We start from the raw sequence: 72,089 nt of genomic DNA, 5'->3' as shown, positions 1-72,089 counted from the left end.
TAGCATCACATATAGCCTCTATACTTTGCCTTCCACTGTCTACATAGTCTCCGAGAAACAAGTAGTTGGCCTTTGGTGGAAATCCACTGTACTCAAATAACCGAAGAAGGTCTGAATATTGGCCATGTACATCACCTGTGAACAAAAATGTTATGTAATTCACAATTGAATTTTGTATGACAAAGAGGAAAAAGGCTGTGATTTCTAGCAATGTTTAATTTAGCATTCTTTTTGAAATGTGTCTTTCAAAATTTATTTTTGAGAAATTTAGTTTAACATGGGATAAAGTTTATTTTAGATAACCTTTTAAATATTTTTCATATAAATTATAGGGATCTTTGTCTATTTTATTATTTGAGTATAATTTTGCTGACTTCAAAATGTGGACTTGATTCAAAATGTTTGGAGAAAAGTTCACTACCACTTCTTCCAACTACTTGTTTGTCATTTTTAAATATTTTAAGTAGTTCATATAAATTACTTATAAAATCCAATTTAAATATATAAATTATATTTTAAATATTAAAATTACGTATAAACTTAACCCTTTTATTTAATGAAAAATTTATAACTGATGGATTAATTTAGTCAAATGCAAAATATTCTTATTTTGTCATTTATTTATTGTTGTTATTTTTCCAATAATTTCATATTATTATTTTGGTATCAATAAATATTCATCTTAAATTATAATAGAAATATGATAAAGTAATTTATGACAATCCACTACCAATTTTTCAATATATGAAATATAAATTGTTTGTAAAACTTAATTTTAAATATATAAATCATATTTATCATTTATAATTAATATAAACGAGAAATAAATTTAAAATTTCACACCTAAGCTTCTTTTCAAAAATCAAAAGCTAAAGTTTTAATTTTTGTAGTTTAAATTAAAACCGAGCCTAAAAAGTGATTTAACTTAGAAATCATATATGTTTAACATTACTTTCAACTTGAAAAGTTGATTTGATAATTACTTTTAGACCTTAAGCTAAATACACTTAATTACTTGACACATAATCTCAACAGAATGCTTTGCAATATTTTGAGCCTTTTAAGTTATATGGTTATTAAACTAGAATCATAATCATCGTGTTTGCACCGATTAGGGGTATAACAATATCTATGCATTAATAACAAGAATTGAAATTTTACCATACAAGCCAAATTTTTCTTGGAACATATTAGAGATCTTGTGCAATATTTAAATGATATGGATTCAAATGTTATTATACCTATTCCTTCCCCTTACATTCTCTTCCCTCAATATTTTCATGATAAAAAAATCTACATAAATGTAAATAATAATAATGATAATAAAATGATTAAACAATCATGTGAATAGAGAATTAGTGTATGAAAACCCAAGATTTGTGGAAGGAAAAGACATAGACTAGTGTGTGAAGGAAGAATTTAGGCATCTAATCAAATATTTACAAGTATAAGTATCAAATGACATTGAAGATGTGATATATAATTGTGAATAAATAATGGTGAATAATTAATAAATTTTAGAGAAAATGAAAAGATGAAATGAAGAGGAGTATCACAGATGTTAATGGGAGCTTCTAACTGAAGGAGATTAGGTTGGGAGAGAAAGAGCTTTTTGGCAGTGAGGCAAAGTTGTCTGATTTCAGAGTCGTTGAGGTAGATTCTTTTCCCTATATTAATCTTTGCTTCCAATAATCTCTTTATGATGCCCTCCAAACCTTCCATTAGCAATGATATTACTCTCTCTCCAACTACCTTTTTTGCTACTTTATGATTTATTTTCCAGAAAACATTGAGCATTGATGAACACAAACAATCAAATTGATTTTGATTCCAAACATTGTTAGACGGTTTCATGCTTTGACTTTGTTATCATCATCATCATCATCATCATCATCATCATCATCATCATCATCATCATCATCATCATCATCATCATTATTATTATTATTATTATTATTATTATTCAATTTAACCTTTAAATTATACTGACTTTCTTCACTTTGATACTTTTTAAACTTTTATACTTTAAGCTTGAAAATAAATCTTTGTTGCATCTCCAACAAATAAACACGAGACTTTTCATTTAGTTTTCTACATCGACCACCCATATAATGTTTATGTGTATTATTAGAAAAAGAATAAGTTAAAATTTAAAAATAAAGCAGACTTTAATTAAAATTTCTTTTTCACTTTACTCTCCTAAAAGGAATAAAGATAACAATCCATTCGCATTCTCTTAGAACTTCACTTATACTCTCTTTGAAACAAACATTCAACATTGTCAAATTTAATCATTCAATGGTTTCCTTCTTCACTGTTTTGCCTTAGTTTTGGATAAATATTATTAAGAGAAAAGAAAGGAAGGAAAGGTTAGAAGAAATTAAATTATATATTTACATTTTGTTTGGATGATTAAAAGTAATAAAGGAAACAAAAGAAAGGAATTCTAATATTTTCTTTGAACCTGTGGAAAGGAAAGGAAAGGATTTATTTTAAATAAAATTTTCAATTATATCCTATTCATTAATAATATACAATAGTAAAATTAAATTAATTAAATTGGAATTTGTAAAAGCATTAATCTTCTTTATAGAGTCATGATTAAAGTGTTTAAAACTATTGGGATCTAGTGTCCTTACTATAAAGTTCTTTTGATAAATCGACTTTGGTTAAGTATTCAAATGTAAAATTTTTAAAACTATCGAATTTGTAACACCCATATCAGATCTGATCGTTGGATCTGAGCTATGAGATGTCACATCCGTTGGTGGAGCAATTATGTTTCAATTTACCCTTTTATGAATACTATTAACAATATTAAAAAATATCAATATGGTTTTTCATCATTTTCGAGTCTTATACGAGCTTAAGAAAGCTCTTTTGCTAACTCGAGGTCGAATTAGGAAAAAATCGTAAAGTTTAAAAAATATCGAGTTGATGTCGCGACTTCGGGGGTTCCTCGTCGCGACGTAACTCACTGACTTGATCTCATCGCAGTAATGACGATAAGTGTTGTAGCTTCCTATCTAGCTCGAATTGCGTAAGCTCTAGCTAGTGCACAACCTCCAAATCTAGTTGTTACATCACGTGCCCCACTGTGGCTAGCTCTAGAAATATTTCTGGGTCTCGATTTTTTACCTTTCTATGAAATTGTCACTGATTCAGTAATATGCTCTGAACCTATCTCGGCTCTATTCTAAAAATCCCTCAAATAATGCTTAAACGAATCACATCGAAGCAAGATTCCTTTTTCAATCTACATTCTCCGAAGTGATTCTTGCCACAATGCTTGTACATGGGTTTGTCTACATTTTGAACACTATCGGTACTCGTTACTGACATAGCCTGAGCCTTCAGGTAATTTTGTTTGGATACATTTTTTCGGATTTCTTGTAGTATTAACAAACTGTCTTTTGAAATCCCTCGTTCTTTTATACGGAGGAGTCGAAAAGGTTCTAGACATGCTACGTTTTACGGTGTCCTCACTTTTAGCCTTAGCATGTTTCTTGTCATTCCAAATTTCTTCTATTATCTAGACACTTTCAGATAATACCACAAACTTTTTAATTTCTAGTGCACCCCCATCATTCGTATGCCTTCATTTAAGCCACACTCGAATCAAGTACACATTTCAGCCTCTAAAGGTATGAATTCTCGAGCATATTTACTCAGGCAGATGAATTTAAGCTCATACTCAACAATTGACATTTTTCCCTATTTCAAATCCATATATTCTCATTTCTTCATCTTTAGATACATTTTACTGATATATTTATTCTTAAATTCATTCTAGAAGAAATCCCATGTCCCCCTGTCTCTTGGGACCATAGATGCCAAAGTAATCTACCACTGGTATGCTTATTCTTTCAACAGATATGTAACACATTTTAAACTATCTTTGGGAGAACAAGCTAATTCATCAAGAGTTCATTGTGTCTTTTCTAGCCAATATTTAGCTTTTGTTGGATCATCATTATATAAACCTCGAAAATTTTCTATCCCACACTTGAGAATCTTATATGTTAGGGTCGATTAATAATTATTGGACTTGAACTTTGGGGACGACAAGGTGCTGAGGGAGGCATAAGAGGGGGCGGAGGTTGCAGAGTCATAGGGTTAGCTCGCATAAACTGTGCGAACCATTCATTCATCATTTGGAAGAAAACACCACAATCCTCACTTTTAGGTATTTTGGACATGGGTATGCTATGACTTGATCTCTGTTAGGAAACCAGAACATTACTATCTACCTCATTAGTTACGGCACGATTAGACTCAGTCGACATTGTATATCTATAAGAAAAATAAAGTTAGTTTGGATAAAAAAGAATCACATGTCACAAGTTATAGTGGCATGAACTTTCTATACTCGACACGCGTTATGTTCAATCCTAGAATCAACTAAATTGTAGTTTTGATAACACTAAATGTAACACTCATTATTGGGTCCAATTGCCGGACCTGAGTTATAGGGTGCTACAACAATTAATAGAGTAACTCACATACAATTTGTAATATCTCGTTTTTTAGTGGTAATAGAACAACGATTTTGGGACCACAAATTTCTATAAGTGAAGTTGTGTTTAATGGTTTAGTCAATAATTATGGAGTTACATTAGGGTAGTATTAAATTTTAGTGAAGAAATTTTAATGTTTACTTAGTTAATTTGAGAAAAAGGACTAAATCGCAAAAGATGAGAAATCTAGTTATAATTGAATTATAGGAAATAGGTTGTTTAATTAATAAAGGAGGGAGGACTTATGTCATAATTAGACCTTAGTAAGGTCAAATGGACAGTTTTGCATGTTGAACTAATTACTTGTATGTTAAATAAAAAGGGTATACTTGTAAATTAATAATAAAATTAAAGTAACATAATAACAAAATAACATTGTCATCTTCTACAAGTGAACAACCAAAAATTTGGGTGAAAAAACACCATTTTTATCAAGCTAGGTTCGACCATTTCCATTGCTTGCATGTAAGCTCATTCTAGTTTCGTTTCTTGTAATTTTTATGTTTTTGAGATTGTTACAACTAAGTCCAGTTAACCCGAGCCTTCATTTTTGAAAATGTTAAAGATTTTAGATATTTCCATTGATGAACCCTTGTTATTTTGGATGTTAATTGATGGAGTTGAAGTGTTAGTTGTTTATTTTGATTAGTTTACTAATTGATTTGTTTGATAGTTTTAGTAAATGGAATAAATTGATTAAATATTTAAATTTTTACGAAAATTAGTAATTAATGATTCATGGTGGACTCCCTAGCTTAGAATGATATTCAGTTTGCTTTGGAAAGTTGTAAAAAATTGTTAATTTGGAAATTTTGGGTATAGGGACTAAATTGTGAAAAATATAAAAGTTTAGGTAAAATGTGTCATTAATGAAAATTTAAGGGTCATATGCATTGAATAGAATGTGTAATGTGTATGAGATTAATATATTGTATTTAATTATTATATAGATCAAGACTTGAATAAAAAAGACAATAACCGAGGAAAGGGAAATATTGTGGAATAGTCCCTGCGTGTTAACCAGAACTGAATCGTAGGTAAGTTCATAGTATTTCAATATGAAAATGAAGTTTACTTGTGATTTATATTGTTGTTTTCTAGTTAATTCATTTATATATAAATTTTACTTCGATATCTTAAATTGCATATTAGTGCATGTGTTTTCACTTCGGCACCCCTGAATGCACATACATGCCCCTGTTTTCACTTTAGTAGCCCTGAATGCACATACATGCCCCTATTTGTACTTTAAAACCCCTGAATGCATGTATTTGCCCCTGTTTGTACTTTATTACCTCTGAATGAACATACGTGCCCCTGTTTGTACTTCGGTACCTCTAAATGCATATACTGCCCCTATTTGTACTTTAATACCCCTGAATACACATACGTGCCCCTATTTGTACTTCGATATCCCTGAATGCACATACGTGCCCTTGTTTGTACTTCGCTATCCCTAAAAGCATTATAATGTCTCAGCATTTCACCATTTATGTTCTTGAAACTTTGAGTAATCACTTAATATGTAAATCGAGTTTAATTATATTTAGAGTAAATGTTATGCTATGTAATTGCTAAGCTAAGTAAGCTTACGGTTTTTCGTGGGTTGTTTTGCAGATAATCGTTGTTGACTTTTTGGAAGGATCAACCAACCAACTCACACTATCCATCTAATTTGATAGTTCTTGTATCTATTTTGGGTAGTGGCATGTATATATAGATGAATATATGTGTTTTATGAATGTTTTTAGATGTAGTTAATGAGTAAGATTTGTGATTTTTCTTAGAGTATATTTTGTAATGATGGAACAAGTATACATATATAATGCATAGATGGACACCTTGATGTGTAGTTGTTGAATGATGTGCTTTATAGTCATAGTGTGATGCTTTATTTTGTAATGACATATATAGGAGGTCTTTTGATTGATTTTGAGACTAAATGTTTTGGTATATGTTTAGCTTAAAGCTTGTAGTTTAAATATAGTGAAGTCTGGTATGAATGTGAGTCATGGGTGATTGATGCTTTGTAATTTATTAGATAATATAAAATGTGGTACCAATGATGGTGCATTGGTTAGGCACATAAGATGCTTGTTATGGCATGTTTTGAGCATGTTAAATTGTGTTTTGAATAGGTTAAATGACTAGTAATTAAGTTGCTTAATGTCCATGCAAGTATGATTTGGTAAACTTGATGTTTAAGGTTCATTTTAGTGGACACTGCTTGGGACATGGGCTACCACATGGCCATGTACCGTACAGGGTCTAAGACACGGCTCGTGACACGTCTGTGTGTATCAAGTCAGTGAGTCACATAGTCTAGCACATGGTTTGTGATACGGTTGTGTGTTTTTAGCCAGTGAATTACATAGCCTGACACACGACCTACGACACGGCCGTGTGACCTAAGCCAGTGAGTTACACGGGTAGAGACACGGGCTGGGACACGACCGTGTGTCCCAACTTTAAATGCCCACATGGTCTGGGCTATGTTACACAGCCTGGATACACGACCATGTGACCCCTACATCTCAAATTTTCATGTTTTTCTCAAAATTTCTGATTTGTCTCATTTTGGTCCCTGAATGTTTCTAAGGAAATTTTTGGGCCTTGTAAACCCGAATAAAGACCCACGTGTATATTTATTGTATGATATGTTATATGTTTATAAATGATTTGAATACTTGTTAAAGGAATGAGATAAATTGTGTGTTTGGTTCTGTAACACTCAGATTGATAGAGGGTTGCGCGTGGACTAAGATCGAGTTGTCAAGTCACGGGAAACTTCTACGAAAACTCTAAACATTTGGATCTGAAACAAAACAACAAAACTTAATTAGAATCAATTAGATCTGGAAACTAAAAATCCCCAAATCAATAAAGAACAACCAAGAATCAAAACACTTATGAATAGATGTTCTTGGAAGCCAAGAACACAAAATTAATCCCCAAGATTAACTTTCAATCAGCCGAAACTATCAAACAACACAGAACAACAACTAAATTAAAAACAGATTGCGAAATCAATGGACACTAGTTCTAGGGATTGGACGGCAAGAAAATGGGGATTTTTGTGAATCAAAAATGTTTCTTTATGTCCAAGGAAGTGCCGAATCAGATCTTGAAGTTTGGAATGGCTGAAACAAAACAAGAACAAGTAATCCCAAATTATTCAACAAAGCGGCACAAGCAGAATTTAATAAAGAAGAATGAATAGCAAAAGAATAAAGAAAAGTCCTAAGAAGCCTTGAAATTGATAAAGATTTCACAACTCCCTTCAAACGGCTCTAATCTCCCCTCCAATGAAGATCAATGGCAAGAAGAAGGCTGAGGATGGCTCTCACAATCAAAAAGATTGTTAAAACAACTTCTAAAGAAAACTCAAGAGAAAATTCTTGGAGAACTCAAAGAGAATTTTCACTCAAAGAAAAATTGAAATTTTCAAGGTGTTTCTAATGTGTGTAACAAGGGTGGCCGGCCATGCCTATAAATAGGCCTTATAACTATTTCCTAATCTCATTAGGAAAACTTAAAACAAACCTAATTAACAAATTTAAGAGGGAAATTCGGCCAAGGCGTTTTAATGGGCTGCTTGGGCCGAATTTTTACATATAATACTCTTAAAGTCTAAAAATTAAATTAAAAAATTAAAATTTTTACAAATTGGACCACTTTAACAATTTGGCCTGATTTTCAACTAAGTATGGTTTGACTGCTTGGTTGGGCTTGGAATCCTCTTATTGGGCCTTGCCTTCAAGAACTTGGGCTTGTAGTCCATCTCCTACCAAAATTGGTTCATGGATGCTCGTAACGGAGATCCAATGCGCTTTGGCTGCCAGATTCGGTTTCTTGGATCAAGATTTCCAAGATTTGAAATCTTGATTTTCTTGATTCTTGAAATCGCTCCAAACAGCAAGATTGGGCCAAGATTCTGTTTCTTGATTTTCTTGAAAACAAGAAAGTGAATATTGATTTTCTCTTTCTTTCGTGTACGCATCTAAGGCCTTGCTAACAAATTCCTGAATGGTTCCATTTAGTTTGGAACGCATTTGTCGAGCCTTTGACATCGTTATTGGGCCTCGTGGTAATTTGAGCCCATCATGTTCTTGACCTTGGGTTGGGCCTTTGTGACTCGAATCATTCCCCCTTCCTCAAAAAGATTCGACCTCGAATCTGAAAATTCAAATTGGGACAAGTCAGCCACAATAAAAGTAGAACTTACATTGTACTCACCAGGTAGATCAATTTTATAGGCATTGTCGTTGATCCGCTCGAGTACTTGGAAAGACCCATCGCCCCTTGGGTCCAACTTGGACTTTCTTTTTGTAGGAAATCGTTCTTTCCTCATATGGACCCAAACCCAATCTCTGGGTTCAAAGACAACCCGTTTGCGCCTCCTTTTTGCTTTGTTGGTGTTGATGTAATTTGTTTTGGCTATTCGCTGCCTAGCCTTCTCGTGTAAGGATTTCACCAACTCAGCAATAGTGGAGAAATCTTTCACAAATCATCTATAAAAACTAGCTAAACCATGGAAAGATCTCACCTCAGTTATCGATTTAGGAGTTGGCCACTCCTTGATTGCCTTAACTTTGTCCTCATCGACATGAATACCTTGAGAACTAATTATGAAACCTAAAAATATTAACTTACCACAAAAAAATGTGCATTTATCAAGGTTGGCAAATAATTTTTCAGCTCTTAGAATGTCTAAAATCGTTCTAACATGGAAAACATGATCATTTAATGTTGTTGAGTAAATTAAAATGTCATCAATCCAAGAATGGCAATTATCGACAATAACATACAGTACCTTTTCAAAATTCAAGTCATGAGCAAAGTCATCAATACGAGTTGAATGAAGTTGTTTAGAGAATAGAGAAACTTCACCTTGCTTACCATTAGAGGTGGGAAAACGAGGATCAATTTTACCTTGTTCAATCAATTGAACATGTCTCTCGGTAGAAGGGTAATGAAGCTGGAACCTGTCCATGGGTGGAATCTTGCAAACCTGAAACAAAGAGAAATTACAAGGCAATTTTGAATGGGGATTAGCAAAAATATTCCTCCCTTGTGTTTGAGCACTCTCTTCTTCTTCACTCAGTCCTTGTTTAAGTTCTCTCCCTTTTTCACTCACTTTATTCACATTTTCTTTTGTTTCTCTCTCGCTTTCCTTTTCGCCTTTTTCATTTTCATTTTCTTCTTTTTCACTTTTATTTTTCTCTTCTCATTTTTCTTTTTCCTCACTTGTTTTAACAATAGAATTTTTCAGTTTGATTTTGTCCTCATGGACTTGTTCTGGAGTGAGCGGCACTAAGGTGACTTTCCTTCCTTGATGCTTGAAAGAATACTTATTGGTACGACCATCGTGGGTGACCTTTCGATCCCTTTGCCATGGTTCTCCTAGCAACAAATGGTAGGCTTGAATAGGCACTACGTCGCACACAACTTCGTCTTGATACTTGTCGATATAAAAGGCGATGCGCACTTGTTGAGTGACCTTAAATTGGCCTTCGTTGCTAAGCCCTTGTAGTTGATAAGGTCGTGGATGCTTTGTAGTGGTTAAGCAAAGGTTTTCCACCATCGTCGTGCTGGCTACGTTCGAGTAACTTTCACCATCAATAATAACTCTACAAAGCTTACCTTGTACATGGCAGCGAGTATGAAAGAGATGTTCTCATTGCTGCTCCCTATTTGGTTTTGCCAAAGAGGGTTGTCTACGATCATGAACGTCATAGTCAGTTCTAGGGACACGTCTAGGAGCGTGCCTATGAGCATGAGGCTGGTTATGCACATCATCTTTAATTGGATCTCGATACTAAGGTTCTTGATTCAATCACACCTCATTCATAGTAGCACTCAATGTTCAAAGTAAGGCAGCTTGTTCGTCTAACTGTTGTTGGAATTTCGTAAATGAGTCATAGACATCATTATGGTCATTATGACCTTGACCCATCCTAGACATTTTGTTAGACCAAACCTGCAAAACAAACACTCAACACTCAAAAAGAAAAAAATAGCAAACCTCACCGTTAATCACTCAAAAAGAAAAATCAAATTCTCAATGAGGTAGAATTTAGTCTTGTGAGTTCTTTAGTAGAGTCTATATCAATCAATTAGAAAGTGTATGAACCGAAACTACCAAAGAATCCTAATTGCCCTAGAATGCCAAAAACTGACGAGACACCAATTGATTTGTGTTGCACTGAGGAAGAATTGTGCACACCTTAAAATCCTACTAACACATGAAACAAGAAGGTGTTAGATAGTGTAAAGGAAGAATAAAGGCAAAACAAATGAAAACCTACAGCTAAGAATCAATAAAAATTGCTGAAATCCAAAAACCTGAATAACTGCGGAGTAATTTGACAACTTCTTTCGAGGTGTTCCTGATCTCCAAAAATCACGAAATTAAATCTGGAATGTCCTTAAATATTTAATTTTTGATCTGGAAAGTTTGGGCACCAAACTCAACCCGCTGAATATTTTTTTAATTTTTATTAGATTTCGTATTTTTCAATGTTTTTGACATTTCGACTGATTTTTTTTGCGGGAAATATTTTTTTATATTAAATATTAGTTCCACAAATATGCATGTAAAATTTCAGATCAATCGGAAAACGTTTACCCCCTCGAATGAATTTTTTTCCAAAAAATTTTCTGGGTAAAACTGCTGTTTGTAGTTTAAAAAATAGAGATCAGTTTAGAAATCAATCAAGAACACCCAAAACACCCAAAATCTAATACCAAATGATAGAGGGTTGCGCACGGACCAAGATCGAGTTGTCAAGTCACGGGAAACTTCTACGAAAACTCTAAACGTTTGGATTTGAAACGAAACAACAAAACTTAATTAGAATCAATTAGATCTGGAAACTAAAAATCCCCAAATCAATAAAGAACAACCAAGAATCAAAAAACTTATGAATAGATGTTCTTGGAAGCCAAGAACACGAAATTAAGCCCCAAGATTAACTTCCAATCAGTCGAAACTATCAAAGAACACAAAACAACAACTAAATTAAAAACAAATTCCGAAATCAATGGACACTAGTTCTAGGGATTGGACGGCAAGAAAAGGGGGATTTTTGTGAATAAAAAATGTTTCTTTATGTCCAAGGAAGTGCCGAATCAGATCTTGAAGTTTGGAATGGCTGAAACGAAACAAGAACAAGTAATCCCAAATTATTCAACAAAGCGGCACAAGCAGAATTTAATAAAGAAGAATGAACAACAAAAGAATAAAGAAAAGTCCTAAGAAGCCTTGAAATCGAGAAAGATTTCACAACTCCCTTCAAATGGCTCTAATCTCCCCTCCAATGAAGATCAATGGCAAGAAGAAGGCTGAAGATGGCTCCTACAATCAAAAAGATTGTTAAAACAACTTCTAAAGAAAACTCAAGAGAAAATTCTTGGAGAACTCAAAGAGAATTTTCACTCAAAGCAAATCTGAAATTTTCAAGGTGTTTCTAATGTGTGTAACAAGGGTGGCCGGCCATGCCTATAAATAGGCCTTATAACTATTTCCTAATCTCATTAGGAAACTTAAAAAAAACCTAATTAACAAATTTAAGAGGGAAATTCGGCCAAGGCATTTTAATGGGCTGCTTGGGCCGAATTTTTACATATAATACTCCTAAAGTCTAAAAATTAAATTAAACAATTAAAATTTTTACAAATTGGGCCACTTTAACAATTTGACCTGATTTTCAACTAAGTATTGTTTGACTTCTTGGTTGGGCTTGGAATCCTCTTATTGGGCCTTGCTTTCAAGAACTTGGGCTTGTAGTCCATCTCCTACCGAAATTGGTTCGTTGATGCTCGTAACGGAGATCCAATGCACTTTGGCTGCAAGATTCGGTTTCCTGGACCAAGATTTCCAAGATTTGAAATCTTGATTTTCTTGATTCTTGAAATCGCTCCAAATAGCAAGATCGGGCCAAGATTCGGTTTCTTGATTTTCTTGAAAAGAAGAAAGTGAATCTTGATTTTCTCTTTCTTTCGTGTACGCATCTAAGGCCTTGCTAACAAATTCCTGAATGGTCCCATTTAGTTTGGAACGTATTTGTCGGGCCTTTGAATTCGTTATTGGGCCTTGTGGTAATTTGAATCCATCACATTCTTGAGCTTGGGTTGGGCCTTTATGACTCGTATCACAGATCCTTAATTCGGCAACGGAGACAAGATACGAGTGTTACACAATTTTGGCTTTAGAATTTATTTAAATAATAAACACATTTCAGGATCCATACATAATACGATTTACAAACTAATCTGAGTCTCAATCGAGCTAACGAAAGCTCTTAAGTGGACCCGAGCACAAACAAGGATCAAATTGAAAACTTTTTAAAAGTAGGGAAACTTTTCAAAAAATGGGTCACAGGCCGTGTGCCCAGCCTGTCTAACAAGCTGTGATCATGTAGAACTGGAGTCACATGACTGTGTAACTCATTGTGGCCTTTTGGTCAAATTGCAAAATTTCATCAAAAGTCACATGATCGTGTACCAACTTGAGGTCGCCTTAAAACTAAATGACCAAATCAACAGTACTCATAGGGGTGTGTGGATAGCCCGTGTGACAATAGGGACCGTGTTGTCACACCCAAATTTTTGATCCTTTAATAAATGGAAGTTAGACAAATTTACTAAACTAAGTTATTGTAGGTCGGTTTTAAAATTTGGAAACAACATGGGTGATAATTTTATTATTATATCGGCTTTAAAGATGTGAATTATTTTTTTAATGGCATGGTTACATTATTTTTAAATTAGTACACATGTATGAACTAGTTACATGTTAATTGTGTTGGAATGATATGAAAATAATAATAATAGAAGTAATGATGATTGTGATCGGGTTTAGGAAATTGCATGTTGTGGGATTTGGGGAGCCGTCCATGTGAGATGAGTGGGTTGAGTTTGGGTGTTGGTAGTGCACAATCGGCCTAGGGAAGGGTTTTGGGGGCAGAAAGAAATTAAGGAAAGAAAATGAAAAAGGGGGAGGGAGCTGCATCTTTCTCCTCTCTCACTGGTGGTTAAGAAGAAAAAGAAAGGAACTTCACACTTTCTTCCCTTCCTTTTTCCTCCATTACCCTGACATGCTAACAAAGAAAAAAAAATGGATGTATATTCTGCTGCATGTAATTGTTAACCTTAGGAGAGTGTAAAGTGGAACCATTTCTTCCATCTTGCTACTATAACCTCTTTAAAATCTTCCCTTAAATGAAAGTTTTATAGGAAGGAGTTTCGTTTAAATGGATTCTTCTCTTACATGCATGTTTGGTTTTGGTATGAAAAATAAATAAATTAATAGTGTTTTACCTTGTAAAAATGATGTTATAATAGCTAAAGGAGAGGGTGAAGCATTAGGTGATAAGGGAAACATCAAGCTTGAAGAGGTAGTGAACCGGCTTTGGACGTTTTTGTAAGTTCTCTTAAATTCTTTTAAGTTTACTAAATGTTTAATTTTGATCATGCATGGTTCGGCAACCTTGGTATGATAAAGACTATGTTTATTAACATTATTGTTACATGTTGTTAAGTGAAGTAATGTTTTCTTTATTTTATTTGCAATGACTGATGGTTCAAGGACAAATTGAATGGAGGCAAGTCACTTGAAATAAATTACTTGAGTTGTGTCATTTGGAATGCTGTTTGTATGCTGTCCATATACAAATTTTATGTTACTGCCTTAATGTCCATAATCATGTGTTTTTATGCTGACCAAATATGAATTTTTGTTGATGTTTTAATGCCTAGAATTTTGTGTTTTTATTTTGTTGAAAGAAGAGTTATGGCGGCTGAATTATTGTTACAATTTGGAACATATTTATGCTGTCAGAATAAATGTTTTAGTGAGCAATTAAACTGCCCTGTTTTGTAATTAATTGCTGCTCATCTTTGACCACAATGACGCTGTTTCAATTAGTGTCTTAATGATCAATTAAGTTGTCTTATGTTTGCAGCAACAACAAAAAAAAAACTGAATATATGAACAGATAATATCGAAGAAAGGCAATTTTGGTGTAGCTGAACTATGTTCTTAATTTTAATGTTTACATGTTTTAAGTTTATGTAAGGTGCGAATTTAGCATGTTAAATGCTGTCCAAAATTGGCAAATTGGATATGAAATTTCTTGTGAACATCAATATATATATATTATCTTATTTTGCTGACCGAAACAACCCTTATAGTTGAAAATTCGTAGCACAAATGCTAAGTGATATCGAGTCTCGTAAGTGGTCCAAAGTATGACTTTTGATTGTTAATAATAGCTTGTAATAGACTTGACTGATTGTAGTTCTTAATAATCTACGCTGAGCCAACCGTTTGATTTTATCTTGCAATTTGAGTGTATATATATATGTCAAGTTGGTGTAGGCAGATGCGACTTTGGGATTCTGGCAAGTCTTAAACTGCGACTTTATGAATTCATATAAAATTCTGCTGCAATTATGTTGTTCAAATTTGAATGTATTGAATGTGATTCGGTTTGAATAATGGCTATATTATGCTGTCCCATTTTTGGACTGATTAGATATGTTTTTGCATGGATGATCTCTTTGTTCAATGCTGTCCAAATGTAGATATATTGATTGTGTAATCCCCTAAACCAGGCCTAGACGTTTTGGTCGAATATTAAAGATTACATTGATCATGGAAATGGTATGAAAAAGGTTCCACTACATTCTTTAAAATCGTTACCCTTTTTTATTTAAGAACAATATACTGATTTGCTTGAGAAAATTTATAATAATCTCCTTAAACTTCTTTGTGATTTTAATATAAAAAATTGAATATTTTTACAGAGACTGGGTTGGGTTATTTTGAAGAAAATGTCTTGATTTAAAACTTTCGCAACAAAATTTGACAAAAAATCATATTTTGTTAAAAATCATTATTCATGAATTCTATTAAAATATCACTTAATTAAGTAAAATAGATTTAAGTATCATAAAATCATACTCTTAAAAGTTATTTTGTTGAAATCAATTTGTGTTGAAAATCAATTTTAATACTAATTCGATAAATCATTTTAATGATTGTTTTAAAACTAAATTTAACAAAAATAACCAAAAATTCCAAAACAATGTCCCATGCCACAGTCCGAAAATAATAATTAAACGATTCAAATATCATGATAATAAAGTATAAATAATTTATTCGAAAATCATTTGAGTACTCCTCCATCAGCCGTGTCTATGTCCTAACCTCAGGGGGTTATCTGATATGTAAGAAAAATAAAGGGTGAGCTATTTAAGCTTAGTGTGAGTTCTAACTTAAATAGTAGTAGGATTTAAGACTTACATTTCATAAACATTACAGAATTTATAGATCATCACAATTTCACAAACAATTTTATGCATGAGGAGGTCAATGCAAAACTTTTCAGAAATTAGTGAAAGGTTTTTCAGATAACGTTCCTACCCAACTTCGCTACACACAACAAGAGAGTTCCCTAGAACTTGTCTATCCAATAACACACCACAATGTGGACAAGCCACCAGATATTGCAAACAGGCTGCCAGATACAGATATATGTGGACAAGCCACCAGAAATTGCAAATAAAATGCCAGATAAATGTGGTTAAACCACCAAAATGTGCAGATCATTAAATTGTTAGAATTTTGCTCCTTTCAATGCTGCCCCAACTCCATGAATGTGATATGACAAACAAATACATAAATTTTAGTGGACATGCTTAACATGCGAATCGAATTTTTATTATCAAAAGCGATATAGTGGGCATGTTTAACATGCGAATCATAATCTCATTAACATAAACAGTAGCATGATATATTTTTCATGCTTATCAAATAATGGCATTAAATCACATATCATGAGTGTTTAAATATAAACATAATATCACATTTATTAGTAAGTCTCACTAACACATTTACATCATCATAAATTAATTAGTTCAGAGCCACTTACTTGGGTATCATCCTTCCAAAGGATCTATCATCCACTTTGAATACTTAATGTATTCTCATACAACAGTATTTTAGGAGTGTTAATAATATAAATCAATATTAACTATTGTTTATCAATTAATCATACAATATTGTATTAGGTTAGACTCACACCTTCATTTGTAAATCCAACGCAACACTAGATTCCTTCAAACACCCACAATTGGATCTAACTAGTTTAATTGCAGATCTGAGTATAAAACTGGTCCGATATTTGATTATTATCTTAATTAGTCCTTGATCAGAAAGATTTATTCAAGGTTTCCAAACCAACACTTACGGTATTATAGTTAGAATAGAGTCGCGATCCCCTTCCAAAGTTAGGGGAGATCCACATTGATAGCAAATGGTCCTTCAACATACGATAATATGAGTTATTAATATCAAAATAAAAATAAGATCTATAATCATTACTATAACTGGCCCTTCATAGAAAGAATAAGAAAGAAGTGTTGAGTATCCCAAATCATCATATACTTACGTTATTATGATTGAATTAAAAGGATTAACAGTTCACCCGGGTATGGATTCGAAAAGGGAAAAAACTCTATTGAAAAATCATCATCAAAATAAAAGAATGAGAATAGGATTAGAAATTTTTTATGAAAATAGGAGAGGGGGAATAGAAGTTCTATTATGACTAAATAATTGAAGAAGAAATGAAAAATGGAAAAGAACAGTGGCTAACATCGGTGGCAACGGTAGAGGTCTACCGGTGGTGCGGTGGTGCAGTAGTGGTGAGGTCAAGTATGGGTGGTGAAAAGTGGGAGAATAGTGGAGACAAAGGGTGGTTTAAAGCTAAAAAGGAAAGAAAAGGGAAGAGAAAGGGAGGAGCAAGGGGAGGAACGACCAAAAGGAGAGGAGGAGAAAATAAAAATGAAAAAAAAGGTGAATAGTGGCTACCTTAGATGGGATGGACAGCTCAAGGCAGGAAATTGAGAAGAAAAATAAGATTTGGGGGACAAAGGCTTGAAAAGTGGATCATAGGGAACATGTAGAGTGAAAAGGGGGCTGAAGATGGTAGGCTGACTAGTTAAAGGAGGAAAGAAATCATTGTATATAAGGCAATTGTTATGGACAACAATGGGGGTGTTTACCATGGTTTTATGAGCAAAAAATAAAATAAAAAATAAGGATTTAGGGAATTGAACCTAGGTCCATAAAGAATTTCCTTAAGCTCTTAACCACTAAGATACCTTACTTGCCTATGCATGAACTTTAGGAAATTAAAATAAATTATTGGGCATGACAAATCTACTCTTTTTAAAATAGATTATGGGGCGTGACAGAATGTGAAATCAACTTAATAAATTTAGGGTTACCATGTTTAATGTTGTGCAGTTCCAGATGAATTAATGGCAAAGTCAGCATATTGAATGTCACAAATTGTCCCATTTATGTTGTTTGAAACAACTTGCACATGAGGAGTTGTTGTCACAATGTTAGGCATTTAATGTGTCTTATTCATCGCTTTCCAAAATAGCCTAAATGTGTTAAAATTTCAACACTTACATGAGCGCTTAATCAACCTTAATTATACTGTCTGCGCAGCCCAATATGTTAGATTTCCAATATTTATTTCAGCGATTCCTATTTCATATTTATATATAATAAATTATTAACATTTCTACAAATGATATCAATGATTGAATTAAGTTGGTTGAAATATTTCGACACATTTAAATTAACAATATCTATGTTAAGCATTTATATATTTTATTTAATGCTAAGAATTTATATTTTGATTTGGAGGGTGATATGTTGTAAATCGATGTAGCAGATTAAACTAGTTTTCGTACTTGAGCAGCTTGAATACGAGCAATTTTAGTATGTTTTAGTTATGTTTTCTTTATGTAGTTAAATTTAATACAAACTGCATTTTGAGTCTTTTATTGACCTTAGGGGTCGAATGAGGCCTAAAAGTGAGTTAACTTACTTAGTAATGTGCAGGAGAACATTCAAAGGCACAGGAACTCAAATTTTGTTCTTGTGTTGTAACACGAGGAGTTTGATGTTGAACATAGTGAACAGAATGCCAAATTTCTATACTGCCTTGGGTGTTGCGACATAACCAAGGGATGTTGCGACACACCCTGAAGCTACCCCTGAACCATGCATAATGCTTTCGATGTCGCGACACATGGACTAGGGTGTCACGACATCGGTCTTGTACGAGAAGCACTTATGAGACAAGGGTGTTTTTTTCCGTATAATGGAAATTAAACATGAGAATGTCAGCTGACCTAGAGTTGAGGATGACTACAGCCCTTACTCTATAAATAGGCTCTTAAATCACTTGTTTAGGGACGACTTTCAGTATTTTAAGTTTTCTTTGTAATTTTAGTTTTTATTTTTTCTTTCCCTTATGCCTTAGGTTTATTTTCAGTTCTTTTCTCTTTTGTGTTCTTCAGAGAACATGATTTGTACACGTGATCACACTATTGTGAATTGTAACAGCCCATTTTCAGCAAAATCAGAACAGTAGTTTTGGAACCACAAATTTGAGGTCAAAAAATTTATTTTATTATTATTTTATGATCTATAGCATGATAGTATTACCATATAAAAATTTTGTTAAGAAATTTTACCGTTTACATGTTCAATTTGATAAAAACGACTAAATTGTGTAAAGTACAAAAGTTGTGTTCTAATAGCTAAAGGTGTCTAATAGCTATGGGATTTAAATGTGGAGGTCCTTATATGGTAATTGACCCAATAATAGTGATAGTTGATGTGCATGCCTTGGTATAAATGTGATTATTAATGTTTTAAAAGGTTAAATAGGCAATTAAGTAAATAAAGACAAAATTTAGTAAAATAAAAGCAAGTATTATCTTTTCTTCCTCCTTCAACCGATTTTGAAGAGGAAACAAAGCCATTTTTGTTGAGCAACATTCAGCCAAGCTTCCATTGTCCAATGAGGTACGATTTTCATCCCGTTTTTAATGATTTCTATGCTTCTGGGATCATTGTAGCTTAATCCAGCTAGCTCGAGGACTAATTTGTGAAATTGTTAAAGTATTTGAGTTTTTCCATTGATGAACATGTTAGGATTTTGAAGTTTAATGGTGGAAAATGAATGGTTGTTGTTAGATAAATAACTTTTGTAAAGGAATTCTTGATGAAATTATCAATTAGGGATTAAATTGAAAATGAGATAAATTGTGTGGTAAAATTGTGAATTTGTGAAAAATGTGGGTTGTTATAAGCATGTATATAATTAAGCTATGATGGATTGTAATGAAATTGTACAAATTTCCATTTTTATGAGATAATGACAAAATTGCAAAGAATTAAAAGTATAGGGGTAAAATGGTAATTTTGCAAAAATATGTGTTGGACTAAATTGAATTATATTGAATTGAGTTAAATTCATTCGTATAGACCCGGTTAGACCTCGTACGGAGTTGGATCAAGGCAACGAAAAATATCAGATTAGTCGCCTTTGTATCTATGTAAACTCATCGAGGTAAGTTCGTGTAATTAAATTGTGTAATTATATGCTTTGATTGAATTAGATGTATATTATTTGCATTATCATCATATTTGAGTACCGATCGCATATCCGAACACGTACAACGATTACCGAGCCCCATTTGACATGTCATTAGAGTTACTATTATTCAGCTCTTCTGAGCTTACCGTTACACAGCTCGTACGAGCTTCCCGTTTACAACTTGTATGAGCCTACATGTACTGGAATTTGACAGATTAGAGTTCAGTACCAACTTTGTATTACCTGCATATCAAACGATATTCTAAATGGTTCAAAGAGCGTAGTTCTGTTACGAGTTACCCCCAGAGGGTAGAATGACCGAAATACCCCCATAGGGTAAAATGAGTGTTATACCCCTAGGAGATGAAATAACTGTTATGGCTTTATGTTATGCATGACTGATTTTCTCTATGATATGTATGACTACGATTGAGCATGACATTTTGCGTACACGTATGATATTATGTCACGATATATTGCATGGGGATGGGTTGTTATATTTGGAGGAAGTGTACCATACTGATAAGGTTGCACGGGTCACCCAAGACGACTGGGGACCTACTGATGGCTATATACTGTTTATTTTACTGGCAGCTTTGCTGTAATACTGTTTAGTGCCGCAATCGGTGCTAATCTTGGTGTGTCTGGCTGGGTGGATCGATTTTATCCCTACATGGTGTGTTTGGCGGGAGGGAGTGGTGTGTAGAGGCTGGATTGGGTAGGATTTCTAACTGCATATCTGCACTGATTAATGATTTTGTACTGTTACTGCATCGATTAATGATATTACATACTATTCACTGCATGACTGATATCTGTTACAGTTATGGGCCAAGGCCCCACTAATACTATTATTGAAATTGGGCAAAGGCCCTACTGATTATTGGCATTGTGATGGGCTCAAGCCCAATTGTTTACTGTTTCAGGAAAAGGCTTTGGCCCACACTGAATTGGACTGTTACTGTAACGGGCTCAGGCCCAAACTGCATTTATCTACTATTTAATTGACTATTTTCTTGTTAGGGGATTACAGACTGAGTATTTGTAAACTCACCCTTTCCTTTTAACTGTACAAGTAATCCTTAGCCATAGGTGATTTGGTGCTGCAAGGGACTCGGGGGTGGCCACACAACTGCAGTTGTTCTACACTTGCTTTTATTTAAATTTAAAGTTTGTGTTGGGTTTTGTTTATGTAGTAAGGTTATTTATGTTTGTATAAATTTTTAATTGGGCTTTTTCTTACTTGTTTTAAACTATTAGTTTAGGAGAAGACAAATTTTCAAAATAATTACTGTTTTCAAAAACACGAAATTCAAACTTTAGAGTTTTCAAAAGCTTCCGCGATTTAGAATAACCTATTAAGACAATATCAAATAACAAGACAAACGTTTTGACTAGTTGATTTGTTAATTAACAATAACGGGGTTTATTTTAAACTTAGAAACAAATTTTTACCAACGAGTCCAATTTTCGAAAGACACTTCAATGTGACACGCCAGATTCGGCCATAACTCTTAGGCCGGGTTTAGGGTGTTACATTATGTCTGATCTGTAAGTTCGGTAATACTCTGTAACCCTTTTTTGGTGATGGATACAAGTTAGGGGTGTTACATTTGTTGGTATCAAAGCTATGGTTTAGTCAATTCTCGAACTATTGTAGCGTATACGAGTCTAGCTATACTTGCCATTATATAACTTGTGATAGTGTGATATCTCCTAACCATTTTAAAACTTTTTTTTATATAGCAAGGACATCCAACCGAGCTGATTCTGATGAAGTAGAGAGTAACGCTCAAGCCTCCATTTATGGAGTAGCTTTGAGTGGTACGAGGCCCATATCTGAGGGCCGAGGAGGAGAGGCTAAGGAAGCCTTCTACCAAAGGATGAATGAATGGTTCACCGAGTTTGTACAGACAAACCCAGCTGCTCAACAACCTCCACCCCCTCCTGTTCCCCAATCGGTTCCCGTTATTCCTCAAGGTATGAAACCTATTCTAGTTAGTAAGCCTCCTATTGGTAAGATCCGTAAGTATGGGACTGAAGAATTTTGATCTATAGTTAAGGATGATCCCGAGAGAGTTGAGTTTTGGCTAGAGAATACTATCAGAGTTCTTGATGAATTGTCTTGTTCACAGGCTGAATGTCTTAAGTGTACGGTATCTCTATTAAAAGATTCGGCTTATCAGTGGTGGAATATGTTGATTTCTGTGGTGCCGAGAGATCAAGTCACTTGGGATTGCTTTCAAGTTGAATTTCGAAAGAAATACATCAATTAGAGGTTTCTCGATCAGAAACGTAAAGAATTTCTAGAGCTCAATCAGAGCCATATGACAGTGTCTGAATATGAATGAGAATTTGTTCAATTGAGCAAATATGCTTGAGAGTGTATTCCGACTGAGACTACAATGTGTAAGCAGTTTGAAGATGGATTAAACAAGGATATAAAACTTTTATTCGGGATCCTTGAGTTGAAAGAGTTTGTTGTACTAATTGATCGGGCACATAAAGCTGAAGAGCTGAGCAAAGAGAAAAGACACGCTGAATTTGAAGCTAGAGATTTGAAAAAGAGATTAACAAGAAAGTCGCATCAGCCAGCATTAAAGAAACCTAAAGAACATCACTATCATTCTACAACTTCTGTCGGGCATTCTAGTAGAAATAGGGATACGAGACGCTCCAGTCCTAAACTCTAGGCTACATTTGTAGCGAGTGTAGGTAGTATTAGAAACACCAGACCCGAGTGCAAGCACTGCAACCGGCCACATTATGGTGAGTGTCGAATGAAGAGCGGAGCATGTTTCAGATGTGGTTCCTTTGACCACTATCTTAGAGATTGCACTGAGAAATTTGAGAAAGATAATATTTAAACTTCGAGGCCGAGCAATACTGCTGCGAGAGGTAGACCACCTCGTAATCCCAAAAATGTGAATGGCAGCCATGGAATGACAAAAGACTCTACTGTGAGATTCGAGGCACGAGCACAAGCTAAGGCTTATACTATTCGCCCACGCGAAGATGTTTCTACACTAGATGTTGTTACTGGTACTTTCTCTCTTTATGATACTGATGTAACTGGTTTGATTGATCCTGGATCGACCCATTCATATGTTTGTACGAGTTTAGTGTCTGGTAAGAGTTTATCTGTTGAGTTCACTGAATTTGTGGTTATAGTATCGAACCCCCTAGGTCAGTATGTGCTAGTTGATAAAGTTTGCAAGTACTATTCATTAGTGACTTGGGTTACAGTTTTTCTGCTAATTTAATGTTATTATTGTTTGATGAATTTGATGTGATTCTAGGTATGGATTGGCTAACTCTACATGATGTTTTTGTAAACTGTAGACGAAAGCTTATCGTATTAAAATGTCAAATTGGTGAGACGCTTCGTATTGAATCATATAATCTGAGTGGGTTGCCTATTGTGATATCAACTATGTTAGCGCAGAAATATGTAAGAAAAGGTTGCAATGCTTACCTTGCATATGTATTGGATACTAAAGTGTCTGAGTCGAAGCTTGAATCAGTGCTAGTGGTCTGCGAGTATTCTTATGCGTTTCCAGAGGGGTTACCTGGATTAGTACCGGTCAGAACGGTTGAATTTGCTATAGAACTTGTACCAAGAATATCACCGATATCGATAGCACCATACAGAATGGCTCCTACAGAGTTAAAAGAGTTGAAAGCACAGTTGCAAGAGTTGATTGATAGGGGTTTTGCTCGACCTAGTTTTTCACCTTGGGGTGCACCGGTTCTGTTTGTTAAGAAAAAGGACGGATCAATGAGATTATGCATTGACTACCATCAGCTCAACAAAGTTACAATCAAGAACAAATATCCACTACCACGCACTGATGATTTATTTGATCAGTTGAAAGGTGCCACAGTGTTCTCGAAGATTGATCTTCATTCTAGCTATTATCAACTACGAGTGAAAGATTTGGATGTGCCGAAAGCTGCATTTAGAACCAGGTATGGACATTATGAATTTCTTGTGATGCCGTTTGGTTTAACTAATGCACCTGCATTATTTATGAATTTGATGAACAGAATCTTCAGACAGTATTTAGACAGATTTGTTGTGGTATTTATTGATGATATTCTAATATCTTCCTGAGAAGAGATTGAACATGCCGAGCATTTGAGAATTGTTCTGTAAACTCTGTGAGATAGACAACTGTTTATTAAATTTAGCAAATGAGAGTCCTGGCTTCGAGGAGTCAGTTTTCTGGGACATATAGTATCAGTTGAAGGCATTAGAGTTGATCTGAGTAAGATTTCTACAGTTGTTGACTAGAAACCACCGAGAAACGTATTTGAAGTCAGAAGTTTTCTGAGATTAACTGGTTATTACCAGAGATTTGTAAAAGGGTTTACGATGATAACTACATCGACGACGCGAATATTACAGAAAGATGTGAAGTTTGAATGGAATGATAAATGTCAGCAAAGTTTTAACCAGTTGAAAATACTGTTGACCAAAGCACCAGTTCTAGTTCAGGCTGAATCAGGTAAAGAATTTGTGATTTTCAGTGATAAGTCATTGAACATTTTATGCTGTGTTTTGATGCAGGAAGGCAAAGTAATAGCTTATGCCTCTAGACAGTTAAAGCCACACGAGAAAAATTATCCGACACATGATTTAGAGTTGGCAGCTATTGTGTTTGCATTGAAAATTTGGGGACATCATTTGTTCGGTGAAAAATGTCATATATTTACCGATCACAAGAGTTTACAGTATTTGATGTCACAGAAAGATCTGAATTTGAGACACCGTAGATGGCATGAACTATTAAAAGATTATGAGTTAGTTATTTATTATCATCCGGGAAAAGCAAATGTAGTTGCGAATACTCTGAGTAGAAAGTCTTTGTTTGCTTTGCGAGCAATGAATACATGATTTACATTGTCTAATGATGGTGCGATCTTAGTTGAGTTAAAAGGTAAACCGATGTTTCTACATCAGATTTGCGAAGCTAAGAAATGTGATAATGTGTTGTGAGCTAAACAAGTACAGTGTGAGTGGACATCTGACTCAAATTTTTTGATAGGGCCTTATGATTTTTTGTTATTCAGAGATAGAGTTTGTGTACCGAAGAATCCAAAACTTATACAAAAAATCTTATATGAAACTCATGGTGGCCGAGAATAAAATGTACATTGATTTAAGACAGATGTACTGGTGGCCAGGAATGAAACGTGAGATTTTGACTTTGTATCCAAATGTTTGATATGTTAGCAAGTTAAAGCTGAACATCTGGTACCTTCAGGACTGTTACAGCCAGTGATGATACTATGGATTTCGTATCAGGGTTACCCTTATCTCTGAAAAAAAGGATGCTATCTGGGTTATTGTTGATTGTCTGACGAAGTCTGGACATTTTATTTTGCTACGTACAGATTTCTCACTTGATAGATTAGCTAAGTTATATGTTTCTGAAATTGTTAGATTACATGGGGTGTAAGTATCTATTATTTTAGATAGAGATCCGAGGTTAACATCACGATTCTAGAGAAAGTAACAGGAAGCTCTGGGTATGCGCTTGAATTTTAGCACTGCATTTCACCCTTAGATCGATGGCTAGTCCGAGCGAGTGATTCAAATTCTTGAAGATATGCTTTGTTGCTGTGTTTTAGAGTTCGAAGGCAGCTGAGAGAAATATTTACTGTTGGTCAAATTCGTGTATAATAATAATATTTAGACGAGCATAAAGATGGCACTGTATGAGGCTCTATATGGTCGTAAATGCAGAACTCTATTATACTGGACTGAGCTCAATGAGAAAAAGATACACGGGGTTGATTTGATTCGCGAGGCTAAGGAAAAAGTTAAAGTGATCCGAGATAGTTTGAAAGCAGCTTCAGATCGTCAGAAATTGAATACAGATCTTAAACACAAAGATATAGAGTTCCAAGTCGGCGACAAAGTTTTTTTGAAAGTTTCACTTTGCAAGAAAATTCTTTAGTTTTGTCGCAAAGGAAAGTTGACTCTGCTATTTATCAGAACGTATGAGATTACTGAAAGAATCAGACCAGTTGCGTATCGATTAAACTTACCATCAGAACTTGAGAGAATTCATAATGTCTTTCACATGTCTATGTTACACCGATATCGATCTGATCCTTCACATGTTATCTCCCTGACAGATGTTGAGATTCAGTCTGATATGACATACAATGAAGAACCGATATAAATTCTAGCACGAGAGGTGAAAGATTTGAGAAATAAAAACATAGCTTTAGTAAAAGTTCTTTGGTTATGACACGGAATAGAGGAAGCCACCTAGGAACCCGAGGAAGCTATGAGAAAGCAATATCCGAACCTCTTTTTTGGTAAGATTTTCGGGGACGAAAATCCCTTTTTGGGGGGAGAGTTGTAATAACCCGTTTTTAGTGAAATTAGAACAGTGGTTTCGAGACCAAAAATCTGAGATTGAAAATTTTATTTTATTATTATCTTATGATGTATAGCATGATAGTATTATTGTATAAAAATTTCGTTAAGAAAATTTACCGTTTACATGTTCAATTTGATAGAAAGAACTAAATCGCGTAAAGTGCTAAAGTTGTGTTCTAATAGCTAAAGGTGTCTAATAGCTATGGAATGTGGAGGTCCTTGTATGGCAATTGACACAATAATAGTGATAGTGGATGTACATGGCTTGGTATAAGTGTGATTTTTAATGTTTTAAAAGGTTAAATAGGTAATTAAGTAAATAAAGACAAAATTAAGTAAAATAAAAGCCAAGTATCATTTTTTCTTCCTTCTTCAACTAATTTTGAAGAGGAAACAAAGCCATTTTTGTTGAGCAACATTAAGCCAAGCTTCCATTGTCCAATTAGGTACGATTTTCATCTCGTTTTTAATGATTTCTATGTTTCCGGGATCATTATAGCTTAATCTAGCTAGCACGGGGACTAATTTGTGAAATTGTTAAAGTATTTAAGTTTTGCCATTGATGAACATGTTAGGGTTTTAAAGTTTAATGGTGGAAAATGAATGGTTGTTGTTAGATAAACAACTTTTGTAAAGGAATTCTTGATGAAGTTATCAATTAAAGATTAAATTGAAAAATGTGATAAATTATGTGGTAAAATTGTGAATTTGTGAATTTGTGAAAATGTGGGTGTTATAAGCATGTATATAATTTGGCTATGATGGGTTGTAATGAAATTGTACAAATTTCCATTTTATGAGATAAGGACTAAATTGCAAATAATTAAAATTATAGGGGTAAAATGGTAATTTTGCCAATATGTGTATTGGACTAAATTAAATTATATTGAATTGAGTTAAATTCATTAGTCGCCTTTGTATCTACATAAAACCGTTGAGGAAAGCTGATGTAATTAAATTGTGTAATTATATGCTTTGATTGAATTAAATGTATGTTATTTGCATTGTCATCATATTTGAGTATCGATCTCATATCCGAAGTTGTACGACGATTACCGAGCTCCGTTTGAACCTTAGGAATTTGTAGGATACAAATGAGATGTCATTAGTGTTACCATTTATTCAGCTCTTATGAGCTTACCATTTATAGCTCGTATGAGTATACATGTACAGGAATTTGACAAATTACAGTTCAGTACACCTCGTGTGTACTACCTGCATATCCAATGATATTCTAAATGGTTCAACGGGCACACTTTTGTTACGAGTTTATATGAGTTCGATACAAATTAGTATAGATATTTACATGAATTATATGGAAATTGTTTATATATGATATATGGATACATAGGATAGATGTTACATGTATATGGAATTTGAATAGTTGTTGAACTCGTACATGATTCTCGGTTTTTATATGAATTACATGGCTAGCTTGGTTGATGAATATGTGTTAGGATTTTGGACAAATTGAGTTGAGATATGCTTTGGCTTATTTACCTAAATTGTGGTTAAATGGTAAGTTAAATTCTATGTTATACTAACTTACTAAGCTTAAATGCTTACTCTGTGTTATTTTCCGTGTTTTATAGTGGTCTAAAAGCTCGTTCGGGTTGGAAGCTTGTTAAAGTTATATCACACTATCCATCACCTCTTTTGGTGTATTTGGTTATCTAATTTTGGTTATAATGGCATGTATAGGTTATTTTGGCTAACGATAGCCTACATGTTTTGTTAAGTTTTTAGCCATTTGAATTGGCTTGTATTTTGTTATATTTTGCTATGTATATATAAATGGCCTTATCATGTTTGATGTGTGGTTTGGTATGTGTAACATGTGAATTGATTTATGTTTGATGGATGAAAATTAAATGGTAGTTGAATATGCATATGAATATGTATTATAATTTGGAGTGATTTAGTGCTTGTTGTGGAAAGCACATATGTATAATGATGCTAGTTTTTGAATGGTTTGTATTGGTGTTTTAATGCACAAGTTACAAGTGACTTATATGACCAATTGATGCTAGAGATTAAGTACATAAATGGTATGTTTTGATTAATGATCTACATGATAGGTTTTGATACAATTATGCATATATGTATTTGGTCAGTTAGGTAAGTTTGGATACATGGTTGACATGTTTTTAAATTGTCATTTGAGGTGCCTAAAGGCATATTGGTTGTATGTGATTATAGTACATGTTTAAAACTTGCTTATGTTTTTTTTGGGATGATTGATTATATCTAGCATATATGCGAATTTATGGGAGTAGATTGATGCCATTTTTGGGTAAGAAATGTGGCTTGGAAAATGGTCTATTTTTGTCCACACGTGCAGAGACATGGGCATGTGTCTCAACCATGTGTCCCCTGTATCTTTTAAAAGCACTAGTCAGTATGCTTACACAGCTTAGCACATAGGTGTGTGGCTTGACCGTGTGGTGCAAGTCAGTGAGTTACATGGGCATGGACATAGGTTGGGACACGACCGTATGTCCCTATTTCGAATGCCCACACGGCCTAAGACACGGGAGTGTCTCTTGGCCGTGTGACTCACACGGCCTGACCACATGGCCGTGTGACCCCTGCAGTTTTGAAAATTCTATAAGTTTCTGAAAAATTCTCTTAATTTCCAATTTAGTCCTGAGTTGTTTCTAAGGTGTATTTAGGCCTCGAGGGCTCGTATTTGGGACAATATACATGATTATGATTGGCTATATGTTATGAAAATTTTTAAAATTTTTGTCTGTCTAATCTATAAGTTTGGTAATACTCTGTAACCCTGTTTCGGTGATGGATACGGGTTAGGGGTGTTACATGGATTCCGTGCTTCACTGAAATACATCTCAGGATTTTTCTTAAACTCTTTACTTGAATTGTTTTTAATGTTCATTTTATTTATCAAGTTCCTTTTGTTTATGAGATTCATGAGGAACAAATCCTCATATGGGGGACTAACAAGTGGAGGTGTAATTAATTAATTGTTATGTAGGGTTTTCTTAGCAGATCAGTTGCTTGGGAGAGGAAGAGATTAAACCCTATGCTTGATGACCATAGGAAGTCATTTAGGTGGGAATTAAATGAAAATTGGTATGACCTACCCGTGAACAACTTAAGCCCCAACCGGTCTAGACTTTGAGGTCAAAAGATAAATAGTTCTTTTCGAATCATTAGTTTAGTTGGAAGATTGAGAGATCCTTCTAAGGTAACGACTAGTTGATTGAATAGAAACCCAAAATAGGAATTAGTTATGTTTACCGAAAGAAGCTAATCACCCATGTCTAGATCTGATTAAGTTTATAAATTAGCTTTTCCAAGTCTCTTTTATTTATGTTTTTTTTATTTTCTTCCTTATTAAAGACCAAAATATTTCCTTTTATGTTTTGTTATACTATAATTTATTTAAAATACTAATTACTTCTATTTGTGTTTAGGTTGACATTAAAATGGTTCCTTCAACTTCGTGATACATTTAAATACAACGGGGTCACCGATTATGCTATTTGTCCTCGACTATTCCCCTTCGCTTTAATTGATAATGCCTTTTCTTGGTTAGATTTGTAGGCACCAGGATCCATCATGACATGGGATGAAATTGTAGGAAAATTTGTACAAAAGTTTTTCCCTATTAGCAAGACAGTCTAACTAAGGAGAGAGATCTCAACGTTCAAACAATTAGCAGGAAAGTGCTTTCACAAAGCTTGGGAGCATTTTAAAATGCAAATACAAAGATGCCCATATCATGGATTACCCGAATGGTTGAGGCTACAAATGTTGTACAATGGGTTGGATATGCATGCACGTCCAGGAGCAAATGAAGTCGCAAGAGGAGCCTTAATAAACAAAACATACGAAGATGTGTATGAGCTGATAGAAAACATGGCGATGAATTCCTTCTAGTGGCCAACCAAATGATATACATATGGCTAGAAACCATCTACGATAAAAGCTGTCCAAGAGGATGATAGATACCGACAATTTAAGGATAGACTCAATCGCATAGAGTTCTCATCTAGTGCATCATCTATATATGGAGGAGACAAACCTCTCTTCCTTTACATTAATAACCTAACTGAGGATGTCAACTACATCGGGAATAAGGGTGGAAACCCTTATTCAAACACTTATAATCCCTATTGGAAAGATCACCCAAACCTGAGATAGGACAGAAATCAAGGAGGTAACAATGCACAACCAATTAAAAAATATTAATTATCAACCTCCTTATTTGCAGAAGCTTCAGGAAAGGGCCAACCCAAATAACCATACTGTATGTGGTCAACGCTTGGATCAGATCAAGGTGGAGAGGCAGTTAATGAGAATTGAAGTAAAACAGGTGTAGTCTGAGTGCACTAGCACTACGAAAACATTGACTAAGCTGGAAGATCAAATGAGTCAACTGATAAGCATGATAGGAGATATCAAAAGAAAAATTGGCACCGGAATACCAAGCAACAAAGAACATAATCCTCGAAGAGAAGGATGGAGCATGTGAAACTAATCGCACTCCATTCGGGCAAAGTACTGATTAAGTACTGTGTCCATTAATTACAATTTCAATGCATTTAAATAATTAATTCTTTAGTTATCTGACAATTGTAATGCAAGAATAACTGAATCATGGTTTTACTTAATCAAACATTTTACTGAGCCCTATAACAGCATAAACATAAATTTAAGAAATCAAGAGGACGGAATGCAATCAACCTAACACGAATTAAATTCAAACTAAGCTGATTAAATTAACCATTCCAATAGCATAAATATTCATAGATATGTTCATCATAAAAACAACAAAAATAAAAGAGATAAGGGACAAGAATCAAATCTGGTGGTTTTCTGTGGCTTGACTAGGTTGCTCTATTCTTCCTTCTTTGTTATCCTCGCCGGTCAAGGCTTCTATGAACACTCAATTGCTGCTCCAAAATGGCTGAAGAAGACCCCTTTCCCAAGAGGAGAAATTGGCACAAGAGCAAGGAAATTTGAATGGGAAAATGAGAGAAAAAAGTGAGAGAGGAGAGAAGAGTTGTGAGAGAAGTGATGTGAATGAGGGATGATTTGAATGGGTAGAAAAGGGGGTTTATATAGCTGAGGATGGTTGCTAAAAATATCAAATTTCAGCAGCCAAAGAGCCACCTCATGGCTGGCCATCCAACATGGCAAAGTTGAGACTTTCAACTTTGCTAAAATTAGCCCGGGGCAAATCCGTAAAGCCTTAATTTAAGGTGAGGTTTGAATGCAATTTGGAAGTCTTCCAAGGGCCTTTCTGTAGCTCATTTAATCAGCTAAAATTCTGATTTGGGTCAGCATTTGAACGGTTCTAGGCTACCCAATTGGTGGCTGGTTCGGTTCGCTCAATTTGGTTCAACTGGTGCGGTTCAACTGGACCATTTTTCCATAATTAATTAAAATTAATTTATTTAGCCAAAATTAAATTGAGAATAAATTAAAATAAATTATATTATGAACTAATACATATATTTAGATCGTCTTAGGCTGGAAATTATGTTTCCTTGTTACTTTGAATTGCTTCTCAGTTTTGTTCTTCTAACGGTGTGTGTCGGGTCAATTTTCACTCTTTGTACAAATTTGTCAAAAATAATCAAAATTCACTAAAAATAATTGTAAAATTGACTAAAAATGAACATGTTCAAATTTTTAATAGAATTTAATTATTTTATAAAAATTAATTATTTTATGACAAAAATTCTATCTAAAATGCATGATTTTAAGTAAAATTAGGTATGAAAAAATATATAAAGCTTTGTGTTTCCACACCCCCAAACTTAAATCATTGCTCGTCCCGAGTAATGCACAAATTTTGGAAGGAATTTCTTAGAAACACTTTTGAAGAATTCCTTCAAAACAACTTTGTTCTCAAATTTATGAATTTAATATACTTAGGCTCAAAAATAAGAAATTTGATACTTATGCTACTTAAGTATGCATATAGTTCAAATTACATCTAGCAACTATTATAACAACAAAATTAGACTAAATGCCTCTTTAACAAAGACATGTTAACCCTTACCAATTTGATTTTTTATTCCCTTATTCAAGACTAAGCTGCAATCATTAAGTTTAACTTATGTCTTCATATGTTGATATTAACAATTTCTCTCCACTAATGTAGGTAGCATAGAAACTTGAATCAATAGGTCTTTATTAAAGTTGTAATGTGGCTAGGCTATGGGTAGGTAAAAGATAAATAAATTTTGGCTTAAAAACTTTAGACTCAGCGTAAAATCGAACCTTTATAATTTTTACCTTCGATACACCAACTTATTTTACTTTCACATGCTCTTTTGTACATCTATTTTCTTTTGAGTACATGTTTTTCTTTTAAATTCAAATTCGAGCACTTGCTTCATGTACTACAATTTTCGAGCAATTGATACTTCTTTTCAATTTCCCCAAACTTATTTTCAAACGATATTCTGAATAGTACTGAGTCTAGTGTTTGGGACAATTTTAAAGAAAATGAAGAGAAAAGTGATGGCTAAATATTGCAAAGGTCCAAATAAAACTAGGCCATATAGTCTCAAAGTTGGGTTTCAAAGGGTAATTTTATCATGGTCAGCTTGAAATGCTCAAACGGTCCAAACAATAATTGCCTAAGTCATTTTCAATATTCCATGCTTCCTAGGATTTTGCCTCAAGAAATTACTTAGTCAATTCTAAAGACTTAAACTTTCATGCATGCCTAATTTTTTCGTAGGGAAAAGAATTTTATGGTACGAATTTGCATGCTTTATTAAAAATACATTCATATCATTATTAAGCTAACATAATAACTTATTGAAATAATAAAACTTTATTAATACTGAAGTTTAGCATACTTAACAAAATTTCAAATTATTGAACAAAATATATCCTAATCATAATTAAAAGAAAATTTTATTCTGAGTGGAATTAATTCAAATTTTCGGTCCCCCAACTTAAAATGAATAGTGTTCTCATTGTGAATAGATACTATACACCAGGTAGGATTTTAGAAAAGAGGAGGTGAGTCAAATTGACTGCTTAAGTACCAAGCTCTCTCAAAATCCAATCCTAGACATGTATATACTTATTGCCACACTTTAGCCTTTGTGACTTGTTCAGATTTTATTCATGATTCCTATCTTTTGTTTTATTGTGCAAAAATAAAAATTCCTACTTAACCTAATCCTAAAATAACTTAAGAATAAAAATAAAATAGAGTTGAGGTCCTCCCTTTTTTATTTGTTTGTCGATCCTTCCGTATTCGACTCATCTTTTGCTTCATCATTATTGCCTTTGCATGAATCACTTTGCTCCCTCTTCGACAATGAACTCCATGGTTCAAATATGAAATCTGAAAACTCAGGCACAAAAATAAATGGGTCACTATAAATTTTCCTAAGGGCACTCCTCATCTAGTCATCCCTTATTTTTGAGTATCTCCAGTAGGCTTGTTATTTCCATTGCATGTGTTGAATTAAGTCCATCAGCTTTGACAGCTCATCATGAAAATCTGAGCTAGGCGGTGGAGCTCTAAACATTGAGGTTTCGATATCAGGTTTAGCTTCTAGTTCTATTGGTTTTGCCTCATTAGGAACTTCAGTTGATTGCTCTGGCGGGATCTCTATGGGGTCATCTTTTACTTCTTCGGGATCCTCACTTTCTTCAACTCGTTGCTGTAGAACAGAATCTCTAGCTACTCGGTAAAGGTGCCAATCGATGATTGTGCCCTGACTATACCCTGCCTTCTTTATGTTCGTAAGAATTTTTGCTTTTAAGTACAGAATTGTTATCGTAAAGGGGAAATAGGCTGGGCTAGAACGTCTAACAGCATAATTTTGCATTTCTCTTAGGATGATTTTGCCCACATCAATGGTCTTTCCAGTTAGAACTAAGTATAATAGGACCATTCGCTCTAATGAGATTGTAGTCCCATGCGAAATAGGCATAACGCTGAAACGGATGAAATAGAACCATACATTTGCAAGTGGTGTCAAATATTCTTTTCGACATATGTGGATTCCTTACTTTGACACAGTCCACTTAGAACCTGGAACTGTGAGTTCCTCGAGAATTTCTTGCAAATGTTCAGGCTTAATGTTGCTCAAAAAAGAAGAATATCCATTGTTTTCGAAATCAGGTAATTCAAAGAACTCATTAATAGCGTTTGAACTTATTGGTACCTTGATTCCATGAACTGGTACTTCGATCAATTCGCTTGAGGTTAAATTCACATAGAATTCATGAACTAGTTCCTAATCCACACTTCCTTAGGCAAACAGTTCGATGAATGGGGGACGTGCGCAGTGTGGCGCGGGAGAGCGTGACACGGCACCGGGCGATCTTCACTGGGGTGTGTGGTGTGCTGAGGTTGCTAGCCAAGCAATGTGTGATTGAGGCTTGCGGTACTTAAGGGATTTGGTGCTTTGGGGTTTTCAGTAATGAATGAATGGGGGGAAGTAAAGGTGGATTTTATAGTGGGAAAAGTAGGAATTAGAGTAGAATTCTTAGTGAAATTTAATAATTTAAATATTCTAATTCTAGTCCTACTCAAAGTTAAAACAATTAATAATGAAATTATCAATTTCTATTAAATTATTAAAACAAGAATAAAATATGATTAAAATTAAACTAATCCTAATTCTATGCTAAGTTGGTAAAATTAATATATAAATTATAATAGATATAATTATATATTAAAGTTTATCATATTTATATAAATTTATATTAAAAATAAAAATATTTATTTTAGATGCCTTTTGGAAATATTTAAAAAGAGGCACCTAATTTATATTATTTACTGAAATTAGCAACCAAATTTTAAAATAATTCAATTAAGTCCCTAGACTTAATGATAATTTGAAATTGAGTTGTAATTAAAAACTTGGATCACAATTTGACCCTTTTATTTGAAATATTAAAAATTTATTTTGTAATTCAAGGAATAATTTTCGAAAAATTATGTAAAAATTAATTCCTGGGAAGATTGGAGGGGTCACAAGTGGTCTCGCTTAAGTTCCAATCTCCTAGACAGAATTTATTTAAACATAATAAACCCGAAAATATACCTTAAATAATTTATTAAAAACAAAAAAAAAATTAAATATCTGATAAACTGAACAAGATTTGATCCCGTTCAGGTTTTTCTCTGTAGTAATGTTTCAAACGCTGAGCATTGACTTGGAAATTACCTCCTTTACCATGGAGCTCAACAACTCCATATGGATAGACGTGATGAATCATAAATGGACCGGACCAACGTGATTTTAACTTACCTGGGAAGAACTTCAATCTGGAATTAAATAACAAGACTTGCTGACTTGCTTCAAATTCTCTAACTCGATTGTGCTTTTCATGCCTTTTCTTAAGTCTTTCTTTGAGTAATTTGGTATTTCGTATGAGAACATTCGGAATTCCTCTAGCTCGTTGAGTTGGAGCATCTGTTTCTCTGTAGCAAGCTTAAGATCTAGGCTGAGTCATCGAAGAGCCCAGTAAGCTTTGTGCTCTTACTCTAGAGGTAGATGGTAGGCTTTCCCAAAGACCAACCTATAGGGTGACATCCCTAACGGTGTCTTGTATGCTGTTCTGTAAGCCCATAAAGCATCATCTAATCTTGTGGACCAATCTCGTCGGTTCGGGTGGACTACCTTCTCAAGTATGCCTTTGATCACCTTATTTGCCAGTTCAACTTGCCCATTTTTCTGCGGATGGTAAGCTGTTGCAACCTTGTGTTTCACTCCGTGCTTGTCTAATAACCATTTTAACCACTTGTACACAAAGTGGGATCCTTCATCACTGATGATAGCTCTTGGGGTTCCAAACCTTGTGAACACATGCTTCTGCACAAACTTCATCACAATCTTAGCATCGTTTGTCGGATATGCCTTAGCCTCAACCCACTTAGACACATAGTCTACCGCTACTAGTATGTACTTGTGACCACAAGACGGAGGAAAAGGACCAAGAAAGTCAATACCCCATACATCGAACAACTCTACTTCAATGATTTTTGTTTGAGGCATCTCATTTCTGTTGGTGACATATCCAACCTTTTGACATCGATCACAGCTCTTCACGTAAGCATATGCATCATTGAATAGTGTTGGCCAAAAGAATCTGGCTTGCAATACTTTGGCTGTTTTACGTGTACCTCCGAAGTGTCCCCCACTTGGAGTTGAGTGACAGTGGTATAAAATTTTTGGTATTTCATCGTCTGCCACGCATCTCCTGATCATCTGATCTGCACACTTTTTAAACACATATGGCTTTTCCCAAAAATAGTACTTCACATCGTGAAAAACTTTTTCCTTTGTTGACGTGTCTTATCAGTTGGCATCAAACCACAAGCTAAATAGTTAGCAATATCAACAAACCAAGGGGTATTATGGACATGATTTACCTTCAGGATTTGTTTGCCTGGAAACGTCTCCTGAATTGGTATAAGAGGAGAATTCCCTTCTTGTCTCTCCAATCTGGACAAGTGATCTGCTACTTGATTTTTAACTCCCTTTCGATCTTGAATTTTTAGATCGAACTCTTAAAGTAGAAGTACCCATCGGATCAGCCTCTGCTTAGTGTCTTTCTTCGCAAGTAAATACTTAATTGTCGAGTGGTCTGTATAGACAGTCACTTTGGTACCTACCAAATAAGATCGAAACTTGTCGAAAGCAAACACAATAGCAAGTAACTCTTTTTCTGTTACCGTATAATTTAGTTGAGCTCCTGTTAGGGTTCAACTTGCATAGTAGATGGGATGAAAAAATTTGTTCCTTTGTTGGCCCAAGACAACTCCAATTACAAGTCACTTTCGTCACACATCAATTTGAATGGCAAATCCCAGTCTGGTGTGACGATTATGGGTGCCGTGACTAATCGACTCTTCAAATCGTTGAAGGCTTTTAAGCATTCCTCATCAAACTTGAATATAGAGTCCTTCTCCAATAATTTGCATAAGGGTTTAGCCACTTTGGAGAAGTCCTTGATAAATCTTCGATAAAAACTGGCGTGACCCAAAAAGCTCCTAACACCCTTTATAGATGTTGGAGGTGGGAGTCTCTCAATAACCTCTACCTTTGCTTTGTCTACCTTGATCCCATGTCTCCTTATCCAATGCCCTAAAACAACTCCTTCTCTTACAATAAAATGACACTTTTCGCAATTGAGTACGAGATTCGTTTCTTCGCATTGCCTTAGTACCTTAGTTAGATTGGCTAAGCAATCATCGTAAGTATCTCCAAATACTGAAAAATCGTCCATAAAAACTTCCAAATATTTCTCAACCATGTCAGTAAAAATAGACATCATACATATTTGAAATGTAGCAGGTGCATTACATAAACCAAATGGCGTGTGTCTAAATGCAAAAGTACGTACGGGTAGGTGAATATCGATTTGTGTTGATCTTTCGGTGCTACTGTAATCTAATTATACCCTTAGTATCCATCAAGAAAATAGTAGTAATCTCGTCCTCCAAGTCTATCCGACATCTGGTCCAAGAACGACAAAGGAAAGTGATATTTCATAGTCACCTTGTTTAGCTTCCGGTAATCGATATAGATTCTCCATCCTGTAACCGTTCTAGTCGATATCAACTCGTTGTTCTTATTCTCTACGATTGTGATACCTCTTTTTTTTGGCACGCAGTAGACCGGGCTTACCCATGAACTATCTGAGATGGGATAGATGATACCCGCATCTAACCTATTGATGATCTCTTTTTTTACTATGTCCTTCATGATGGGCATGCATGCAGATGGGCTAATACCGCGAATATCGGCTATGGTCCATCCGATGGCCTTCTTGAATTGTTTCAGAATTAAGATAAGTTTCTCTTCTTGCTTAGTGGTCAATTCTGTTGAAACGTAACTGTAGTTGGTCTAACTTCTCCTATCCCCAACTTCCTAAATATTGACATAAGGATCAAGTTGATACTTTCACCTAAGTCACATAATGCCTTACGACAATATGTTGCTCCAATGTTGCACGGTATGGTAAAACATCTAGGATCCTTTAATTTTAGGGGTAGTTTATCTTGAAGATATGCACTGCATTCCTTCGTTAGAGCTACCGTCTCAAATTCTCCAAGTCTTTGTTTCTTAGACAAGATGACGTAGTTCAGCATTTTCTCAAGTGCTTCAACCAACGGGATATTGATGTGAAGTTTCTTGAGTACGTCAGGGAACTTCTTGAATTGAGTCTCTTACTTCTGTTTCTGAAGTCTTTGAGGGTAGGGTGGTGGTGGTTTCATTACTGGGACTGATTCTGGTTGATTCATCTTTGGCGGTTATTCTACATCTAACGACATTGTTAGTTGATAAGAATTAGCTGGTCCTGAGGTTACTTTGTCGGGTTTTCCCGATTCTAGTTCTGGTGAAACTAGAATTTCAACACTTGGTTGAACTTCTTCTGAATCTTGAGCGTTAGCTGGCTCCTTTTCAAATTCGACAGTACTGGGCTATACTGTCTTTCCGCTCTTTAATGTCAACGCTTTACAATGTTCCTTCCCCAGATTTCTCAGATTCTCCGTGTCACTAGGTAGAGCACTTGTAGACGGTTCCTGAGTTCAGTAACAAGCTGGCCCACTTGATTCTCCAAATTCCTTAGAGTGGAGTCGTTTTTTGCCATGTACGCCTTCAATAGATTCTCTAAGCTATTGGATGGTTCCACTTGGGTTGGTTTCTAAACTTGTTGGGGGAAACTAGACAGCTGAGTTGGTTTAGGTTGGGCGTAAATGTTACTGGTTCCAGCCTGTTGGGTACTCCAAGAAAAATTCAGGTGATTATGCCACGATGAGTTATAAAAGTTGGATTGTAGTTCTTGCCTCCCTCGGTTTTGATTTTGGTTGCCCATGTAATATACGAATTTGGGGTTCGATGGACATTCTTCTAACAAATGTCCTTGCCCACAATACACACAAGCTATATTCTCAAATTGATTAGGTGGTTGGGCTGCAAAACTGTTAGACCCATTAGTGGTAAGATTCTTAAGCATTGAGGATATTGAAGATACCTGAGATGTGAGTGAAGTAAGAGCGTCCACTTCATGTATTTTAGCGACTCGTCTTCTTGACGTTGCTCGATTGGTTGGCCATTGATAATTATTGTTGGCAATTCTCTCAATAATTTCGTAAGCCTCATTATAAGACTTAGAAAGGAGAGCATCATTAGCAGAGGCATCCATTACCATCCTCGTGTGAGCGTTGAGACCATTATAGAATGTCTCAAGTTGAATGCAATGTGGGATTCCATGATGAGGGTACTTTCGTAATAACTCTTTGTACATTTACCATGCTTCATGCAGGGACTCATCATCCATTTGTTGGAAGGCAGTGATCTCATTCCTCAACTTGGCATTCTTGCTCGACGAGAAATACTTCATGAGGAATCTCTCAGCTAACTCTTGCCATGTAGAAATGGAGTTTGGTGGCAATGAGTTCAACCAGGCACGAGCCCTGTCCCTTAGCGAATATAGGAATAGCTTCAGTCGTAATGCATCTTCGGGTACTTCGGCTAACTTGAAAGAATCGCTCACTTCCATAAATAGTCTTAAGTGAAGATGAAGATCTTCAATAGGCATTCCACTGAATTGGCCCACAGTCTGAAGCATTTGGAACATGACTGGCTTCAGCTCGAATTATTGTGCCTCGATTTCGGGTCTCCAAATACCCAGATTAAGATCGTTAAATACTGGCACGACATATTGTCGTAAAGCTTTATCCCTATCATCAGCAATAAGGATAGGATCCTAAACAAGGTTTGATCTGTTTCCTTGATTCATATTCTCAAAGTTTATCTCTTCGGTCCTTCTCTGGTTCGCTTGTCTTCTTCACTGTCGAAAGTTTTGTTCTATTTTAGGGTCCACAAGGAATAAGTCGATAATCTGGTCAATACTCATAAACACCTAAAATAATCACAGAAATATTAAGTAAGTAAAGATTTAAACAAGAAAATAAATAAACCAAAATGTAAAAACGATTAACAAATAATGGCTTTTTTTTAAAACAGTCCCTGGCAACGGCGCCAGAAACTTGGAACGACGAAAATGTGCAAGTGTACACAATCGCAACAAGTAATAAAGTGACAAGTAAATGTCGAGTTATCGTACCCACAGGGACTGTAAAATAATTATTTATGAAATTAAGTTTAAAGACTTTGGTGAAAGAAAAATATTTGGATTTGGGAAATGATTAAAAACTAGAAAACAAAGTAAAATAAAATAAAATAAAGTTCTAATGCACGATTTTAAAAGCTGATTTTAATCAAGATGATATAATTGTGTTGGATTAGTTACATTTCCTTACCTTAGAATCATTAACCTTATGCTTATACTTATTACTAATAAATCATGGCAACTCAGTAATTTGCTAACTTATGAACATATTTACAAATCAAAAATCCATTCATCTCTTGTACATATTCCTATGTCAATTCGACCGGTAAAACAGATTTATAAAGATAAACATGGTATTGCACATACATACTTATTAGATTAAACAATCTCTCGCATATTCCTATGTCGATTCAAACGATTAATTCAACCTAATAAGCATATAAAAGACTATGTGAGGTAACAAAGTATCCTTACCTTGAAACAGTTTAATCACAATAATCTTGCAAGTTATGCAAGGCATATGTATCGCCAAATACAATGCTAATCTTATCTTTAGCTACCTTAGAAGAATTAAACATGCACTGATTAAGTACTGTATCCATTAATTACAATTTCAATCCATTTAAATAATTAATTCTTTAGTTATGTTACAATTGTAATGCAAGAATAACTTAACCATGGTTTTACTTAATCAAACATTTTACTGAGGCCTATAACAGCATAAACATAAATTTAAGAAATCAAGAGGACGAAATGCAATCAACCTAACACGAATTAAATTCAAGCTAAGCTGATTAAATTAACCATTCCAATAGCATAAATATTCATAGATATGTTCATCATAAAAACAACAAAAATTAAAGAGATAAGGAACAAGAATCAAATCTGGTGGTTTTTCGTGGCTTGACTAGGTTGCTCTGTTCTTCCTTCTTTGTTGTCCTCACCGGTCAAGGCTGCTATGAACACTCAATTGCTGCTCCAAAATGGCTGAAGAAGACCCATTTCCCAAGAGGAGAAATCAGCAGAAGAGAAAGGAGCTTTGAATGGGAAAATAAGAGAAAAAAGTGAGAGAGGAGAGAAGAGTTGTGAGAGAAAAGATGTGAAGAGGGATGGTTTTTTTTTTTTGAAACAAGAATGAGGGATGATTTGAATGGGCAGAAAAGGGGGGTTTATATAGCTGATGATGGCTACTAAAAATATCAAATTTCAACAGCCAAAGAGCCCCCTCATGACTGGCCATCCTACATGGCAAAGTTGAGACTTTTAACTTTGCTAAAATTAGCCCGGGGCAAATCCATAAAGCCTTAATTTAAGGTAAGGTTTGAATGTAATTTAAAAGTCTTCCAAGGGCCTTTTTGTAGCTCATTTAATCAGCTAAAATGCTGGTTTGGGTCAGCATTTGAACGGTTTTGGGCTGCCCAATTGGTAGCTGGTTTGGTTCGCTCAATTTGGTTCAACTAGTGCAGTTCAACTGGGCCCTTTTTCCATAATTAATTAAAACTAATTTATTTAGCCCAAATTAAATTGGGAATAAATTAAAATTAATTATATTATGAATTAATACACATATTTGGACCGTATTAGGCAGGAAATTATTTTGGCTTGTTTTGTCGAATTGCTTCTTGGTTTTGTTCTTCTAGAGGTGTCTACCGTGTCAATTTTCGCCCTTTGTACGAATCTGTCGAAAATAATCAAAATTCACTAAAAATAATTGTAAAATTGACAAAAAATTAACATGTTCAAATTTTTAATACAATTTAATTATTGTATAAAAATGAATTATTTTATGACAAAAATTCTATCAAAAATGCATGATTTTAAGTAAAATTAGGTATGAAAAAGTATATAAATCTTTGTGTTTCCAATGAGGCACAATTTTTAGGTTTTATAAACTTATTTAAAGCTTTGAATGTTAACTTTCCTTTAATTGATTTAATTGAACAAGTTCCTAAATACACTAAGTATTTAAAAGAAATTATGTCTAGGCATAGGAAAATGGAAATGGGAGAGCAAATTAGCACAAGTGCCTCATGTAGTGCGATTATATCCAAATAGATGCCCTTAAACCTAAAAGACCCGAAAAGTTTTACAATACCTATAGAAATAGGGGATATATATTTTAGCAAGGCTCTATGCAATTTAGGAGTTAGTATTAAATTAATGCCCTTATCTATTTATGAAAAACTCGCGTTAAGGGAGCTTAAAAACACCCAGATCGTACTACAGTTAGTTGACAGGTCTTCACTACAACCGAAAGGTGTACTTGAAGATGTGATTGTTAAAGTGAGGAGCTTTATCATCCCAACTAATTTTATAATTCTAGATTTCGAGCAAGACCATGAAATAACTATTCTGTTAGGTAGGCCATTTTTAGCAACATCAAGGCTACCATTGACTTAGAAAATAATGAGTTAAATATGAGGATCAATGGTGAGGGAAAAATATTTAAATGTGGCCACCAACAAGATGAGAAACATGGGGAAGAATTAGGGAGACAATATTTTGGAATATTTGTAAAAGTCTCTAATTACCCTAAGCCAGGGGAAGTGTTTTTTTGTAATCAGTGCAGGTAGAAAAAGCAAGTTCAAAGAATGGGACAAGTGAAGGAAAGTAGAGTGGCACAATAGATGTTGGATGAACAGTGATAGAAACGAAACAAGGAAGAGTATCCATGGGCACGTTGATTTGAGGTGACGGATGAATCCAACAGTAAGACTTGACATTCCTAATTGAATTTTAACGTTATTTATATTATTATATTTTTAACTAATAGATAGTTTAGATTTTAATTCTTATTAAATTTTTTTAAAATTAAAACTAAGACACTCTGAAAATGGGAAGTTTGGGTGAAAACAAAGTCAAGGTCGCAGCACAACACTCATGTGTCGCGAAATCGCATTCAGAATCAAAGGAATTGAGAAAATCATTTTGATGTCGCGAGATATCACCTATGTGTCACGACACAAAAGATAGTTTACCCAAGTTTCAAAAATTTTAGGGTGTCTTGAGACATCAAACCCCGATGTCGCGACATTGACAACTTACTAAGGGTGTCACGACACCGCTATAATTTCTTGTAAGGTTGACCTGACCAGATTACGCAACCTATCGATTTTAACTTAATTTTACCTGATTTTTAACCAAAAAATCTCCACTTGATAACCTAAAAACACCTTAAACCAACATCTAAACTAAGTCAAACCTATTAGTCCTCTAAAATATTCTCAACTTTTTTAAACCCAAAAGACCCTCTTTTTACCTAAAATCATTTTCTCCTATTTTGTTACCATATTTGCTTCTCTTGGTTATCTGATTGGTGTAGAACAACATTATACGGCAAAAGGATTAGAATTATCGCTTAAAGAAATTTGCTCATTTCTATGAAATTTTATGATGCTCATTTCTATGAAACTAATTTTTTAGAGAATGCGAATTTAACATCATTTGAAGGTATAGATATGGAAAGCAAAATAAAATATTTAACTGAAAACCAAGGTGAATGGAACCTTCGGCCGGATACTGGACTATGGACCAATTTTAATTAAGTTATAATGTTTCCTATAGCTAAACATGGATGCAGTTTATTTGCACTAGAATCACTCCTGCTCTTAATGTTTCTAATGTCAATACATTTTGAACTATTTTGTTATATGGAATTTTATAGAAAAAAATATGCATCAGGGAATGGATCCATTAAAATATGAAACATTGTTTTAGTGGCTAGAAAGCCAGGATTTTCTGTCCCATCTTGTGATGGCACTTCTATGTGACCAACAAAAAGCATAATAGACAATTCTATGTACATAGAGTATGTAGAGCTTAATTGGAAGCAGATCACAAAATGGAACAATAGGAGAGAAGAAAAGACGTACGTCCCCATATCTCTGAAAAAGAAACAACAAACACAAGCTTGGAACGAACGAAAGAGCAAAACCTCAAAACTAGTTAAATGATAAAGTGGATGCAAGAATCAAGACCAGCTATCCAGGAGTTTGCACGACAAAACAATATCAAAGAACGAAACTACCTACCAAACTTAGATACACTTAGAACATTCGAGGAAGAAGAAAGCAAAAATGATGAAGAAGAGGAAAAAAAGGCTATCGAGCAAAGATATCAAAAGGATGATGATGACTATTAGGCTGCCTTTCAACCACAATATTCTACAAAGAAATGGCCCATAATCCGAAGCTTAGGTCAGCAAGCACATTTTTCAAGCGGAGGCTTGTCTCGAGGTTAAGTCTCGAGAAAGGGGAAGGCACCGATAGAGAGGGGCAAACACCCTATTTTGATTATCTAGATGACGGTTGAACTATTAATTTGTATTTTTGGGATTGTAATTAATTTTGGATAATTGTTATTGTTTTATACTACGACTAATAGTAGATTTTATATATTTGTTTCTATTTCAAGTTTTTTTGTGTAGGAACTCCACATGAAAGAAGCACAACATATTTGAACTCACAAGGAACAAGGAAGGAAGCACCCACCATTAGACTATTGCAATGTCACGATCAATTGGGTAACTTCTTTCCTCATCTTATTAAGGCTTCACATTACTAACATTATGCTCTCTAAAGTGTGAAGGGTAACATAGGAAATTTGTTGTTAAATTTTATAGTTTTCTTTTAATTTTTATTGTCAAATGTGTACTTAAGCTTGTAAAAATACAAGTTATTGGTTACGAGCATGTACATAGGTTAATTGTGTTTTCTATAAATTTGGCATGATAAAATGACTTTAAATTTGTTATTACTAGACTACTAAGTTCTATATATTACAACGTAAATAGGCATTGAGTAATTGAATATACTGAAATGATATAGTGAATCTGAGGAAATGAGCATGCTAGTATGTATGATAAATCATTGAATTTGTGATTATTTGATTGATTAAATTTGTGAATATTGAGATACTTAGGGGTGACCTAAGGCATTATTTGGTATACACCTAGAGATAAAAAGCTAACCCTATTTATTCATCCTTAGTACTTATTTTGAGCCAGAAAATACTTCTTGATTAACCTTCATACAAAACCCAAGCTAAAAACGTTAATTTATATTTACCAACTTTCCTTGGTCTTGAAGTGCATGACTATAGATGTATGGCCATTTATATTGAGGGTTAAGTAGATACACCACAGTGAATTTTGTAAAAACAAAGTGAAATAGGAAGGAAAAGTGTGATGTAGTGATTATAGGTTAGCCAATACGTGCAACAAAATAAAAAAATAAAAAAATAAAATCAAAACGAGTAGAAAAAAGCATTACGAGTAAGATGTAGTAAAAATCTCAAAAAGTGAGAAGTTACAAAAGTAGAAATACTCAACCATTTATGCAAAAAACTAGTGATCTGTCTACAATTTCTATATTATGTTGTGACTTCCTATGTGGAGAAATAGGGAAGGTGAGAAAAGGAGACATAAGGCGGTGACTGAGCAATGGTTATTTATTTTTTAGCAAAAAAAAGACCATAAAGGCCTAAATTTCATTAATAGCATACTGAATTACAATTTCATGAATTTCTCTAGGATAATTCATGTTAAAATCCCAAGAGCAGTTATTATTTAAAATGAATTTACACATAAAATCAACTAACCTATTATTGTTTCTGGGGTTCCACATCACGTCAGCCGAAACTAACATCTCCAATTTCCTACATGTTTCATGCACGTACTAGCCCATGATGGTAATACCCCAACCAGCAAAGGTTATTAAGGGGGAAGAATAGGGAACAATAAGATAAGCCAAACTATTTTTGTGCCTGAAACTATTTTGATGCTTCTTGTTCTTGAATTTCATACTTGTCCTAGCTTAAGAATGTTACAAACTAAAAAGCCCTATGTGACTTAGGTAGACTTATTCAGGAATTGACATCAAATTAAGTAATTCCATTTACGATTGTTTGTATTTTGCTAGAAGAATCAAATTACCTATATGATTTATTGATGGATGCATATATTTGAAAACCTTAATGCTTGTGTACTTTGTAATATATTGAACTTAGGTGTTTGACATTGAAACTAATAAGTTGTGTATATATCATGCCGTAATTATGTGTAAACATGAAAATACCTAGTTATGTACTCCAAAACCAATCTTTGTACTATACTTGTTCATGGATCATCCTTTATGTTTCTATTTTTATATTGTTTTTCTTGAGCACTATTATAGTATGCCCAAAGACCAATCATGATATGATTGTAATTAAATACTTGTTTTAACTTGTTTATTAATATAAGGCATTTCTATTATTATTTCAGGTTTCATTTTTCGTGTATATAAATAAACTAAACTTAATAAAGTCCTAAGAAAATATGATTATTCTTAACAGGTCCTTAGTCAAGTATTGTTGTGGGATTGGACAACAATAATGCATTGAGACTAATGTGTAGTTGATTGATGACAAAGTGTTGTCATTGACTTATGGATACCAAAATAAATACATGAGTATGTGTTAGAGAACAACATATTGGACTAAACCACTCTGAGTATGTTTCTTGGATTATTTATGTAATAGTCGCAACATTACTCATAGTAATAACTATGTATATGATTCTCAGACTTTAGATCATCATTATCCCAACATCATGAGTCATATATTTTGATACAGTCAAATGTCTTCCATAACAAGTTGTATTCAAAAGAATAATGTTGGATATGCCATAATCTATGTAGTGTGATATGGTTGATCAATATAGGATTTGTCCTTATACATAATGGGAGCAATATCTTAGGCCACTTGATTGAGTAAGACTAGAAATGCATGGTCATGCTTGAATAAGTTGCTATGACATATCATACATATTTGTTTATTGTAGTCTACTTGAGATATCAAGAAACATTAGATTGGATTATGCAAGTATGACTATTCTATAACTTGAGTCCAGTCTAGATATAAAGGACAAAATGATGTAGTGCATGAAAGGTTTATCATAGAAAGGTTATGTTGAATTACGACTTCTTGTAACTTAGGTAGCAATAATGCATTACTAGATGCCACTCATTGCTTGTTTTATTAGAAAAGTTCTAGTACTACTACTAACATTACAAGAACCTACAGGGTCACACCCTATGCTTAAAATGAACAAAATCCAAACAATTTGTATTGTGCTTAGTTGTCACATGAATTAAATGAATTTGACATTTAAATATTAAACAAATTAAATGTACAAGATTGTTGTACACAAATAGAGAACATAGTTAAAGGTAATATATGAATTCGATTCATATAAAACTTTAACATGTTATTTTTTACTGAAATTATTATAATAAATTATTATAATTATGATTTCATCAAACACCTAAACATGATAGTTATAAATCTTTTAGGAAAGAATAAAAAGTTTTTAATGCTTTCCATTTTTTATCTATAGATTATTCATTTTCAACATATGGATACCAAAAATCCCAAATTAGGGTAAGAGTGTTTTAAAAGAAAATAAGAAAAAGGTCTAGCAACCTTTTTAGGAGTTTTTCTCTAGAAAATTTCCAAGAAGGTTTTTTTTGTTCGTTTTAGTACTAGGTGGACTACGTAGAGGCCAAGACATTTTCATTGTGGCTTGGAATCATAATCGTATCAATAACAACCTTTCATCAATTGTTTTAGATAAGAAGGTATATCTTCAACCTTATTTCAACTCGTTTTATTCCTCGTACATGGATCCATGGCTAAGGACCGCCAAAATTTTTTTTCAATGCACCACGGGGCGTACCAACTGTCCCAACAAGGACATGAAAGTACTTAAGTGTAAGGGAGTTTGATCTACTATAATTCGGTGTAGCAGATTAAACTAGTTTTCGTTCTTGAAGAGTTTGAATACAAGCAATTTTAGCATGTTTTAGTTACGTTTTCTTAGCTTAGTTACATTCAATAAAATGTACATTTTGAGTCTTCTTATTGACCTTGGGGGCCGCATGAGACCTAAAGGCTAGCTAACATACCTAGTAACGGTGTAGGAGACCATTCAAAGGCATAAGAACTCAAAGTTGGTCGTTGTGTTGCAACACGGGGAGTTCGATGTCGCATCATAGGGAGCAGAATGTTGGAATTGCTATACTACCTTGGGTGTCACAAAATAGCCAAAGGATGTTGTTACACACCCTCAACCATGCATACTACTTTCAATGTCGCGACGCATGGACTAAGGCATCATGAAATTGGTCTTTTACGGGAAACACATACGAGACAGGGGCGTTTTTGTTCGTACAATAGAAATTAAACACAAGAATGTCAACTGACCTAGGGATAGGGATGACGACAAACCTAACTCTATAAATAGGCTTTTAAAACACTTGCTTAAGGATGAATTTCAATACTTTAAGTTTTCTTTGTAACTTTAGTTTGTAGTTTTCCTTCACCTTAGGCCTTAGGTTTATTTTTAGTTCTTTTCTCTTTTGTGTTCTTCAGAGAACGTGATTGTGAACATGATCAAACTATTGTGGATTCCATGCTTCATTCAAATACATCTCAGGGTTTTTCTTAAAATATTTACTTGATTGTTTTTAAAGTTCAGTTTATTTATCAATTTCTTTATGTTTATGAGATCCAAGAGGAACTAATCATCTTATGGGGGATTAGCAAGTGGAAGTGTGATTAATTAATTCTTATTTTTGGTTTTCTTAGTGGATGACCTATTTGGGATAGGAAGAGATTAAACTCTAGGATTGACGATCCTAAGAAGTCATTTAGGTGGGTGTTAACTAAAAATTGGTATGGCCTATTCCCTAAAAATTGGTATGGCCTAAACCCTAAACCCTAAAACCCCAAACCGTTCTTGACTATGAAGTCGAGACATAAGTAATTCTTACTAACTTGTTAGTTTAGTGGAAGACCGAGAGTCCTACTAGGGTAATAACTAGTTGATTGAATAAAAAATCGAAATAGGAATTAATTACGACCACTGAAATGAGCTAATCACCCATGTCTAGATTTGCTTAAGTTTATAAGTTAGTTTTCCTTAGTCTCATTTATTTATGTTGTTTTTATTTTCTTTCTTATCAAAACCGAAAATATTTATTTTTATTGTACTATAATTTACTTAAATTACTAATTAATTTTATTTGTGTTTAAGTTGACATGAAACACGCCTGAATGCTCAACAAAGCTAATCCAGCCAAAAATACGTTTGGGCACTAAGTGCCAAACCCCTAGGCTTTACATTCGCCCCTAGAAACACGCCACTGTCACTGTAAATGTAACCCTTCAACCCGACTTGATTCACCGAGTCCGTATTTTGGTTGTTACTACCCAAGTACTGAGCAAATTTTTCAAAGGAAGACAACTTGTACTCTTGACTTAAAACATTTTCTTATTATTTTATTTAAAGTCTAATTAATGAAGAAACAAAGAAAAATATTTTAATATAAATAATACATTACACTTGTCATAACTTTACAACGCATAGTTTACTAAAAAAAACATGAAAAATGTAATCTTACAATATACAAAATCCTAAGACATTCCCTATATGCATAATATCCTAACTTGTCACTTCCATGGCACATCCTTGGCTTGGTCTCCCATGGAGGACTCACCCTCAGCAACACGTGAAACATAAATAGACATTTATAAGTTCATACGAACTTAGTGAAATTTAGTATAGATTACCTTGGAATCTTTTTAGTTGTATTTCTCCTTTCGAGGATTTGATTCCATTCTTGTTTGGGGGAGAACACATTAATAATCTCAGACCGACACTTATATGCCAACTACTATACTTAACATATTGAGCCTCACTTAATTGTCTGGCTAACTTCAATTGTTACCAAAAAATATGATAATACCTTATTTCTCTTAAAAGAACAAAAGAATTTTTGGAAAGAATATCTCTTCAAGATGCACTTCGTACAGACCATCTCTTTACACAAACACTTATTCTAAAATGGTTGTTCACAGACATTGTTCACTGATGGATACTTATACATTTGGTGGATTCCCATAATGAGTTGAATACCATCAATTTACCAAGCAAATCACATTCTAGCTTAACCCAATATATACTTAAATTGATATTGATCTATCCAGATCTTTCAGACTAATTACACACTAACACAAATTTACCAAAGATAACACACAACTCAGATTCCATAAGATTTTCGAGTGAGACATGACATTTTTCAAATATGACGAATGACAAATACCTAGGTTTCAACACTACGTAAGCTAACAGACTCTGATTGACAAATGCATATATCTTTTATGACTACAAATACGCCCATGGTCTAGACTAACATATTTCCATGGTGAATACCCTCTCAGAACATACAGATACACACCTCTTTTCAAGAGATTTCCCTTAATACTTATTCAACTACATCAAAAAACTAATTCAACTAAATTAATTTCAGACATATCTTAACCTTAGTATATACTTATCTAACAAAGAATTCTAAGAAAAAATACAAAACTTGCCACAGAGGCTTAGTAGGTCACACCACAAAGGCAAACATACAGAATCACGTGTTCACTGTCCCAACAGACTTTCACAGAAGGTGCCATGGGTTTCTCCCTCATGGACTTATGCCTAACTTCATCTTATGATCTATCAAATCGATCTACACATCACTGAAAGCATCACCTTGAATTTTCATACAATTATATATTCCCATAGGCCTCGGCCACACAGACTTACACATTCTCATGTCGTGATCTATCACTCCAACCTTCATCTTGCTAGAGGGTACACCATGAGTTTTTTGGAACGAGAAAAATGTGCAAGTGTACAAAATCACAACAAGTTATAAAGTGACAAGTAAATGTCGAGTTATCATACCCATAGGGACTGTGAAAGAAAATTAATTATGCAATGAAATTCAAACACTTTGGTGATTAAAATATTTTGATTTTGAGAAAGTAATTAAAAACTAATGTTTAACTAAGTAAATAAGATAAAATAAAATAAAAGTTCCAATGCACGATTTCAAAAGATGGTTTTAATCAAGATGACATGATTGTGTTAGATTAATTATATTTCTTAACTTAATATTAGTAAAACAATGTTCATGTTGTTACGAATAAACTCACGGCAACTTGGTAATTTGTTAACTAATCTCTTGAACATATCACTATGCCAATTCAAACAATTAATCAATTTAAATAAGCAAATAAAAGATTAAGTGAGGTAATAATATATTTCTACATTGAAACAATTTAATCACAATAATCTTGCAAGTTATGCAAGGCTAATGTATTGTTTATTTCCACCGCTAATTTAACCCTCAACTACCTTAGAAGATTAAACATGCATTGATTAAGTATTGTGTCAATTAATTACAATTTCAGTACAATTAATAATTAATTCATTAGTTACCTTACAATTGTAATGCAAGAATAACATAATCATGGTTTTACTTAATCAAACATTTTACCAAGACTTATAACAAAGACAAACATGATTTTAATAACTTAAGTGGACGAAATGCAATCAACCTAACAAGAATTAAATTTAAGCCATGTTAATTAAATTCAAAATAAAAACATAACAAATATCCATAGACATGTTCATAACAACAACAATAAAAGTTAAAGGATAGGAAACTAGAATAAAATCTTGTGTTTCTCCAAAGTCTACCTAGTTTGCTCCACTCCTTCTTCTCTCGTTCTTGTTGAACCAAGGCTTCTAAAAGAACTTGAATGCTGCTACCAATGATTGTTGAAGGGCTCTTTTCCAAGATGGAAATTGGTAACGGAATGGAAGGAAAAAAATGGAAAGCAAGGGAAGGTTTGGAAGAGAGAAAATGAGAGAGAAGTGTGGAATGAAAGGTGAGAGAGATGTACTGAAATGAGTAGCAAAGGGGGGTATTTATAGGTGGGATTGGCTGCTAAAAATAGAAAAAAATCAGTAGCCATAGACCCCCTTGGTCGGGCACACATGTGGCAAATTTGAAGTTTTCAAACTTGCTAAACTTAGCTAGGGAAAAATCTACAAAAGCTTGATAAGTGGGGTTTGAATGCAATTTCAAGGGATCTTCAAGGGCTGATTTTCAAGTCAAGTAATCAGCTAATTTGAGCTGATTGGGTCAGCATGTTGGACGGTTTTGGGTAGCCCATTTGCTTGGTTAGATCAGTCTCCCGGTGTAGCACTATTGGGCCTCCTTTCATCATTTAATTAATAATTATTATTTAACCCAAAATAATTGGATTAAAATTAAAATTAATTATATTATATTTTTCGATAAGAACTATATCGAAACTGCATGAATTTGAGTTAAAAAGGGCATAAAAAAGTATATATTTTTTTTGTCTTTCCACATCCCCAAACTTAATTCATTGCTCATCCCGAGTAATGCACAAATTGAAGAGAGTTTCTTGGAAACACCTTTGAAAATTTGCTTCAAAAACATTCTTCTCAAAATTATGAATTTAGTATACTTATTCTCAAGAACAAAAGTTTTGAGATTTATGCTGCTTAAGTATACATATCATTCAAATTAATCTCAATTATGATTATGATAACAAAACTAGACTAAATTCTTACTCAATAAAGACATGTTAAATCCCTACCAATTTGATTTTATTCTCTTATTTAAGATTAAGCTACAATCATTAAGTTTAATTTATGTCTTTATATGTTGAACATAGCAATTTCTCTCCACTAATGTAGGCAGCACATAAAATTAAATCAATAGGTCTTTTAAATAGGTAAAAGATAGATAAATTTAGGCTAAAAACCCTAGACTCAGTTTGAATGAGACCTTCAAAATAATTACCTTCAATACACTAACTCATTTTGCTTTCACATGCTCTTTTGTACATCTATTTTCATTCAAGTACATATGCTCTTCTTCTTTTTTTCACTAGCATTTTGTTGTATGTACTACCATTTTTTGAGCATTTGATACTTCTTTTCAACTCCCCCAAACTTATTTTCAAAGAATATTCTAAATATTACCGAGTCTAGTGTCTGAGACAATTTAAAGATAATTAAGAGAGAAGTGATGGCTAAATATTGCAAAGGTTCACATAAAGCTAGGCCATATAGACTCAAAGTTGGGTTTCAAGGGATAAAAATTCATCAACGTTCACTTGAAAGGCTCAAACGATCCAAACAAAAGTTTACGTAAATCATTTTCAACATTCCATGCTTTCTAAGTTTCGCCTCAAGAAATTATTAAGTCAATTCTAGATACTTAAACTTTCATGCATGCTTGGCTTTCCTAAGGAACTAAAAATTTTATGGTATGATTTACATGCTTTATTAAGAGTACATTTATGTCATAATTTAGCTAACATAATAATTATTGAAATATTAGAACTTTATTCATACTAAAGTTTAACATACTTAACAAAATTTTAACGTTTTAAATAAAATATAACCTAACTATAATTAAAAGAATATTCGAGAGGAAATAATTTCATTTTTTTGTCCTCCCTACTTAAGATGAACAATGTTCTCATTGTTAGAAGTGAATAGAACTATACACCAGGTAGAATTATAGAAAAGAGGAGGTGAGTCAATTTGACTACTTAAGTACCAAGCTCTATCTAGATCCAATCCTAAACACGTACATATCTATTGCCACACTTCTTACTTTGCAACTTATTCATTTTTATGTATGATTTCCACCTTTTACTTTATTATGTGAGAAATAAAAATCCTAATAGAACCTAATCCTTAAACTTTAAATAACCTAGGAAAGGAAATAAAATAAAGTCAATATCTCCCCTTTTTATATATTTGCAGATCCCTCAGAATCTGACTCATCTTTTGCTCCATCATCTTTTTTTTCATGAATCACTTCACTCCCTCTTCGATATTGGACTCCATGGTTCTAATATAAAATTTGGAAACTCAGAAACAAAAATAAATGAGTCATTGAATATTTTCGTAAGAGCACTTCTCATTGAGTCATCATGTATTTTTTAATATCTCAAGTGAGCTTGTTGCTACCATTACACATGTTGCATTATGTCCATCAACTTTGACAGCTCATCTTGAATATTTAGGTGAGGCGATTGAGTTCTGAATGTTGAGGTTGCCACATCAGGTTTGGTTATTGATTCCATTGGTTCAGCCTTATTAGGGATTTCAACTGACTACATTAGTCCGATCTTTGTGGGATCTTCTTCTTCTTCTTCGAAATCCTCACTCTGCTCAACTCATTGCTGTAGAACAAAATCTCCAACTACTCGGTAGAGGTCTCAACCTGTGATTGTGCCTTTTCTATAACCTATCTTCTTTACATTTGAAAGAATTTTAGCTTTCAAGCACAAAATTGTTATCATAAATGGAAAGTAAGTTGGGCCAGAACGTCTAGCGGCACAATTTCGCATTTCTCTCAAGATGATTTTTCCCACATCAATGGTCTTTGTAGTTAAAATCAAGTACAACAAGACCGTTTTCTCTAATGAAATTGTAGTCCCATGTGAAATAGGCATAAGGCTGAATCGAATGAAATAGAACCATACCTTCACTATCGGTGTCAAATATTATCTGCGGTAAGTGTGAGTTCCATTCTTTGACACAGTCCTCTTAGGACCCGAAATGGGAAGATCCTCAAGAATTTCTTACAGATTTTTAGCCTCAATATTTCTCATCAAGGAAGAATATTCGTCATCTTCAAAATCAAGTAATTCAGAGAATTCATTAATAGCGCTTGAGCTTATTGGTATCTTAATTCCTTGGATAGGAACTTCCGTTAGTTTCTTTGAGGTCAAATTCACATAAAATTCATGAACTAATTCCTCATCTGCACTAGGTGTTTTCTCACAAAACAACTCCCAATTAAGAGCTTCGACAATTTGTCGAATGCGCTGTTAGAGTATGCCCAAAGATCAATCATGAGATGGTTGTAATAACATACTTGATTTATCATGTTTACTAATATAAGGCGTTACCATTATTATTTCAGTTTCTTTTCTGTGTATATAAATAAACTGTTTTATAATAATGTCCTGAGAATAATATGATTATTCTTAAAAGTTCCTTAGTCAAGTATTATTGTTGGATAGGACAACGATAATGCATTAAGACTAACGTGTAGTTGATTGATGATAAAGAGTTGTCATTGATATGGAATGTCGAATCGTTACATGAATATGTGTGTTAGAGAACAACATATTGGGTGACCCGTTATGAGTATGTTTCTTGGATTATTATGTAATTGTCACGACATTACTCATAATGATTAATATTTATATGATCCTCGGACTTGAGATCATCATAATCCCAACATCGTGAGTTGTATATTTTGATACGATCAAACGTACACCGTGAATCGGTTGTTCTATAAAGACCGATGTTGGATATACCACAATCTATGTAGAGGGATATGGTTGGTCGATATAGGATAAGTCCCTCCTACATAATGGGAGTAATATCTTAGGCCACTTGATTAAGTAAGACTAGAAATGCGTGGCCATGCTCAAATAAGTTGATATTAGATGTCATACTTATTTGTATATCGTAGTCTGCTTAAGAGATCAAGGAACATGGAATGGACAATGCAAGTGTGACTATTCCATGACTTGTGTCCAATCCAGATATAAATGACTTAACGATTATTGCATAAAAGGTTAATCATAAAAAGGTTATGTCGAATCATGATCTCTTGTGACTTAGGTAGCAATGATGCATTGCTAGATGCCACTCATTGTTCGTAGCATTAGAATCGTTCTAGTGTTACTGCTAACGTTACAAGAACCTCTGTGGTCACACCCTATAGTTGAAATGAACGGAATATACCATAGTTGGTATTGTTTTTGGGGTCGCTTGAATTAAATTAATTATAGAGTTAATTTAATTCGGTAATCAAATTTCCAGCACATTATGTACAAGGTTGTTGTACGTATAGTGAGGACATGAATTTGGTTAGCATAAGAATTCAAATGAATATATGGTTTACCGAACCTATATTATAATTAATGTAATTATAATTTTCGGTTTAAAATATTATCATATTTATTTAATTCTTAAAAACCCTAAAAAACAAAAGGATATAAATAATCACGTTTTTCTTTGTTTGAGTCTAGCAGCCGCATAAGAAAAATAACTTTCAAAATTGTTTTGGGGATTCCTTCCGTTCGTAGTCAACTGGGTGGATTACGTAGAGACCGGGATCACGATAGATTGCGGTTTTGGTTCGACAGCAGATCAGACTACTTGTTGTTGAGGTGTTGCTGTCTACTCTGAATAAACATTAGGTAAATTCGTCACCTTGATCACCCCGATTCGTTCCTCACACATGGATCCATGGTTAGGGTTGCCGATTTTAATTTTTTCGCTGCGCCGTAGGGGTGCCGGCGATCCAACAGTGGTATCAGAGCCACTTGTGTGATAATGACTCGGGTTTAAATACTTGGGTGATGCAATTGTATGAGATGCATGCTTTAATTTTAGTAAATTTTGACTGTTTAAATCGTTTAATAGTAACCTGATAATTGTTCCTTTTGACAATGGATTAAATGTTAATCATGATGTTATGGCCTATTTGGTTTTATGTTATTACAGTTAAGTGTTAACAGATCTATAATGGTGGGACGGTGGTGTTGACAATTTCCAGTAAAAGTTAACTGGTTAGTGGAACAAGGGTTGTTCCGGTATGAAACCTCAGGGATTAAAATTTCGAAAACACGATTATATTGTTAAAAGTTATCAAATCGTGAGGTTTTACTTGAATGGGGTATGCGGTTCGTACCGTGGGAGATCCGGCCCCGCACCCCTGCTCCATACCGCGGGGGCTCCGCCCCTGCACCCCCGGCTTCTGTAGTATTTTTGTGGATGGGGATCTGAGGACAATTTTGGTCGCGGGCCTTCGGCCCGCTCCCTTCACCGCCTCAGCCCCCATCCTCTTAAAGTATTGTTTTTAATATATAATAAATAAAACTTGGTGGGCCATAAAGTTGAAAGGATATGTTTTAATACACCTTAACAAAAAGTGTTTATTTGTGTATGCTGTTTTTGACATGCACGGTGTTTGAAATGCATAGTTATAGCCCAACAGCCCATTTGATTAAAAGGTTGTAATTTTATAAATACGGCCTACGTGTCGTGCCTTGCTACTATTCTCTTGTATTTCTCTTCTGATCTTACTCCCTCGTATGTAAAACGAGTTTCTACATATTGTAATTTGCAAGAGTTACTGTGGGCTAGCCGAGATGGAAGATGGGCCAACCGTTGTGGATCGATAGCTTGAAAACCGCTTACACCTTTAGGTTTCCTTTGGTTCTCCCATTGGCTTGAGTTGCGCCACCTTAGTTTATGGGCTATAACTATTGCATTTATTTATTGCTTTATTCATGTATGAGATGCTATGGATGTCTAAAGCATGCCAAATTTTAAACATGTTAAAATTTGATAATAATAAACCACATGAATTGATGAGATCAATTAAATGGCTAAATGGACTATAGTAAACCATAATTGGTGAGATGAAACGATCTTAATAAAATCCCTTTATTAAAATATTAAGTCAACATAGCCTTCCAATTTTGCCCTCGTTAAGGCCTCGATCAATACTGTGTAGGTTCTGCTAAAGCGAAGTACTAGTATTTATCTTGGTTAAACGCGAAGAATAAACAAGTGATATTCGCAGTTAAAATTGGTTAATGACTTGACTAGGTTATTCTAATAGGATTAGAAACCTAGAGGCAAGTAATTTGGATAAATCATAAGATGATTAGAACAAGAGTTGTTCACCAAACTTTAGGAGTTACATATGATGTAATTAGCAAGTGTTGCTTACCTAGATAACCATAATCTTGAGAGTAAAGCCAAAGCTGACTTAAGAGGAGGTGAAATATGGATCCTTAACCCACTTGAAATGCTTTTCGAGAAAGCCTTTCTGAAACTAACGTATGAGGGTATTAGTTTTGTAGTAAAATAGTGGGAACATCATTTAATTAAGTCCTTTTAATGATTAACATAAATTTGATAAATTTTCACACGCATAATTTCATTGTTGTAGATATATTATGGCTACAAACACAAATACACTATTATTGCGATCGGTCCTTGAGAAGGACAAGTTGAATGGATTAAATTTTCCTGACTGGTTCCGTAACTTGAGGATTGTCCTCAAACAAGAACGGAAATTATATGTCATTGAACAACCAGTTCCTAACGAGCCACCCACTAATGCCTCGAGGGTGATAGAGACGCTTATGTGAAGCATCTCGATGACATGGTAGACGTTGGATGTCTTATGCTTGCCACTATGAATCCTGAGCTTCAGAAGCAACATGAGGACATGGTTGCTTATGAAATGATTGAGCACCTGAAAGAACTTTATCAGGGGCAAGCACGGCAAGAGAGGTTCGATATCTCTAAGGCCCTATTCCAATGTAAGCTAGCTGAAGGAAGCCCAGTAGGACCTCATGTCCTTAAGATGATTGGCTATATTGAAAGCCTGTCTAAGCTTGGGTTTCCATTGAGCCAAGAGTTGGCCACTAATGTTATTCTGCAATCGTTGCCAGATAGCTACAGTCAGTTTGTCCTCAATTTCAATATGAATGAAATTGATAAGACTCTGCCACAGTTGCTCAGTATGTTACGAACTGCTGAAGGCAACATGAAAAAGGTTGGACCCAAGCCTATACTGATGGTCCGTAATAATAAGGGCAAGGGAAAGGCCAAAGTTCAGACAAAGCCCAAGGGCAAAGGTAGGCCCAAGCCTGGAAAAGTTACGGCTGCATTGAAACCTAAAGGAGGGGTGGCTAAGGAAGGAAACTGTTTTCATTGTGGTCTGACTAGACATTGGAAGCGAAACTGCCCTATCTGTCTTGAGGAAGTCAAGAAGGCCAAAATAAGCGGAACGTCTGCTTCAGGTATTTATGTTATTGATATTAATTTATCAACTACTACTTCATGGGTATTAGATACTGATTGTGGTTCTCACATTTGTACTTCTGTACAGGGACTGCAAAGGAGTAGGACTTTGGCTAGAGGAGATGTGGACCTACGAGTTGGAAATGGAGCAAAAGTTCTTGCATTAGTGTGGGAACATATAATTTATCTTTGCCTAGTGGACTTGGTTTATGTTTAGAGGATTGTTATTATGTGCCCAGTTTGACTAAAACATTATTTCAATTTCTTGTTTAGACAAAGTTGGTTTTAAGATAATTATTAAGAATAATTGTTGTTCCTTTTATCTCAATAATGTTTTCTATGGTTCGACACAATTGAATAACGCCCTATATGTTTTAGATCAAATGAATCCCATCTACAACATAAATACTAAAAGATCAAAATAAATGACTCAAATCAAACTTATCTATGGCATTGTCGTTTGGGCCACATAAGTGAGGAAGCATATCCAAGCTCCATAAAGATGGTTTCTTGGATTCGTTTGTTTTTGAACAATTTGAAGTATGTGAATCTTGCTTATTGGGAAAAATGACTAAGTCTCCTTTTCTTGGTAAAAGTGAACGAGCTAGTGATTTATTGGGCCTAATACATTCGATGTATGTGGGCCAATAAATATCTGAGCTAGAGGAGGATTTCATTACTTCATCACTTTCACCGATGATTTCAGAGATATGGGTATGTCTATCTCATGCGCTATAAGTCCGAATCCTTGAAAAGTTCAAGGAATTCAAAATGAAGTACAAAATCAACTAGGAAAACTATCAAGACACTTCGATCGATCAAGGTGGGGAGTATATGAGCTTAGAGTTTGATGATCTTTTGAAGCAATGTGGGATTGTCTCACAACTTACTCCTCCTGGTACTCCTCAATGGAATGGAGTTTCTGAAAGAAGAAATCGAACTTTGTTAGACATGGGATCCATGATGAGTCATGCTGATCTGCCGACTTCCTTTTGGGGACATGCACTTGAGACAGCTACTTTCACACTAAATCGTGTTCCATCTAAATCGGTTCAAAACACCATATGAGATATGGACTGGGAAACGTCCCAGTATGCCTTTTATGAAAATTTAGGGTTGCGAAGCTTATCTTAAACGTCAGGCGTCTACTAAGCTTGAACCCAAATCTGAAAAATGTATTTTTGTGGGGTATCCAAAAGAAACCAAAGGATATTATTTCTTTAATCCCACTGAGAACAAAGTACTTGTTGCTCGGATGGTGTCTTCCTAGAGAGAATTTGTTTCTAGAAAGGAAGTGGGAAAAGATTGAACTTGATGAAGTTCGAGAATCGCAAAATACCATCGAACCGGAGATAGAACAACAAAGAAGTTCCACAAGGGGTTGAGGAACAAGTAATTCTTTGTAGAAACACAACCATCTGCAGTATATCTTTAAGGAACGCCAAGCACCGAGAGATATGGATTTCGGTTACAACGCATGGTGACGTTCTACTCATAGATCAAGATGAGCCTAGGACTTATCAAGAAGTGGTGACGAGCCCAGACTCTGAGAAATGGCTTGAAGCCATGAGATCTGAGATGGATTCCATGTATGAAAACCAAGTATGGACTTTGGTTGACCCACCCGAAGGGGTTAAGCCCATAGGGTGCAAGTGGGTTTTCAAAAAGAAAACCGACATGGATGGTAATGTACAAACATACAAGGGGAGATTAGTCGCTAAAGGTTTTCGCCAAGTTCATGGTGTTGACTATGATGAAACCTTTTCTCCTATAGCTATGTTTAAATCCATCAGGATCTTGCTAGCTATAGCTGCATTTCATGATTATGAAATCTGGAAGATGGACGTCAAAACAGCTTTCCTTAACGGGAAACTTGAAGAGGATGTGTACATGACACAACCTGAAGGTTTTGTCAATCCAAAGGATGCTGGAAAGATATGTAAGCTACAAAGATCCATTTATGGATTAAAGCAAGCTTCTCGAAGTTGGAATCTTCGTTTTAATGATGCAATCAAAGAGTTTGGTTTTATCAAAAATGAAGATGAGCCATGTGTTTACAAGAAAGTTAGTGGGAGCACTATAACATTCTTGGTACTGTATGTGGATGACATACTTATCATAGGAAATGACATACCTACCTTGCAGTTTATTAAGACTTGGTTAGGAAGTTGTTTTTCTATGAAGGACTTAGCGAAGCAACTTACATATTAGGAGTAAAGATCTATAGAGATAGACCAAGACGACTACTAGGTCTAAGCCAAAGTACATACATAGACAAAGTACTGAAAAGGTTCAGTATGGAAGAATCTAAGAGAGGATTCCTACCTATGAGACATGGTATTTCACTCTCGAAGGAAATGTGTCCTTCAACTCCACAGGAGAGAAAACGAATGAGTAATTTTCCATATGCTTCCGCTATTGGATCTATCATGTATGCCATGTTATGTACCCGTCCAGATGTCTCATATGCCTTAAGCATGACGAGCAGATACCAAGTAGATCCGGTGAAGGTCATCGGACCACGATCAAGAATATCCTTAAGTACTTGAGAAGAACTAAGGATGTTTTCCTACTATATGGAGGTGAGGAAGAATTAAGTGTAAAGGTTACACCGATGCTAGCTTCAAACCGATAAGGACGATTCTCGATCACAATCAGGTTTTGTGTTTTACCTTAATGGTGGTGCCGTGAGTGGAAGAGTTCAAAGCAAAGTACGATGAGCGATTCTACAACAGAGGTCGAGTATATTGCGACCGGTGAGGCAAAGAAAAGAAGCGGTTTGGATCAAAAAGTTCATTACTGAACTAGGAGTTGTGCCTAGCATATCAGATGCTATAGAACTCCGATGTGATAACAATGGAGCCATTGCACAAGCTAAAGAACCTAGATCTCACCAGCGATCCAAACATATACATAGGCGCTACCATCTTATTCGAGAGATTATCGATCGAGGGGATGTAGAGATATGCAGAGTACCTACAGATGATAACATTGCTGATCCCTTGACCAAAACTTTGACACAGCAGAAGCATGATCGTCACACTAAGTCACTTGGTATTAGATATATAAGTGATTGGTCTTAGTGCTAGTGGGAGATTGTTAGAGTATGCCCAAAGATCAATCATGAGATGGTTGTAATAACATACTTGATTTATCATGTTTATTAATATAAGGTGTTACCATTATTATTTCAGTTTCTTTTCTGTGTATATAAATAAACTGTTTTATAATAATGTCCTGAGAATAATCTGATTATTCTTAAAAGTTCCTTAGTCAAGTATTATTGTTGGATAGGACAACGATAATGCATTAAGACGAACGTGTAGTTGATTGATGATAAAGAGTTGTCATTGATATGGAATGTCAGAATCGTTACATGAATATGTGTGTTAGAGAACAACATATTGGACTGACCCGTTATGAGTATGTTTCTTGGATTATTATGTAATTGTCACGACATTACTCATAATGATTAATATTTATATGATCCTCAGACTTGAGATCATCATAATCCCAACATCGTGAGTTGTATATTTTGATACAGTCAAACGTACACCGTAACTGGTTATTCTATAAAGACTGATGTTGGATATACCACAATCTATGTAGAGGGATATGGTTGGTCGATATAGGATAAGTCCCTCCAACATAATGGGAGTAATATCTTAGGCCACTTGATTAAGTAAGACTAGAAATGCATGGACATGCTCAAATAAGTTGATATTAGATGTCATACTTATTTGTATATCGTAGTCTGCTTAAGAGATCAAGGAACATGGAATGGACAATGCAAGTGTGACTATTCCATGACTTGTGTCCAATCCGAGATAAAGGACTTAACGATTATTGCATAAAAGGTTAATCATAAAAGGTTATGTCGAATCATGATCTCTTGTGACTTAGGTAGCAATGATGCATTGCTAGATGCCACTCATTGTTCGTAGCATTAGAATCGTTCTAGTGTTCGCTAACGTTACAAGAACCTCTGTGGTCACACCTATAGTTGAAATGAACGGAATATACCATAGTTGGTATTGTTTTGGGGTCGCTTGAATTAAATTAATTATAGAATTAATTTAATTCGGTAATCAAATTTCAACACATTATGTACAAGGTTGTTGTACGTATAGTGAGGATATGAATTTGGTTAGCATAAGAATTCAAATAAATATATGGTTTACCGAACTTATATTATAATTAATGTAATTATAATTTTCGGTTTAAAATATTATCATATTTATTTAATTCTTAAAAACCCTAAAAAACAAAAGGATATAAATAATCACGTTTTTCTTTGTTTGAGTCTAGCAGCCGCATAAGAAAAATAACTTTCAAAATTGTTTTGGGGATTCCTTCCGTTCGTAGTCAACTGGGTGGATTACGTAGAGACCGGGATCACGATAGATTGCGGTTTTGGTTCGACAGCAGATCAGACTACTTGTTGTTGAGGTGTTGCTGTCTACTCTGAATAAACATTAGGTAAATTCGTAACCTTGATCACCCCGATTCGTTCCTCACACATGGATCCATGGTTAGGGTCACCGATTTTAATTTTTTCGCTGCGCCGTAGGGGTGTCGGCGATCCAACATGCGCACCATGAAATCGATATAGTTTCTTTCTTTCAGTGTAAAGCCTTTTTCAGGGTGCATTTCTTGATTCGTGAAAATGCTATCGTATCTCGTTTTGGCTTCTTCACAGTGAAATTTGTTTTGTGATTCTTCAATTTGGACAGAGGAACAAGTTCTTTTACAAGGCATGATTAACCTGAATATAAGATGAAAAAAAATATTTTCTCAAAAATTCAATTAGTATAAAATAACAACAATTCAAAATAAATTGAAGAGTTAAATAATTAAAATAAATTAAAATTTAGGAGAAAACTTTTTACCATCTTTGTATAAAAATTAAAAACTCAACAAATAAAATTAGAAGCAAAAGATTTTAATTGAAGGATGGTTGGAAGAGTTGTTGGAAGAGTTGTTGGCTAAATGTGGAGGAGGTGTTGTGTAAATTTGACAAGGGCTGCATGGGGTAGAGGCAATGGCAGCGGCAGAATGCAAGGGAGTAGTGGTGCGCTAGGATACAGCAGCGGCTTTGGAGTGAGCAACTGCGTCGACTAGGTAGCAAGCAATAGCAGGCTGGTGCATAAGCAGGTGCATGGGGAGCAAGCATGTGCGTCAAACAAGGCTTGGCATTAGCAATAGAAGCAGTGTGCGAGGTGAGCAGTAGGGCACAAGTGTGCTATGCGGAGACGTGTGTGAGCTGCTAGGTGCAAGTGTGCCGTGCGAAAGCTACTGGTGCGATGATGGCTGTTGGAAGGAAGGTTGGATAGAGGTTCGTTTGATGAATGGTGAGTGTTGGTTGTATTTATAGTGAAGACGGTAGTACTTCAATTAGAATTTCTTAGAACAAATTAATAATAAAATATTCTAAGTCCTAATGTAATATAAAGTTAATGACAATTAATAAATAATACAATGTATATTAAAATATTATTTGCTATTACTTTATTTGTTAAGTCAAATTTTATTAAAAGATGATAAAATTTAAACTAATCCTAATTCTATGCAGAGTTGATGATAATTAATACATATTATAATAAATATAATTATATATTAGTTATTATCATCTTATTTATTAAAATTAAATTAAAAACCTTTATTTTAGCGCCTTTAAAAATATTTACAAAAGAACAACCAAATTTTGTAAATAATTTAGTTAAGTACCTAAACTTAAAAGAAAATTTGAAAATTGAGCTACAATTAAAACTTGGATCAAAATTGACCTTTTTATTTGAAAAACTAAAAATTTATTTTTCCATTTAGGGAATAATTTCTTGGAAAATTATGTTAAAACCAATTCCCAAGAAAGATTGGAGGGGTCACAAGCAGTCCCGTTTAAGTTTCAATCTCCTAGACAGAATGTATTTTAACATACTAATCCCGAAAATATACCCTAAATCATTTCTTTAAAAGAAAATGAGAAAAATTAAGTATCTTATAAAATGAATGAAACTTTATCCCACATAATTTTATCCCCCCAATAATGTTTTAAGCGCTAAGCATTGATTCAAAAATTACCTCCCTTACCTCGAAGTTCGAAAACTTCATATGGGAAAACTTGGTGAATCGTAAATGGATTGGACCAACGTGATTTTAACTTACCTTGAAAAAAACTTAATATGGAATTGAACAATAAAATTTTCTGACCTGCTTTAAATTCTCGAACTCGAATGTGCTTGTCATGTAACACCCCAAACCCGACCTAGAAGTTAGGGCTGAATCTGGCGTGTCACATTGAAGTGTTTTTCGAAAACCATGTTTTCATTAAAAACCCTTCTTTCCATTTAAAAATTTGTATAAAACCTCAGTTTGCATTTGTTTATTTTCAATCGAGGTTTATTAAAAATTTATTACCTTCAAAACCTTATTGTTGCGGAAGCTTAATTTAAAACAAATGATCTAGGAAAACGTGATATTTAAAAATTGAGGGGCAAAAACATAATGTTAGAAAATAGTTATGGTTCTGGAAAACTGTGTTCTACTTCTAGCAGATATAAATCACAATCACATCAAATCCCAAATTTAAAATATAGAAATTATAGAGGCCCGCTAGTCTGGTGGATAAGTTGAGTGTTGGTGTAGGGAGGTCATGGGTTCAAATCTTTGGGACGGCAAAAGTTGTATTTTTCTGATTGGCAGCTCTGCTACAATATTGGTTAGTGCCGCAACCAGTGCTACATAAGGAGTGCAGGGATGGGTGGGTCGATTTAATCCCCACAGGAGTGTAGGGTTGGATAGGAAATGGACTGTAGGGTTGGTATGGGTATTTATGCATTGCATATACTGATTCTGATATTGAGATGGGCTTAGGCCCAGATACATGTGATATGTGCCATTTAATATGGGCTCAGGCCCAACCGAGGCTGATGGGGGCTAAAGCCATTTGCCACCGTTACCGTAATGGGTTGAGGCCCACATTGATTCGGTTACTGATAAAGGGCTCAGGCCTAGACTGATTATGTTTCTTTAATAAGAGGATTATATACTGATTTTTCGTAAACTCACCCTGTTTTTAACCTTTTAGGTAATCCCCAACGCTAGACGGTTCGGAGCTGCGAGAGACTCGGAGAGTGCCACACAACTGCACTTGTTTTATTCTATTTTGCTCATTTACTTAAGCAATTTTATTTTGATTTGGGTTGTAAAAAGGCCTCTATAATGTCTGGATTTTAAATTTGGGATTTGATGTGATTGTGATTTATATCTGCTAGAAGTAAAACACTGTTTTCCAAAACCATAACTATTTTCTAACATTACGTTTTCGCGCCTCAATTTTTAAATATCACGTTTTCCTAGATCATTTGCTTTAAATTAAGCTTCCGCAACAATAAGGTTTTGAAGGTAATAACTTTTTAATAAACCTCGATTAAAACTAAACAAACGCAAACTGAGTTTTTATACAAATTTTTAAATGGCAAGAAGGGTTTTTAATGAAAACATGGTTTTCGAAAAACACTTCAATGTGACACACTAGATTTGGCCCTAACTTCTAGGCTGAGTTTGGGGTATTACATTTAGTGGTATCAAAGCTGAGTTACAAAACTCGGCTATGGAATGGATTTTCAAATTTTTGGATTTTTAAAGATTATTTTCGAATATGTGAAGTGTTTTGAGATACTTCTTCTAAAAAGTGTGGCACACCGAGTGTCTGGCGCCGAATCCATAAGTTTTCTGAATACTTTTTTCTTCTTAGAAATTGATATGCGGTAAGTTAGGAAATACTGTGACTACTTTATAAATTAGACTATACAACTCTAGATAGAGCAAACTGAATCTATAAGGGACTGAAACTATAGTGAAACTTGGATCTGCATAAAACTGTTAGTGCTGATAAAACGCGAATAGACATTGGGAACAAGAGACACGCGCGAACATGGTTCAAGAGGCTGAACTAATGTTTTGAAATCAGAGTGCGCAGCGGGAGCGTAGTGGTGTAGATTGAGCTAAACGGTTGTTCTAATAGTTGGAAATTTCAAGGATGAAATTTCTTTAAAGGGGTAGAATTATAATGCCCTAGAATTTGGGCCTAGAAGTATTAGGCCTTGAGCAAGGGAACGGTTAGGAAACTATGCACAAAAGTTTGTCTGCTTTAGTGGTTAAGGGTCCTGAGAGGAGTTGGAAAAGTCCTGGGTTCAAACCTGAGCTTTAGCAAAAATTTTGGTTTTAAGTGGATAAAACCCTGATTGCTTAGATGCAGGCCTTTTAAATTATTGTGTTAAAAAATGACATAAGGAAGCATGTGGTCTAGTGGTTGTGGTGTCACTAAGGCTGCAAGGGAGCCTGGGTTCAAGTCTTGGCTCTTGCAATTTATTTTGGTTTTTCTTTTAAAGGAACTTGGACTTTGGCCTTTATACCTTTTAAATAATCGAAGATAAAATGTAGCACAAATGAGCTTGTGGCCTAGTGGTGGCAGCGTGAATTGGCTGATACGAAAGCTTGGGTTTGAATCCCTTGGCATGCAAAGAGTATTTATTTTATTTCCCTGTAGCTTGAGAAGTGGAGTTAGACTGAAACTCTGCAAGGTGAAGTTTGAATTGGTTTTAGGGGAGAGATTCAAGGGATCTGGATGAAGGTTGTTGTTGGAGGAGTTTGAAAGTGATGCAAATTGGTAGGTTGAGATATTGTAGGAGTGGATTATAGGAGGTTGAGGGGAGTGATAGTATTTGGCCGAAAAAGGGGATTCCCTATTATGCAAATTCGGTCATAGGCTTTTAGGTGCCGAATAGGTAAGTGAAGACACTTTTTGTTTTTTTTTCGCATTCGGCTAGGGGACTGGTTTTTCGGGGAATTGGTCTTGGTTGTGCCTATTGATCACATTTTGGTCACTTTTCTTTGGGAACCAAAATTATCGTTCTTCTTTTTTTCATCCATTCGGGTTTTGGCTTTTGTCTTTTGGTTTGCTTACTGCTCTTCCTATCTCCCATTTCTCACTGGCTTTTTTGAACTGATTCTTTTCCTTCTCCTCTTTGGTTGCTTATGTGCTCTCTTCCTCTTTCCATCCTTTAGCCATTGTGACTGAATTTATCCTTCTTCCCTTCTTTATTCATTCTTTTCAATTGCTCTATCACCATCTTCCTTTTTAATACCTTGGCCGAATACCTTGTTGCTTGGTAAGTGATTATACTCTTCACTTATGGTTAAATCTATTTTCTGTTCCCCTCTCAAGCCCCTGATGATTTAGTCTTGGTTTAAGGGATTCTCTGCTCCTACATTTCGTACCATCTCCATTCTTGTTTTTGATTTGGCAAGTAATCTCTGTTAATCGGTAAGTCTCTCAGTTCCTTTTCATTCTCTCTTTTACTATTTAAGCCAAATGGTACGATCCTTTATTATCGGTTCTTCTTTTTTCTCCTATGTGTATGTTCTTTTGGGTTCTAGAACTTCCGATGGGTGAAGAGGGTGCGAGTAATAAAGTGATAGCAAAGATACCGGCTGAGTTTGAGCTCGTAGCCTCTACTCCCATGTTTAAGTGTGTAAGGTGTCGGCTCTTCAGGATTTTCTACCAGGATGTGGAAGGGTGGCTGCAGCGGGCTCTGGATCAAGTAAGCAAATCACAGTCGACCGATCTAGTCAAAGTTCTAGGGCTCATGGATTTTTAGTACTCTACGTAATCAGGTGTGTACCTGTACACCGTAAATCATTACTGTCGTAAAGTCGAAAAGCTAGAAATATGGCGATTGAGGTCACTTGGGTGTACGAACGCTTGTGTGCTGAACTGAGCCCATGAAACAAGGGCTAGACTGTAGAGGCCACCACGAGTGTTCTCGTGCTCTTGGGCCGTTATGGGCCATGTTGGGCCGAGATGGGTCGTGTGGGCTCAATGGGCTCGTGGGCCCTACACGGATAAAATCCATGTTAAGTGACGAATACTGGACCGGGCTATGTAGATCTCATAACTGTGGCAAAAGCCGGGCTAAACGGCCGCACGAGAGTGTGGGCCCACTTGGGCCGAGTAATGGACCTTGGGCCCATTTACACCATTATGACCATTTAGGTTATCTGTGTCGCTCGACGTGACTACAGACCTTCTGAGAGGTCGATATCTGCACCGAGACCCTTGTAAGGTAAAATGATCGAAATACCCCTATAGGGTAAAATAACCGTTATACCTCTAGAAGATGAAATGACTGTTACGGCCTTATGCTATGTCTGAACATTTTACTTTATGATATTTATATGACTGTTACTGAGTATGACATACTGCATACACGACATACTGCATTTGACTAGCATCTTGTATTGGAGGAAATGATTGATATGTGAGGGTCGCACGGGTCTCATGCGACGACTGTTGACCCACCGATTATGTGATTGGCAGCTTTGCTGCAATATTGGTTAGTGCCACAACCGGTGCTACAAAAGGAGTGTAGGGATGGGTGGGTCGATTTAATCCCCATCAGAGTGTAGGGTTGGACAAGAGATGGAGTGCAGGGTTGGTATGGGTATTTATGCATTGCATATACTGATTCTAATATTGAGATAGGCTTAGGCCCAGATACATGTGATATGTGCCATTTAATATGGGCTAAGGCCCAACCGAGGTTGATAGGGGCTAGAGCCATTTGCCACCGTTACCGTAATGGGCTAAGGCCTACACTAATTTGGTTACTGTTAAAGGGCTCAGGCTTAGACTGATTCTATTTCTTTAATAAGGGGATTACACACTAATTTTTCGTAAACTCACCCCGTTTTTAACCTTTCAGGTAATCCCCAGCATTAGACGATTCGGAGCTGCGAGGGACTCGGAGAGGTCCACACAACTGCACTTGTTTTATTCTATTTTGCTCATTTACTTAAGGAATTTGTTTTTGATTCAGGTTGTAATAAGGCCTCTATAATTTCTAGATTTTAAATTTGGGATTTGTTGTGATTGTGATTTATATCTACTAGAAGTAGAACACGGTTTTCCAAAACCATAACTATTTTCTAACATTACGTTTTTGTACCTCAATTTTTAAATATCACGTTTTCGTAGATCATTTGCTTTAAATTAAGCTTCTGCAACAATAAGGTTTTGACGGTAATAACTTTTTAATAAACCTCGATTGAAAATAAACAAACGCAAACTGAGGTTTTATACAAATTTTTAAATGGCAAGAATGGTTTTTAATGAAAACATGGTTTTTGAAAAACACTTCAATGTGACACGCCAGTTTCGGCCCTAACTTCTAGGCCGGGTTTGGGGTGTTACATTTCATGCCATCTTTTAAGTCTTTCCTTGAATAGTTAGTCACTTTCGTATGAGAACATTCAGAACTCTTCTAACTCGTTGAGTTGAAGCATCTATTTCTCTTTAGCAAGCTTAAGATCCAAGTTGAGTTGTTGAAGAGCCCAATAAGCTTTGTGTTCTAACTCGAAGGGCAGATGTCAGGCTTTCTTAAAATCCAACCTATAGGCTAACATCCCTAAAGGTGTTTTGTATGTTGTCCTGTAGGCCCAAAAGCATCATCCAATCTTTTGGACCAATCTCATCGATTCGGACAAATAACCTTCTCGAGTATGCCTTTTATCTCTTTGTTTCCCAATTTAGCTTACCCATTTGTCTGTGGATGGTAAGCTATGGCAACCTTGTGGTTCATTCCATGCTTATCGAGTAACCATTTCAACCATTTGTTCAAAAAATGGGACCTTTCATAACTAGTGATAGTTGTCGGGATTCCAAACCTTGTGAACACATGCTTCTCCAAACACTTCATCACAACCTTAGCATCGTTCGTCATATATGCCTCTGCCTCAACCCACTTAGACACATAATCTATTGCTACCAATATGTACTTGTGATCAAATGACAGAGGGAATTTTCTTCTGTTAAAGTTAATCTATTTCATTGTATTCGATATTTATGTTTGTTTAAATAATTGTTCGACTCACACTGAGCTTTTCATAAGCTCACCCTTAATAGTGTTTCACTTTTCAGGTCAACCTAAAAATTAGGACTGGATTCGACATTTGGAGAATCACCTTGGACCTCGGACTATTCTTAATAAGTATTATTAAGTCTTTATTGGTTTTGGTTTATAATTTTTAATTATTTCTTGTCTGTGGCTTGGTAACTTTTCCTTTGGGTATTTTTGCATGCATGAATTACTCAAGCATTATAATCGGATAAAACATGATATTCGGCTTAAGTAAAATTTGATATTGTTCCCTAGTTTCTACTGCATTGCAAAGGAACCGTTTTTGAAAAAGAAATCGATAAGGCAACTAAGTTTCCAAAATGACTTAAAAAAATGGTTTTTCCACTACATTAGTATAACATCAAGTTTTTTTTAAGAAAGAGCGACAAGCAAATGGTTTTTCTAAAACAACACTATTAACAATAAAATGAATTCTAAGTATACACGACATAATGAATGAATGCTTTTAAGCTAACTCAGAGTACAACTACGATTTTCTCTAAAATGAGTTTATTTAAGCTTTTCAAAAGTAATGTAAGTTAACTTAGCCATTTCGGTGGTTAATGTAGCCTTCTCAATCTAGCCATAATGTCTAGGCCGAGTTTGAGAGGTTACATTTAGTGGTACAAGAGCCTTGATTCAAAACCTTAGACTGAGTTTTTAAATCTACTTAAGTGAGTCTGGACGCATGCATACATGAAAAAGGGGAAATTTGGGAAAAACAAGCCACAAAAAATTTTGAATATGATATTCTACAAAGAAAATCAGGTCCGAGACTCCGGTGCCGGTTGCCATAGAAAAGATATTTTTCAATTATAGGTAAACACTTGAGGTGTATTATTGTAGACATAGAACTAAAATACTTAGTATTTAATTTTTCTTTGAAAC

At 34.7% G+C, this 72,089-nt stretch overlaps 2 non-coding genes across 2 annotated transcripts; one reads left to right on the top strand and one right to left on the bottom strand.

Annotated features, from left to right (window-relative positions):
* Nucleotides 1–30,026: 30,026 nt before the first annotated feature.
* On the bottom strand, nucleotides 30,027–30,133 carry LOC128040233 (small nucleolar RNA R71). The gene has a single exon (XR_008194891.1). It is a non-coding gene; the product is annotated as a small nucleolar RNA R71 (small nucleolar RNA).
* A 9,473-nt stretch (nucleotides 30,134–39,606) lies between these two features.
* LOC128040128 (small nucleolar RNA R71) lies at nucleotides 39,607–39,713 on the top strand. Its single transcript, XR_008194788.1, has one exon. It is a non-coding gene; the product is annotated as a small nucleolar RNA R71 (small nucleolar RNA).
* Nucleotides 39,714–72,089: the final 32,376 nt, after the last annotated feature.

This window comes from Gossypium raimondii, chromosome 3 (assembly GCF_025698545.1).
Source record: "Gossypium raimondii isolate GPD5lz chromosome 3, ASM2569854v1, whole genome shotgun sequence".
Lineage (NCBI taxonomy): Eukaryota > Viridiplantae > Streptophyta > Magnoliopsida > Malvales > Malvaceae > Gossypium > Gossypium raimondii.
The sequence above is the reverse complement of the archived record's forward strand: the minus strand, read 5'-3'. Positions and strand labels throughout refer to the sequence as shown.